Source organism: Bufo bufo, chromosome 2 (assembly GCF_905171765.1).
Source record: "Bufo bufo chromosome 2, aBufBuf1.1, whole genome shotgun sequence".
Lineage (NCBI taxonomy): Eukaryota > Metazoa > Chordata > Amphibia > Anura > Bufonidae > Bufo > Bufo bufo.
The window spans coordinates 383,355,502-383,427,590 of NC_053390.1; positions in this window are offsets into that span (position 1 = coordinate 383,355,502).

A 72,089-nucleotide genomic window follows, 5' to 3' on the forward strand; every position below is an offset into this window, starting at 1 on the left:
GTCACAATCTTTTTGTGTCTCTCCATGTGACATTTGTTGGATCTTAATACTGCAAGCCGAATAAAGAATACTTTTTACACGTCAAAAGCTGGAGTCAACCTCTTTGTTTTTTGGACTTATCAAGTGTGGCTAGGTTCAAGCCACTTTCCTTCCGTGCTTCACGCAGGTGGCCAGAGGTGAGAGCTGCTAAAACCTTTTTTTCTTTGCACATTTGAATAGTGATGTCTGTCCTATTGTCCCCACGTGTGTATTGGCGATTTCCCTTTGTCCTGAGAGATAATTGAATTACTCCTCGGTTGTCTCCAGGACAGAAGACATTGTTTAAAACTATGTATTCTCCTGCCTGTGATAATTACATCAACCCATTGTGTAAGGTAATTGTATCACAGGCAGAGGGGAGGATTTTGTGTGGGAGTGTTTTACTGTATTGTACGTGTTTATTGGTTGTTTTTACAAAACCCTGTGGGTGGTACTAGTGTGTAACAATGTTATATACGATCAATAAACACACAGCTCTGGCGGACCACTGCTTGACCCTCAACACGGAGCCTCGTCTCGTTCTTGGGGGGATTCACGATATGCTGTTAGAGACTGATTGCTAGGAGTGTAAGCCGCTTGGGTGCGTTTCCTATTCGTCTGCTAGCAGCTATTCGTGAGGTTCCGTTCGGAGTTTGGAGCATTCCCTTGTATGATGTTACAGTCTTCAAAAAAACTTGTCAGGCAGACAGTTATCTGTCATACAATATCATAAAGGAGGTGTCTGACTGGCTCTAAATTTAGCTACATTTACATGATTGTGGGAAGAAAGTCTGTAAAAAAACCTGAAAAATGGTTTGTTTTTAATGGTCATTTTCGTCACTGATACTTTTCTGTGAAACACCCGTTAAAAACTGCATAGACTACAATGACAGTGTGGCAGCCAATTTTCACTGTCATGTGAATTTTGCCTTATTCTGCAGCAGAACAACAACCCCAAATATACAGTCAATGTCATTAAGATCTATCGTCAGCATAAAGAACAAGGAGTCCTAAAAGTGGTTATATGGCCCCCAGAGTACCATGATCTCAACATCATAAAGTATGGGATTACAGAAGGATTTGAGCAATTCATACAAATTCTGTAGTTAGTTGTTTGGAACAACCTCCCTGCTGATTTCCTTCAATAATTGTTTGTAGAAAACCTGATGCTGTTTTGAAGACAAAGAGTGGTTACACCAACTATTGATTGGATTTAGATTTCCCTCTTTCATTCACTTTGCATTTTCTTAATTGATAAAGCTGAACTATTAACACTTTTGATAACATTTTCCCACACCTGCCTTCAAGTTTTGCTCTCTCTCTCCCTCTCTCTCTATTTATATATAATGCTCTTTCTCTCTCTAAGTATATATATATATTTAAAAGTATAAATACACATCTAAAGAAGGCTGTTAATATCTGTATGTCCTTGATTAGGGCATACTGTTTTGAGAGGGATGCAGACTCAATCTTCCTTAAATTACAGTGAATTGTTGGCTGAACAATATCTTATGTAGAAAAGTAATGTGATGAAAGTGGAGTCTTATGGAATAATATGTAACTCTGCCGAGGATTAGCGGGAGGCTTTGTCAATAAGTATAGTGTTTCAAAATAGACATTGATTCCTGAATTGCACCGATAATGCTGAAAATGCAGATGCTGCAGTTTATACTATGTGAAGCTTAGAAGATAAAACTGCTGAAAGGGGTTGTCTCATCATGGACAATAGGGACATATCGCTAGAATATGCCCCCATTGTCTCATATGTGCAGGTCCCACTGCTAGGACCCGCACCTATATCGAGAACGGATTCTGGCAAGGTGGTAGCTGGAGGAATCCAGTCCGCCCACCACAAGCCGGCTCCCTCCCCATAGAAGTGAATGGGAGCATACCGCACATGCGCGGCCCCCGCTCCTATTAATTTCTATGAAGCCGACGGAAATAGCCGAGCCAGCGCTCGGCTATTTTCACCGGACCCATAGAAAATAAATAGAGGGCTGCTGCGCATGCGCAGTGCGCCCTCCTTCACTTTCAGGGCTCCGTTCTCGATATAAGACAGTGGGTGCATATCCTAGCAATATGCCTCCATTGTCCATGATGAGACAACCCCTTTAATGTGTAGTTGGCTATCTGTCTGCAGGATGTCAAATCATTAACTCATACAGGGAGTGCAGAATTATTAGGCAAGTTGTATTTTTGAGGATTAATTTTATTATTGAACAACAACCATGTTCTCAATGAACCCAAAAAACTCATTAATATCAAAGCTGAATATTTTTGGAAGTAGTTTTTAGTTTGTTTTTAGTTTTAGCTATTTTAGGGGGATATCTGTGTGTGCAGGTGACTATTACTGTGCATAATTATTAGGCAACTTAACAAAAAACAAATATATACCTATTTCAATTATTTATTTTTACCAGTGAAACCAATATAACATCTCAACATTCACAAATATACATTTCTGACATTCAAAAACAAAACAAAAACAAATCAGTGACCAATATAGCCACCTTTCTTTGCAAGGACACTCAAAAGCCTGCCATCCATGGATTCTGTCAGTGTTTTAATCTGTTGACCATCAACATTGCGTGCAGCAGCAACCACAGCCTCCCAGACACTGTTCAGAGAGGTGTACTGTTTTCCCTCCTTGCAAATCTCACATTTGATGATGGACCACAGGTTCTCAATGGGGTTCAGATCAGGTGAACAAGGAGGCCATGTCATTAGATTTTCTTTTTTTATACCCTTTCTTGCCAGCCACGCTGTGGAGTACTTGGACGCGTGTGATGGAGCATTGTCCTGCATGAAAATCATGTTTTTCTTGAAGGATGCAGACTTCTTCCTGTACCACTGCTTGAAGAAGGTGTCTTCCAGAAACTGGCAGTAGAACTGGGAGTTGAGCTTGACTCCATCCTCAACCCGAAAAGGCCCCACAAGCTCATCTTTGATGATACCAGCCCAAACCAGTACTCCACCTCCACCTTGCTGGTGTCTGAGTCGGACTGGAGCTCTCTGCCCTTTACCAATCCAGCCACGGGCCCATCAAGACTCACTCTCATTTCATCAGTTCATAAAACCTTAGAAAAATCAGTCTTGAGATATTTCTTGGCCCAGTCTTGATGTTTCAGCTTGTGTGTCTTGTTCAGTGGTGGTCGTCTTTCAGCCTTTCTTACCTTGGCCATGTCTCTGAGTATTGCACACCTTGTGCTTTTGGGCACTCCAGTGATGTTGCAGCTCTGAAATATGGCCAAACTGGTGGCAAGTGGCATCTTGGCAGCTGCACGCTTGACTTTTCTCAGTTCATGGGCAGTTATTTTGCGCCTTGGTTTTTCCACACGCTTCTTGCGACCCTGTTGACTATTTTGAATGAAACGCTTGATTGTTCGATGATCACGCTTCAGAAGCTTTGCAATTTTAAGAGTGCTGCATCCCTCTGCAAGATATCTTACTATTTTTGACTTTTCTGAGCCTGTCAAGTCCTTCTTTTGACCCATTTTGCCAAAGGAAAGGAAGTTGCCTAATAATTATGCACACCTAATATAGGGTGTTGATGTCATTAGACCACACCCCTTCTCATTACAGAGATGCACATCACCTAATATGCTTAATTGGTAGTAGGCTATCGAGCCTATACAGCTTGGAGTAAGACAACATGCATAAAGAGGATGATGTGGTCAAAATACTCATTTGCCTAATAATTCTGCACGCAGTGTAGAATGCTGTGATATACTAAAACCTTCATTAAATATGTATATACTAATTTGCAGAGAAGCCACATGTAGCTGGAGGAGCTGCACTAGGCTGTTTGTTTTACATGGATGGATTTTAAATTAGGATACACATTCATTTAAATGTGAAAATCTGTGGTAGCTGCGTAAAGCTGTGTGGTATCTATCTATCTCCTATCAATCATTATCTATCTATCTATCTCATATCTATCTATCTATCTATCTATCTATCTAATATCTATCTATCTATTTATATTGAAAATAAAATTTACATTGCTTTACTTACAATATTAAAATAAGTACTTTGCTGTGTATGTTAGATATTTTTGCATAATTGAACATTCATCTTGGGAGACAAGAAAATAGAAAAATTGAAACTAAAATAAATATGTTAGTGCTACAGTTTTGATGCTTTCCTTTTTTGTCTGTTAAAGAGTTAACTGTCAGCTGCTCTGTAATTACTGTTATCTGGATGCCTGCCACTTGATTTGTGATGTTTTAATACATCTTGACAGCTAGGTGGCATAACCATGGTAGCCTTCAAACAGATACCTAAATATCTGAATGACAAAACCACACTGAATATCATTCTCAAATTCTTATTGAATAGGGATTATCGACCTGTAAATTTTTAAATTTTTTTTGCTTTACAACAGTCTGCTACATTTAGCTGTCTGTATCTTTAATCTGGTTTTTATCCTATTATAACATTCTCAGATTGTATTACATGGTATATGTTTTTGTGTATAGTAAAACAATATATGATACAGTAATAACATACAACAAAATTAATAGAAAGGACCAAAGAAATCAACTCTTTCTACTGACAATAAAAACACTGTTAATAACAGGTAGCATCTCTCTGCCAGCTACAAGTTTACAATACTTGCCAGTCTCCTATCTCTATACAATAGATAAATCTCATTAAGATGTAAAACAAAAATGAACTAAAAAAACACAAAACATTAAGAAAGTCAATTGTGCATAATAAACCTAGTCTTCTGTGATAACAATAGTTGTGTGAAATGCCCTGAATTGGAACTTCCTATTTTCCCATAAAGCTCTTATGTTGTGATGCTATATAATCAATGACTATTCCCATTCAATATTACACTTGAAAGCCAAAATTTAAGAAAAAGCAGACTTACCATTACATATCACAATGCCATGCCTTACGCCCCATGAGTTTCAAGCGTGCTATTATAATTCTATATGGTAAGGGGAAAAGAACAGTACAGCACTTCTAAGCATTTCTATTGAGTTTGGGGCTGATCACAGAAGCAAAAATCAAGAATGGAGACTTCAGATCTTACAGCAGAAAAACACAGGGTATGATGACATCCCAGCACCCACTTAGCTATTGCGGAAATTACTAAATTTAAATATCTAGCCCTGTGCCAAGATTGCTCTGGCCCTAGCTGAAAGCATTAGGGATGAGAGAAGAAAGCCAATCTGTAAATTCATTTCTGATTCCTTTCACTTGCCAGGCTGATTGATGCATTTTTGGTTCAATAAAGCTAATACATCCAAAGCATCTATTCTCCCCAGGGATATTAGAGATCTCTCCATTTACAACAATAGTTTATAAATCCAACAGACCTTTGCTGATTCCCTACATTTCATAATCATGCAAGCCAGAGGCAGGGAAGTGGCAGCGATCTCTGATATGAGACCACTGCCAGCCATCTGCCACCAAGTTTCTTCCTTACTAAGTTCCTCAGCTGTTTATTTGCCTTGTGGCGGCTCATATATTTCTTTTTCATCTGTTCTGATCCAATATTTTGAAATATTCTGTATGGCAATTAAAATGTTTCGATTAATTTATACTCTGTCTTTTCATTATAGTTTATGCATAAAGGAAATGTGTCAACAAAAAAAAAATTCTGCCAGTTAAAACCAGATAGTGACATACATATTTTTTCTAACCTGTTTTCATTTGCTGATTACAGACTTTTTATTTCTGTTTCTTGATCATAATTATGGGGGCGGCCATCTTGCTAGAGGTGTTCTTAACAGCATTTAGAGATATGCTTTACAGCAGCGACCATGAGCTGTAGACACAATAGACAGGAGGGAACCTCACTGACATCTATGGGAGAGCTTTCTAGGCATACTGTACATGTATTTGCTTTTCCAGAACAACATTAAATTATTAAATTTTTAGAATTTTGAGCTATAATTAATCCACCATATCAGTAATGAATCCTGGAACACAGAAAGCTCATTATGCTAATGTGGACTGGGTATTTTTCTTTTTGTGTTTTTTTTTCATTTCAAATATTATCCTAAAAGGGTTGTCCCTAAAAAAATATATATATTTTTTTTAAACCAGCACCTAGATTTCAATACTTTTTATTAAATCAAATGTATCTGTGAAGCGGCACCTGCTATTTTCTCTTTTCCTTATATCTATGCCCACCTCGCTGAGGTGGTCACACATGCACAGTTCTTTCCTTCAATGACCACCAGCCCTATCTTCTGATAGAAGCTATGACATTTACATGGGGAGAGCTGCAGCAGAAAGGACATACTCTATGAGAAAGGACACATGCCCTGAGAAAGGGCACACCCTCTGAGCTGCCAGCCTGCAGAAAACCTAGCAGAGCTATTGGAGCAATAAATGGGGAGATCTCTGGAGCCATGTAGGGTACAGGGATGGGTCAAACTTTGTTAGAGAGAAAAGATATTGTCATGTACTATATGATAACTGGTGTTCTATTCTTTATATTAATCATGCGATTTCAAGTTTTTGTTGATTTTTTACTGTCTGAATTGTACAACATAAAAGAATAGAAATACTTGATGTAAACCTGATAAGCATGCACACCACTCATAGTTTGAGAAATCAGGTGTTCCCACAAATTTCCCTACAAACAGGTGCATAAAATCAAGAACACAGTTATTCCATCTCCATAGACAAACTGTGACAATAGTTGGGTTATACTGTAGACAGGGCCAGTTTTAGACAAAATGTGGCCCTGGGCAAAATCAAAAGTGGGTCCCCAAATCTTGCAATAATGTACTAACAACACAGTTACAGTTTGTCGATTCCGGCCCTCCCCTACAGATTTAACCCCATAAAGCTCCCCTCATGCCTCCTCCCCTCACAGCAATGAATTCCCCTCACTCACAGCATCTGAGACTGTTAAAAACTGGAAGAGCGGGATTCCTCTTCAGGCGAGCTTTCCACCAGCAGAGATTGGGGAAAGCACCCTATTTTTTTTATAAATAAGACGCAGCCTGTACTAGGCTTCCAAGCTCATTGTTAGTATATCCCAGTTCAGGCCATTAGATGGCAGCACTGAACTGTGATATAGTGATTTCTCTACAGAATGAAACAATTTACATCTGATGATCGTAAGTTGTGGTCCACTTGGGGGACTTAGCAAAAAGAAAAAAAAAAGAAAAAAAAAGTTTTGAAAATATAAAAAACGTAAAAATTAGAATCACCCCTCATTCCCCAAAATAAAAAGAAACAAAAAAATTGCATCATGGGCTTCGCCACATGCAAAAACACCAATACTATTAAAATATAAGAAAAAGTTAGCCCATATGGTGAATGGCGTAACAAACATTTTTTAAAATGTTTTTTCATCACTTTATCTCCCAAGAAAATTGAATAAACAGTGATCAAGTCATACACACCCCAAAATGGTATTGTCAAAAAAGACAGATCGTTATGCAAAAAATGAGCCTACACACATCTCCGTAGACATATAGTTGCAAGAAAAAGTATGTGAACCCTTTGGAATGATATGGATTTCTGCACAAATTGTTCATAAAATGTGATCTGATCTTCATCTAAGTCACAACAATAGACAATCATAGTCTGCATAAACTAATAACACACAAAGAATTAAATGTTACCATGTTTTTATTGAACACACCATGTAAACATTCACAGTGCAGGTGGAAAAAGTATGTGAACCCCTAGACTAATGACATCTCCAAGAGCTAATTGGAGTGAGGTGTCAGCCAACTGGAGTCCAATCAATGAGATGAGATTGGAGGTGTTGGTTACAGCTGCCCTGCCCTATAAAAAACACATAAAAAGAGCAGAAAAGTCCCTCGGCACAAAAATCCGTCAACCAGGTACCAGGATCAGATGTAAAATCTTTTATTGCAGCGATACAACGTGTTTCGGGGAATCATTCCCCTTCGTCAGGTACAAAAAAGCTGCACAAGTTTTAGTAACAGAAGACTACACATATTTATACCTGCAAGCTCCACTTACATAGGGGGGTCACAGGTCAAAGGAGGTGTTCCCTACATGGGTTCGTGACAAGTATATTATGTATTTCAACACAGTCCTCATAAAGAGCTAATAATGTCTGCAAACTTATTTTTCTATAACCATGAGAGACCAAATATAACAATGCTTTCTGTTTATTTGAAACAAATTCCATGGTCACATGACAAAAAAGGGGCCGGCACTTGAATAAAAAGTAATCAGAAGCTCATCAGAAAGCGCATCTGAAGCGCCCGACATGGCGCATACTAATGATGTAGTCCTACCACGTGTTCCGGACCCGCATCACATGAGCGGGGCCGGGTCACGTGGGGACCGTTGCTGAGTAACAGAGACGTGATGCGGGAGCAATCTGCTGTTTCAGATCATGTCACGTGTTCCGGGCCAGCATCAGATGATCGGGCCGGGTCATGTGGGGGCCGCTGCCAGGTAACGGGGACGCTCCGATGGTGTAGGAGCAGTCCACTGTTATGGAGGCAATAACAGGATGCAGGGGCCGTACAACTGAAACTGGGAGAACCAAATTGGGTCATGAATATGGTAAGACTCCTAAATATGTAGAAACGAGTGACATCTTCGAATGATCTGATTAAAAAATCGCAAAAGGTGAACAAATACAATTAGATAAATAATAAAACAATAAAATACATATATATCTCCCACTGAGTAACACATAAATATAAAATACCACATAAAAAAACCACATAAAAAGTTTTTTCTGGTAGTGCAAGCATCAATGCACATCCAGAGAAATTGATAAAATAATGGATGGCAATGATCAAAGGTCATGGTAAACAATCATCACCGCACCATCTGTAAATGAGAGTGGACTCATGGACACGTACACATATGCATGGGATTGCACAGGTGCACAGATACACAAACACACCCCCCCAGATGCCAGCCAGTGCGACTGTCAGCAAAACCACTGGTGAAGCCTGATAATGCAACCATTTAATCATATAGGGCGGGGATTGTAAACCAAAGAATCTCTGGTATAAAAAATTATACATATCTGGACGTGGTATACCTATACCAGGTCCAGATATGTATCATTTTTTATACCAGAGATTCTTTGGTTTACAATGGACAGTATTGCAAAGATCTTTTTACCCTACTTTTGTGGAGTACATGTGTTTATTATTAGTAGCAATATTGCAATGTATAAAAAACACACACCAGTTCTGGGTTTGCTTTTCACAAGAAGCATTGCCTGATGTGAATGATGCCTTGCACAAAAGAGCTCTCAGAAGACCTACGATTAAGAATTGTTGACTTGCATAAAGCTGGAAAGGGTTATAAAAATATCTCCAAAAGCCTTGCTGTTCATCAGTCCACGGTAAGACAAATTGTCTATAAATGGAGAAAGTTCAGCACTGCTGCTGCTCTCCCTAGGAGTGGCCGTCCTGTAAAGATGACTGCAAAAGCACAGCGCAGACTGCTCAATGAGGTGAAGAAGAATCCTAGCGTGTCAGCTAAAGACATACAAAAGTCTTTGGCATATGCTAACATCTCTGTTAGCGAATCTACGATACATAAAACACTAAACAAGAATGGATTTCATGGGAGGATACCACAGAGGAAGCCACTGCTGTCCAAAAAAAACATTGCTGCACGTTTACAGTTTGCACAAGAGCACCTGGATGTTCCACAGCAGTACTGGCAAAATATTCTGTGGACAGATGAAACCAAAGTTGAGTTGTTTGGAAGAAACACACAACACTGTGTGGAGAAAAAGAGGCACAGAACACCAACTTCAAAACCTCATCCCAACTGTGAAGTATGGTGGTGGGGGAATCATGGTTTGGGGCTGCTTTGCTGCGTCAGGGCCTGGATGGATTTCTATCATCGAAGGAAAAATTAATTCTCAAGTTTCTCAAGACATTTTGCAGGAGAACTTAAGGCCATCTGTCCACCAGATGAAACTCAACAGAAGATGGGTGTTGCAACAGGACAATGACCCAAAGCATAGAAGTAAATCAACAACAGAATGGCTTAAACAGAAGAAAATATGCCTTCTGGAGTGGCCCAGTCAGAGTTCTGACCTCAACCCGATTGAGATGCTGTGGCATGACCTCAAGAAAGCGATTCACACCAGACATCCCAAGAATATTGCTGAACTGAAACAGTTCTGTAAAGAGGAATGGTCAAGAATTACTCCTGACCGTTGTGCACATCTGATCTGCAACTACAGGAAACATTTGGTTGAAGTTATTGCTGCCAAAGGAGGTTCAACCAGTTATTAAATTCAAGTGTTCACATACCTTTTCCACCTGCACTGTGAATACTTATATGGTGTGTTCAATAAAAACATGGTAACATTTAATTCTTTGTGTGCTATTAGTTTAAGCAGACTGTGATTGTCTATTGTTGTGACTTAGATTAAAATCAGATCACATTTTATGACCAACTTGTGCACAAATCCATATCATTCCAAAGGGTTCACATACTTTTTCTTGCAACTGTAACTATAAAAAAGTTATGAGGGTCAGAATATCGCGATGAAGACTTACTGATGAGACTTACTGAGGCTGGGCTTGTTGTAGCGGGCCTATAGACATCCTGAGCGGGGGTGCTGCTAGTGTTGCCAACTTTCCCAACAAATAATTCTGGTTGCGCAAGTTAAAAAGGTTTGTGTGGGTTAATACGGGTGTTATTTGATCATGTTTTACGTTTTGCTCCATTATTTTTCTCAATAAAATCAAACTTTTCACTGTTGGGGACACCCTGTGTATTTAAGTTTTATTTTGCCTCTATTTTTAAAATATTTTTGTGGGGATTCGCACTCACAACCTTCTACATTAAAGGCAAGACCTTAACCACTGAGTTATAGAGCTCCATGTTAAACTATTAAAAATATATTATGGCTAAAAACCTGAGTAGTAGTTTCCTCTGAAGTATGCATTCAAATATATTAGAGGTATCATTTTATATATTTTTTTTTAGTAATTACCGGTACATCATTTATTTTGTATCATCCATTTTTTTACAATTACAAAAAAAATATATAAAATGTATATGCATACCTAATACACAGAAAATATCAAAAGAGGCTAAATTAGACTTACTGTATATACACAGGGTGTCCCCAAGCATAGTAACCATGCTTGGGAATACCCCTTTCATGTTCATAACACTGACTCCATATATGGACACATCCATATATGGAGTCAGAGCAGGTACTCCTTAGCCGGAAAATTTCCCACTCTTCAATAACAACGAAGCCCTGACTGTTCAGCGATCCTCCTTAGAGGATCGGGGCCCTGGGCAATTGCCCAGTTTGCCCCCCCCCCCCCGCCAATGCTGGCCCTGAGTGTAGAGCTCAGTGATTTTGAATGTGGCACTCTCATAGGATGCCAGTATTTTATGGAAGGTTTCATCTTTTAGAACTACACTAATGATCTGTTATGAAGTGAAAGTGTTCAAGAGTAACAACAGCTCAACCACAGCAGTAAACCACACAGAGACACCGGGCCAGCAATTGCTGCAGCTGAAGTAAGAAAAATGTACCTATCTTCCAATGCATCAGTTACTACCAATTTCTTTTGAGAACCTGGCCTTGTCATCTAACATCAGTGCCTAAGATTACAAATTGCTGAACGCATAAATGTGCTATAGATGCACACCAAAATAAAGACTGGAGGCAGGGCTTAAAGAGTACCTTTCACCTGGCAAAACATTGTGAACTAAGTGTTATGATCTGTACAGCAGCACCCAGGGATCTCACTGCACTTACTATTATCCCAGGGCACCGCTCCGTTCTCCTGCTATGCCCTCCAGTATGTTCGGTCACTTGGTTATAGTAGGAGGAGATTGCCCTTGTTCTCCTGGGCATCTCCTTCTCCTAGGCTGTAGCGCTGGCCAATCGCAGCACTCAGCTCATAGCCTGGGAGAAAAAAACTTCCCAGGCTGTGAGCTCTGCGCTGCGAGTGGCCAGCGCTACAGCCTGGGAGAAGGAGACGCCCAGGAGAACAAGGGCAGACTCCTCCTACTATAACCAAGTCTCCTAAGTCTCCGCCTACTATAACCCAGTGACCGAACATACCGGAGGGCATAGCGGGAGAATGGAGCGGCGCCCTGGGATAATAGTAAGTGCAGTGAGATCCCTGGGCGCTGCTGTACAGATCATGACACTTAGTTCACAATGTTTTGCCAGATGAAAGGTCCTCTTTAATAGGAACTTTACAATGGCAGGCCTAAGGGCCTTAACAAGCCTGCAAGCTGCTATAGTAACTCAAACGCTTTGTATTGTATTGTACATTGTATTTTGATAGACAAAGGTAGGTCAACAATGTACTAAGTAGGTGGTCATAGAACAATAGCCAGAAATCATTTTTTGTTTACTTAAACTGAAGGATTTTCCATAAGAAATACCCCACCAGACTTTCCAATTCTAAAAGTCCAGCACCAAAGTAGCCAATGTAGTTGTTGGTTTTATTGTGATGGAAAATCAGATACTCTTTATACATCATCTAAAAATGTCTTTATAATCGTCAGCTATTCTGTGTGACAAAAGCTTTACGGTGAAATGTGCATCTGTGCAGTATGTCTCATCATTAATAATGTGAGAATGATCATTTCAAATGATTTATCTGAAAACAGATGAACAATTATATGCACGAAACATAATAGATAAGCTAGGAAGAAGACAAAAGCGGCAAGTTCATTAACTAGATGAATTTTTCTTTATTGTGTGTTGTTAAATATAAACCCAGGAATTCTTACTGGAAAAAAGGGTCTTGACAAATACATATCTCTGGAAAATAATAATAATAATGAAAGTGTGTTTTTACCATCATTCACTTCTAATAATCGTACAGTATGTGTCAGGGTTTAATAACGTAAATGTAATGGAATGCACATATTTAGCCTGCTGATGAGCAAAAGAAAAGATTTATGGCATAATATTTCCTTAGTATTAGGCCTCATGCTAGTGATCAGTTCTGAAATCTGTAGAAAAATAGTGGCATCTACCATTTTATGGTTGACAGGGCCAGGCAGTGGCAAAGCAAAGAGGGAAAGGCCGGGCACAGAAAGGAGTGACGTTTGGGTGCAACAAGAGCAACGGTGAAGCTCTTATTGAGCAAAAGGTCTAATTTGCATATTAGAAAAAAGTATTATTACTCAGGAACAGAGTCTTGGATCAACAAAAGCAAAACGGCTTTAATCAGGTGAACCACAGCTATAGGTCTATGCAAACAGTTGGATAGGGAGGTTGCTGGTGACAGATTTTTTTTAAAGTGGTTGGCCAGGGTTTTTTAAGTGATATCCTATTCTCAGGATCTTGACATCTTTCAGCTGGTCTGAGTAGCTCTGTTGATAGAAGTCAGCACCAGAGGTACATAGCACCAGCAATATTGTAGCGGCAGGAACTTGCTTCTACAGTGCTGCTCCCAATGAAGTCAGTGGAAGCAGTGCTGTAGTAGCAAACTCTCACTGCTACAATGTTGACAGTGCTATGTAGGTCCACCTCTGACTTCCTGAGCACAGGCTGTCATTTAAAAAACCCTGGACAACTCCTTTAACCCTTTAAATAACGGGCCCATTTTTGGTCTTGCATTTTTTGTTTTTTTCCTCCCCACATTCCAATAGACATAACTTTTTTAATTTTCAGTTTATACATCCATATAGATGTAGAGAGCCTAATTTTTGCGGGATAAGCTGTAATTTTTAAAGGCACCATTTAATTTGCCATGTCTGTTATTGGAAAACGGAAAAAGATTCTTTGTGGGGTTAAATTGAAAATATATATATATATACAAATACTGCGATACCACACTTGTAAAGGTTTTTTTGTAAAAATATAATTTTTCTGTGCATCGCCATTTTCTGACAGCCATAACTTTTTATATTTCTGTCCTCAGAGCTGTATGAGGGCATTTTAGTGGTAAGAACTGTAGTTTTTATTGGTACCATTTTTGTGGTATATACGTATGACTTTTTGATCACTATTATTAAATTTTTTCGGGGGGAAAGTGACAAAAAGAATGGCGAATCGTATGAGTTTTTTCCATTGCGGCATTCACTGTACAGGAATTTTTAAAAATATTTTAATAGTTTAGACATTTTTGAACGTGATATGTTTATTATTTTATTGTTAATATACAGGGTGGGCCATTTATATGGATACACCTTAATAAAATGGGAATAGTTGGTGATATTAACTTCCTGTTTGTGGCACATTAGTATTTGTGAGGGGGGAAACTTTTCAAGATGGGTGGTGACCATGGCGGCCATTTTGAAGTCGGACATTTTGAATCCAACTTTTGTTTTTTCAATAGGAAGAGGGTCATTTGACACATCAAACTTATTGGGGATTTCACAAGAAAAACAATGGTGTGCTTGGTTTAAACGTAACTTTATTCTTTCATGAGTTATTTACAAGTTTCTGACCACTTATAAAACGTGTTCAATGTGCTGCCCATTGTGTTGGATTGTCAATGCAACCCTCTTCTCCCACTCTTCACACACTGATAGCAACACCGCAGGAGAAATGCTAGCACAGGCTTCCAGTATCCGTAGTTTCAGGTGCTGCACATCTCGTATCTTCACAGCATAGACGACTGCTTTCAGATGATACGAGATGTGCAGCACCTGAAACTACGGATACTGGAAGCCTGTGCTAGCATTTCTCCTGCGGTGTTGCTATCAGTGTGTGAAGAGTGGGAGAAGAGGGTTGCATTGACAATCCAACACAATGGGCAGCACATTGAACACATTTTGTAAGTGGTCAGAAACTTGTAAATAACTCATGAAAGAATAAAGTTACGTTAAAACCAAGCACACCATTGTTTTTCTTGTGAAATCCCCAATAAGTTTGATGTGTCAAATGACCCTCTTCCTATTGAAAAAACAAAAGTTGGATTCATAATGGCTGACTTCAAAATGGCCGCCATGGTCACAACCCATCTTGAAAAGTTTCCCCCCTCACATATACTAATGTGCCACAAACAGGAAGTTAATATCACCAACCATTCCCATTTTATTAAGGTGTATCCATATAAATGGTCCACCCTGTATATAAAATTGGGAAAGGAGAGAGATTTAAACTTTTAATGTTTTTTTTTAATTTTTTTAACTCATTTGATCCCTTGTACTATTCACCCTAATACAAAATCTATTAGGGTGAATAGGATTTCTACACCGTCCCTGCTGAGCTATGCTTTGTGGACAGAGCAGCAGGGAGCTTACTGTATCATGGCAGGCCTGGAAGGCTTCAGCAGTGTCCAGGTTGCCATGGTAACTGATCGGAGTCCCGCAATTTCACTGCAGGTACTCTGATCGTAAGTCAGAGGCACAATCTCCTTGTACAGCTGATCAGCGGGGGTGCCGGACCGCCGCTGATATGATATTGATGACCTATCCTGAGGACATCCTAGGTCATCAATGTTAAAAGCCCAGACAAGCCCTTTCATGCTTCTGAAAATGTGTACAAATCTGGGTCTCACTTCCTTTCTGTGTTTCGCGTCCCCACCCATCCCTTCTTGAAATTGATGGACTTATGTCTTTTTTACAACCATATTAAGGCCTCCTTCATATTTCCGTTTTTCACTAACGTGTGCTGTCTGCATTTTCTGCAGACAGCACATGTTCCCATTGATTTAAATGTGTTCACATTTCAGTATTTTTTACTGACCGTGGAACCGTAAAAAATCACGGGGACATGCACTACTTTGATCCGTGATGCGGACCAAGCACACCCATTGAAGTCTATGGGTCCGTGAAAATCACTGACACACATCCGTGTTGTGTCCGTGCTGAGTCCGTTTTTTACTGAAGGCTAATAGGAGATTCTTAGGAAATTAATTTTCAGCTAAGCAAAGTCAGTAGTAAAAATGGACACACAGACCAAACACGGATCCTTCACGGACATCTTCATGGATGAAACACCTACGCTTTTTTTCACAGACGTGACACTGACACCGAAATGTGAACAAGGCCTAAACTATGTAAGTCTATGACAGGGCAGGAAGCCAATGGTAGCTTTAAAAGGAATCTTTCACCATGAAAATGCTGTTTAATCTAACTTCATCATGTTATAGAGTAGCAGGAGTTGAGCAAATTGATATATATCTATATATATGTGCTTAGTGGGTGTCTCACTCAATAACAGGCAGTCTTCCTGTGTGAGTATGCATACAGAGATAGCTGCCACCCACTGGAATCCTATGTATAGAAAGAGGAGGGGTTTCACTGAACAAATGAAATACAGGTTATACTGAATCTTTTTCCATAAAACTATATAGCAGTCTGCTAAGCTCTTCCTGCTATTTAACATGATGATGTGTTTCCTGCACATGGTAATGAAAAAATATTTTTAAAAATAGCAAATTGAAATCTACATGGGTAATACAATTGGTCTGCTGAATGAAGATGTTAAATGGAACCTAGGCCATGGCTGCTTTCACACGGTTACCTTTTGGTCAGTATTTGCACGCCAAAACCAGTATAGAAGCCTACAGAGAAAAACTATAATGGAATACTTTGTGCCTCTTCTGTGGACCCACTCCATATAGACACAAAATGTGGCACATTTTTGGCACATCTAGTTTTAGAAACATCCTCGGCACCTTGCCTAACAAGGTGAAACAAAGGACCGGCACTTCACTGATGAACAAATCTGTGGCTTTATTGAAGCATGGAGGAAACAGCGCTGTTTCCTCCATGCTTCAATAAAGCCACAGATTTGTTCATCAGTGAAGTGCCGGTCCTTTGTTTCATATTGTGAGTGGGCTTTCATACCCTGGACACGGGCACCACGACTCTGCCAGAGGAGTGCCGACCGTCTTCAATTTTTGCCTAACAAGGTGCATGGCTTATTGGAAAATAGGCATTGTTTTATGGGAAATGGGGCATAGGCTAAAATATTTTGAACCAAAATTGTGCCAAAAGTCTGGCAAAAACTAAGCCAACTCATAGCTGGTATAGAGTTAGAGAAAAGTGTCTATCCCTGCATCAAATTTATGATCCAGTCTGAGCCCCTGTGATAGATAATGTCTGGACAGACTGTCTAAGTTCACACCATACACAGAATTGGTAAATCTGCCGCAGTATTTATAGAATAATATAGGTATGAAGCTGCACCAATGTGTCAAGACTCACGATGTTGTGCTCAGTCAGATAGAATCACCCATTCTACATAAATTAAAAATGTAAAGTAAAAACTGGACACTCACTGGCAATGGAGAAAAATTAAGAGCAATTTATTTAAACAGTAAAAAATTAGGTGATACACAAGTTAAAATAAGTACAGTAGGTAGCAGCAATCCTGTGTAATAATAAAGAGGACGGTCTCTAAAGTGCAAAGTTGTTAGCAGCATCCATCAATCTCAGAAAAATCGATCGATAAAAATCGAAAAATAAAGTTACATAAAATCGGTTGCTATATAGAACAGTTCGAAAATCTGCGCAATGTGCGGCAAAAAACAATCAAATGGTAGTCAGGGATGCAGTATCCTCCCAATCATAAGGTGTAAAGCTGAGTGATTGTAGCTAGGTACATAAAGATAATATTCGAATCCTTTAAAAAAGTTTCCACAAAAATATCTTCAACATTCAAGAGTATTATTATATGGTCATAGATTCGTATGGTTAGAAATTGTTCGTACGAGTTAGCGGCGTCCCGCTACTCTAAATACACTCTAAGTACACAAGTGACATCCTGATTTCCAAGTGCTCTATTTAATTAATTCTATTTGCTGGTTTGATTCTCATGTAATAGTAAAAAAAACATTGCATGGATTCAATTTGTCAAAAATAATCCTTCAAAAAAACATTATAGCAATCTTAAAATTAGTCAGGAAGACATACAGTTGTATACCATAAAGTATAGTTTCCAAATCCGGTAAAAACTCCTGTATTGGCCTCTTTTGACCCTTTCTTTCACTAATAAACAATGCCTTCATAGCAAAAATATAAAATATACATAAAATCGAGAGATATAAGTCACAAAGTATGCGTTGCCAGATTTTATATAAAAATACATATAACAGATATGATTTTAAGATTGCTATAATGTTTTTTTGAAGGATTATTTTTGACAAATTGAATCCATGCCATGGTTTGAGGATCACTGAATTCCCTATAAATAAGGAGGTATCATGGGAAGGAAATAACCACTGAGGAAGGGAACGTAGTCCAGGAATGCGTTTGATACAATCCCCATGAAAGTTTAAGAAGACTCGATCTTCAAGTATTGCTGGTTTTATTCATTGAGGACTCTCTGCGATTGAAAAATTATCGAAAAAAAAGCTTCCTTACTTCTTCAATACAGATCTACCTACGTGCAATAGAGCTTCGGTCCTAAGTGCACCGGCACCGGAACACAAGACAAAGGTCAGAGTGCGGTGCTAGCTAAGCGTGGGAAAAAGAAGTGGTGAGGATGCCAAATCGTGAGTTGAATGAGCGCATTGAAGTGATATATTTTTCTCATGAAAACTACAAATATCGCATGCCTTTTTACTATTACATGAGAATGAAACCAGCAAATAGAATTTATTAAATAGAGCACTTGGAAATCAGGATGTCACTTGTGTACTTAGAGTGTATTTAGAGTAGCGGGACGCCGCTAACTCGTACGAACAATTTCTAACCATACAAATCTATGACCATATATTAATACTCTTGAATGTTGAAGATATTTTTGTGAAAACTTTTTTTAAAGGATTCGAATATTATCTTTATGTACCTAGCTACAATCATGGTAATACTTTGAGCTTTGCCGAGCTTGTTCAATGTAGCTCCCTCCAAACTGGTATTAGGGATGAGGGGGGCCACATTAATACCTCTGTGTCCTTTAAAACGCATAATAGGGATTTTTACCCTATTCAATCTCGATCAATTGCTTTGGACAAATATCAAGAGTTGGTCGAGAAAGAATTATGTCTCTTACATGACACTACTAGGACACAGAGATATTATAATATGACCGTAGTGGAAAAAACTGCCCTGCGAGATCTAGGAGCAAGGGAGGACATTATCATTAAGGAGGCAGACAAGGGGGGGTCGGTGGTAGTACTGGACAAGGGCCTATATGGATCCCTTGTTGCCACTATGTTGGATGATACCAGGGTCTATGTTCGCCTGCCCAGTGATCCATTAAGGATTTTTCAATCAGAAATGAAGGAACTCCTGGACTTTGGGGTGTCATGTGGCTGTCTTAGTGTCAGGGAGCGGGAATACATCTTTGTGGAACATCCTATAGTTCCTATTTTTCATGCATTACCTAAAGTCCACAAAGATGTGTTCCCTCCACCCCTCAGACCTATTGTGGCTGGTATAGGCTCATATTCTGAGCGCTTTTCTGAGTGGGTGGACTCCCTGCTACAGCCACTGATACCACTTATTCCAGGGTTTCTCAAGAATACCAGGGCGGTGTTACAGGCTTTTGCGGATTTTGAGTGGAGGGATAATTACTCGTGGATAACAGCGGACATCACATCCTTTATACACTAACATTCCCCACAATTTGGCCATCATTGCGCTGAGATGGTTCTTTGAACATTACAGTGATTATACCCAGGTACTCAGGGAATATGTTGCCCACGTGGTGGATTTCCTCCTCAGGCACAATTATTTTTTGTTTGATGAGAATTTTTATTTACAGGTGTCGGGGGTGTCGATGGGGGCCAAGTTCTCTCCCTCCATAGCTAATATATTTATGGCATGGTGGGAGGGACACTTTCTCCTCATCGACACCCTCCCACTCCTGGACCACCTACTCTGGTATGGACGTTACATCGATGACCTATTGATGGTGTGGTCTGGCGATGTGACGTCCATACCGGAGCTTATGGACTATTTTAACTCCAAGGTGGATGATATACAATTTGTTTTTCATACTCATCAAACTGAGATTCAATTTTTGGATCTGTGCCTGAGGGGGGAAACTTCCACTCGTGTAGTCAGTACATTCACCCATCGCAAACAATTAGCTGGGAATACCATACTTTTGGCCCAGTCTTGTCATCCATCCCATACTATTCACAGTATCCCCAGGGGTGAACTTATACGTGCCCGCCGGAATTGTTCCGATCAGAGGGCCTTTGACACAGAAGCTTCAAACATAACTGACAGATTGTTACGTAGGGATTACTCACAAGAGGATATACATTATGCCAAAATAATGGTTTCGCAAATGGATAGACAGTCTCTTATTTTCCCAAGACAGTCCCTGGCTTGTAGACAATCAGTGGACACCAATCACAGCCAGCAAGCAACGTATTTCGTTACACAATATAGCCAAGAGTTCTCCGCCATATGTAAGATCATGAAAAAATATCTCAATGTACTTAATTTTGATGGCGATTGGTCTGATATTGTGTCTAACGGAATTAAGTTAGCCAAAAAAGCACCCACCTTGGGAAATATCATTAGCCCTAGCTTTTTTTCAGTAGGTAAAAAATCACAAGCCACTTGGTTACAGCATAAAGGCAATTTCAAGTGTGGCCACACAAAGTGCATTTGTTGTCATCATATGACAATTGAAAAAACGTTCAAATCCATGAACAACGAAAGGATATATAATATCCAATCTTACATCAACTGTAACACTAAACACGTGGTGTATCTCATCACATGCACAATATGTTCTTTATTGTATGTGGGCTGCACCACTACCCCTTTAAAAAATCAGATCCGCAGACACATATCCGATGTGCCCCATTATAAGGACCGGAATGTCTCTGCGGTCCGCCTGCATTTCGCAGTTGCACATGCTGGTGATGTGTCCCACTTACAAGTTAAGGGTATAGAAAGAGTTTTTCTACCGCCAAGGGGGGGAGATCACAGGAGGAAACTCCTTAACAGGGAGGCCTTCTGGATCTTCCAGCTAGAATCTCGCCAACCCTGTGGATTAAACAAACGTCATGATCTCATTTTACAGTATTGATATGGGACCATGACGTTTTTCTGTTATATGTACTCATTGCCACTTTTATTATTTTTGCTCTTTGCTCTCTTTGTATTTGTATTTTTATTCAAATTGATGATCGCTGTTTTAGTGACCTGATTTATATTTATATCTAAGTCCTCCTTCCTCATGCTGGTTTGCTTTTGGTTAAAGAGGTTTTCCTTTTTTGTCATGTGCATGGGAACGCCCTCTTGGGTCTCCACCTCCCAGGTGATGCTCATCAACCAGGGGTTAGTCTGTGATACTTAAGAGGGAGCTCCCATTTCATAGACATGTTTGTCATGAGGAAGGACCCATATTTCTCAGTAGTCTGAAACGCGTTGACTGTTTTATGTACACCTGTACGGATTTTACTTCGATGGAATAAAGACAATTTACTTCACCTGTAGAGAGCCAGATTTTTCTCTTTCTTATTAGCTACAATCACTCAGCTTTACACCTTATGATTGGGAGGATACTGCGTCCCTGACTACCATTTGATTGTTATTTGCCGCACATTGCGCAGATTTTCAAACTTTTCTATATAGCAACCGATTTTATGTGACTTTATTTTTCGATTTTTATCGATCGATTTTTCTGAGATTGTTGTATGCTGCTAACAACTTTGCACTTTAGAGACCCTCCTCTTTATTATTACACAGGATTGCTGCTACTTATTTTAACTTGCGTATCACCTTATTTTTTACTGTTTCAATAAATTGCTCTTAATTTTTCTCCATTGCCAGTGAGTGCCCAGTTTTTACTTTATATTCTTAATTTATACCTTCGGGATCTGCATTTAACAGCTGATGATACAACTGTGCAGCTCCATAGAGGAAAGGAGAATAGAAAAGACAAATGATTAAATGTTGACATACTAGGTGTAATAAACAGCTCCTAAGCGGCACACATAGGACATGATGACACTAAACATACATTACACTAAATAGGGAAGTCATATTTACATAAGCGCTCCCCCAGGTATTGAACCTAAATCTGGAAAATAAAATACAGACACTATTGTCAGAGTCATTTCTTTCCTGTCAGCACTCTACTTCAACGATGGTGTCTTTAGTTAGGTACTTAGAGATTTATACACATAAGTTACCTGATAAATAATTCTTTTTTTAGACCCTTTAAGCAGGCTTGAACGTGTGATCAAACTGCATGTATTTCAGTTTGTAAGAGAATCAAAACATGGCAGGTGTTACGCTGAGCGCTCCGGGTCCCCTGCTGGCCTTGGAGCGCTCACAGCGTATGCCCCCAGGCAGCACTCCAGCGTCTCGGCGTGTGCGTCCTCGCTCTCTAGGGCACGCGCGCCGGGACTCTTAGATTCGAAGGACAAGTGCACCAGTGATTGGTGCCTGGTCCAAAGGGGTTATTAGGGTTAAGGTTGTGAGAGGCAGTGCTGACTTAATTAGGCTGCACCTGTGCACTGCCCATTTATACCTTCTCCTCCCACAGCTTTCTGCCGGATCTTTGTGCCTTGTGCCTCAGAGAAAGCGTTCCCTACTATGTTAGTTTACCTTACCTGTTGCCGTACCCGTTGCTACCGTCCACTCGCCTTTGAACCTTTGCCGCCTGCCCTGACCGCTGCTACGTCTGACTACGCTCTTACCTTCTCCCTGTGTACCACGCCTTATCAGCTGCCAGAGAGGTCGAGTTGTTACTAGGGGACACGACCTGGTAGTTACTGCCGCGGCTCTGGAGAAGACCAGTAACTTCTTAGAACCGGTCCTCTAGTACAACCCGCGCCATCGCCTCTCTGGTCCAGAGGATTCACTACCTGTCCTGCCGGTTCGTGACAGTAAGATCCGGCCATGAATCCCGCTGGTGTTCCCCTGCCAAGCCTGGAGGACCTCACCACCATTGTGGCCCAGCAGGGTCAACAGCTGGCCCAGTTGACTGCTATGTTGCAGCAGCTCCTGCCTTCTCTGCAACAGCCAGCTCCTCCGTCTGCTCCTGCTGCATCACCTCCGCCTGCAGTTACCACCGGTTCCAGAATCCGTTTGTCCTTACCAGACAAATATGACGGAGATCCTAAGCAGTGCCGTGGGTTCTTGTCGCAGTGCTCTCTCCACCTCGAGCTTCTGTCCGACCAGTTTCCTTCTGAGCGAGCCAAGGTAGCCTTTATACTCAGTTTACTGTCCGGGAAGGCCCTGGCCTGGGCTACACCACTATGGGACCGCGCAGATCCTGCCACCGCTTCCGTCCAGAACTTCTGCCTAGAGTTCCGGAATGTTTTTGAGGAGCCTGCCCGGGTTACCTCTGCAGAGACTGCCTTACTAAATTTGACCCAAGGAGGTTCTTCCGTGGGTGACTATGCCATTCAGTTCCGCACCCTGGCCTCTGAGCTGAACTGGAACAATGAAGCCCTTTGCGCCACCTTCAAGAAAGGACTTAACAGTGAAGTAAAGGACGTTCTGGCTGCACGTGAGCTTCCTTCCACTCTTAGTGACCTCATCTTGCTGGCCACTAGGATAGACAAACGTTTCGCCGAAAGACAAGAGGAACTCCTCCTTGAAAAGGAAAAAGCTCATCCTAGACGCTTTCCTCGTCTGGCTCCCGTTTTTCCGCATCCACCTCAACCCGCTACTGGGTTTTCCGCCATGGAAGCCATGCAGGTGGATCGGTCACGCTTGACCCAGCAAGAACGAAGCCGCCGCAGAAACGAGAACCTGTGTCTGTACTGTGCTAGTACCGAGCACTTCCTTAGAGATTGTCCTCTCCGTCCACCGCGTTCGGGAAACGCTCGCACCTAGTAAGCGTGGGAGAGGCGTTGCTAGGTGTGGGTTCTTCCTCTCCACGTCTCATCATACCCGTGCAGTTGATCATCTCTTCCAAGTCCTCTTTCTCCGCAGCCGCCTTCTTGGATTCCGGTTCAGCTGGCAACTTCATTCACGCCTCCTTGGTTGACAAGTACCGTATTCCAGTAATCCATCTACCCAAGCCGTTTTTCATCTCTACAGTTAACGGTGAGAGACTCTCAGCCACCGTGCAGTTCCGTACCCAGCCTCTACAGATGGACATCGGAATATTTCATACCGAGACTTTAGAGTTCTTTGTCCTTCCCTTCTGTTCCTCCGAACTCCTCCTGGGTCTGCCGTGGCTTCAACGTCATAGCCCTGTCCTGAATTGGTCCACCGGTGAGATCCTGCGTTGGGGCTCCTCCTGTTCGGACCGCTGTCTCAAGCCTGCTCTGGTCAAACAGAACCCGCAAGTTTCTCCGCCTTCTGGGCTGCCCAAGCCATACCATTCCTTCACGGATGTCTTCTGCAAGAAACAAGCTGAGGTTCTTCCTCCTCACCGATCCTATGATTGCCCGATCGACCTGATACTCGGTTCTACTCCACCTCGGGGCAGAATTTATCCTCTCTCACCTCCTGAGACTCTTGCCATGTCCTACTATATACGTGAGAACCTACAGAGAGGATTCATAAGAAAATCTTCTTCTCCTGCTGGGGCCGGTTTTTTCTTCGTGACTAAAAAAGACGGCTCCCTCCGCCCCTGCATTGACTACAGAGGTCTTAATAAAATTACCATCAAGAACCGTTACCCTCTGCCTCTAATCTCTGAGCTATTTGATCATCTCCGAGGGGCTAAGATCTTCACTAAATTGGACCTTCGAGGGGCCTATAATCTGATCCGTATCCGTGAGGGAGACGAATGGAAGACCGCCTTTAACACAAGGGACGGCCATTTCGAGTATTTGGTGATGCCCTTCGGCCTCTGCAATGCACCTGCTGTCTTCCAGGAATTCGTCAATTATATTTTCAGGGACTTACTTTACACCTGCGTGGTCGTATACCTGGATGATATCCTCATCTTTTCCTCCAATTTGGATCAACACCGGGTCCATGTGCAACAAGTTCTTAGTCGTCTTAGGAGAAAACTTGAAAAATATCTTTTTGAACGGACCTCCCTGCCTTTCCTGGGATACATTATCTCAGCCCAAGGACTTCAAATGGACCCAGCCAAACTCTCGGCGGTTCTGGATTGGCCACGTCCCTCTGGTCTCCGAGCCATACAAAGATTTCTGGGCTTTGCGAATTACTACAGGCAATTCATCCCTCACTATTCCACTCTGGTAGCTCCTATCGTGGCCCTCACTAGGAAAGGAGCTAACCCCAAATCCTGGCCTTCCCAAGCCGAGGAAGCCTTCCAGTCCCTGAAATCCGCCTTTGCCTCTGCACCCGTTCTCTCTAGACCAGATTCCACCAAGCCCTTCTCTCTTGAAGTGGATGCCTCCTCGGTGGGAGCCGGAGCTGTCCTCACCCAGAAGTCTTCCCGGGGCAAGACTTCAACTTGTGGCTTCTTTTCTAAAACATTCTCTTCCGCAGAGAGAAATTACTCCATTGGGGACAGGGAACTGCTGGCTATTAAATTGGCACTGGAGGAATGGAGACATTTACTCGAGGGCGCCACACATCCTGTGTACATCTTCACGGACCACAAGAACCTGGCTTATCTCCAGTCTGCTCAGAGATTAAATCCCCGTCAGGCTCGTTGGTCTCTGTTCTTCGCCCGCTTTAACTTTGAGATCCATTTCCGTCCGGCTTGTAAGAACATTAGGGCAGATGCTCTGTCTCGCTCCTCTGATGTGGTGGGCGACGAGTTAACACCTCGATATATTATCCCTCCAGAACGCCTTATTACAGTCGCTCCCGTGGACCTGCGCCTTCTTCCTCCTGGCAAATCCTACGTACCTCCACGTCAGCGGCTGCGAATTCTCAAGTGGGGCCACGCCTCCCCTTTTGCCGGTCATCCAGGGGTGCTAAAGTCTCTCCAACTAATCTCCCAAAGGTACTGGTGGTCTTCTCTGGAGAAAGATGTCTCGGACTTCGTCCAGGCCTGTACGATTTGCGCCCGGGATAAATCGCCTCGCCAGAAACCAGCGGGTCTCCTCTTGCCTCTACCTGTTCCTGAAGTTCCCTGGTCTCACATCGCCATGGACTTTATTACAGATCTTCCCTCCTCCCATGGCAAGTCCGTTATTTGGGTCGTGGTGGATCGCTTCTCCAAGATGGCTCACTTTGTACCCCTGCCCGGTCTACCCTCTGCACCCATGTTGGCCAAGCAATTTTTCCAACACATCTTCCGTCTCCATGGCCTTCCCAAACATATTGTCTTGGATCGTGGGGTACAATTCGTCTCCAAATTCTGGAGGGCTCTATGTGCTCAGCTCGGGATCAAATTGGACTTTTCTTCTTCGTACCATCCTCAGTCTAATGGCCAAGTAGAACGGGTGAACCAGATTTTGGGTGACTATCTGCGTCACTTTGTATCCTCACGCCATGACGACTGGGCCGATCTACTTCCCTGGGCGGAGTTCTCCTACAACTACAAACAATCCTCTGCCTCTAACAAGTCTCCTTTCCTTGTAGTTTTTGGCCGTCATCCTCTTCCACCTCTGCCGCAGTCTCCCACTCCTTCTGTACCTGCCGTTGACAGTCTTGTACAGGATTTTTCCTCCATCTGGCGAGAAACCCACGCTGCTCTCCTCAGGGCTTCCGCCCCCGTATGAAGGTTCAAGCTGACAAGAGACGCAGATCTCCACCGGAATTTCGTGACAAGGTGTGGCTCTCCTCTAGGTACATCCGATTTAGGGTCCCAAGTTACAAGTTGGGCCCTCATTTCTTGGGACCCTATAAAATCAAGAGTCGTATCAATCAAGTTTCTTATCAGCTCCATCTTCCTCCCTCCCTCCGAATCCATAACTCCTTCCATATCTCCCCTCTTAAACCTGCTGTCTTTAACCGTTTTTCTCCCAAGCTTGTTTCTCCCACCCCTGTCACCGGTACCTCCGATATATTCTCTGTCAAGAAGATCTTAACGACCAAGATCTCCCGGGGGAAAAGATTTTTTTTTGGTCGACTGGGAGGGCTGCGGTCCTGAGGAGAGGTCATGGGAGCCGGAGGAGAACATCCTGGACCGCAGTCTCATCCGCAAGTTCTTCGGTACCAAAAAGGGAGGGAGACCAAAGGTGGGGGGGTACTGTTACGCTGAGCGCTCCGGGTCCCCTGCTGGCCTCGGAGCGCTCACAGCGTATGCCCCCAGGCAGCACTCCAGCGTCTCGGCGTCCTCGCTCTCTAGGGCGCGCGCGCGTGCGCCGGGACTCTTAGATTCAAAGGACCAGTGCACCAGTGATTGTTGCCTGGTCCAAAGGGGTTATTAAGGGTTAAGGTTGTGAGAGGCAGTGCTGACTTAATTAGGCTGCCCCTGTGCACTGCCCATTTATACCTTCTCCTCCCACAGCTTTCTGCCGGATCTTTGTGCCTTGTGCCTCAGAGAAACCGTTCCCTACTATGTTAGTTTGCCTCCTGTTGCCGTACCCGTTGCTACCGTCCACTCGTCTTTGAACCTTTGCCGCCTGCCCTGACCGCTGCTACGTCCGACTACGCTCTTACCTTCTCCCTGTGTACCACGCCTTATCAGCTGCCAGAGAGGTCGAGTTGTTACTAGGGGACACGACCTGGTAGTTACCCCAGCGGCAAATCCACCCCGCCTTGCGGCGGGCTCTGGAGAAGACCAGTAACTGCTTAGAACCGGTCCTCTAGTACAACCCGCGCCATCGCCTCTCTGGTCCAGAGGATTCACTACCTGTCCTGCCGGTTCGTGACAGCAGGATACATGGCGCAAGGATTGTGGAAGCAGAATAGGAGGACACAGTGTTATTTGGAGCAACAAGCTTTTACTGAACTCATGTGGGGCAACAAGCTTTGCGGTTACAACAGCTCTCTCCTCGTAGCACACAGGTTCACATGTGTCTCCTCAGTCCATTGTATCTCTTTTTCTCATGTCACACTCTACATACTTAGACTAGTATTTATCTCTCTGAACATGATGCGCCAGTAGATGCCCCATAGTGTCCCCCATGATGTGCCAGTAGAGATGCCACCATAGTGCCCCTATGATGTGCCAGTAACTCCCCCAGTAGATGCCGCCATAGTGTCCCCCATGATGTGCCAGTAATGCCCCTATAGTGTCCCCCATGATGTGCCAAGTAATGCCCCAGTAGATGCCCCCATAAGTTCCCCCATGATGTTCCAGTAATGCTCCCATAGTGTCCCCATGAGGTGCTAGTAGATGCCCCCATAGTGTCTACCAGGATATGCCAGTAGATGCCCCCATAGTGTCCCCCATGATGTGCCAGTAATGCCCCCATAGTGTCCCCATGATATGCCAGTAATGCCCCCATAGTGTCCCCCATCATGTACCAGTAATGCCCCATAGTGTCCCCCATCATGTGTCAGTAATTGTCCCATAGTATTCTCCATCATGTGCTAATAATGCCCCCATAGTATAACCCATCATGTGTCACTATTGCCCCCATAATGTCCCCATCATGTGCCAGTAATGCTCCTATAGTATGCCTCATCATGTTCCAGTAATGCCCCCCATAGTGTCCCCCATCATGTGCCAGTAATGCCCCCATATTGTCCCCCAACCCATCATGCGACAGTAATGCTCCCATAGTGTCCCCCATCATGTGCCAGTAAATTCCCCCAGTTGATGCCCACCTCATCATGTGCCAGTAATGCCCCCCATAATGTCCCACATCATGTGCCAGTAATGCCCCCATATTGTCCCCCATCATGTGCTAGTAATGCCCCCATAGTGTTCCCCATCATGTGCCAGTAATGCCCCCATAGTGTCCCCCATCATGTGCCAGTAATTCCCCCAGTTGATGCCCCCATAGAGCGCCACATAAAAGAAAAAAACAAACACTAATACTTATCTTAATGCTGGCAGGGATGTAGGCCTCTTCTGGCCTGTGTCCCATGCAGTACAAATCTCAGCTCAGGTGGACGCGATGATGTCATCGCTCCGCCTGCGACAGCCTCTGTTAGGCTGCAAGCCTAGTGCCTGCAGCCTATCAGAGGAGCAGGAAAGGGAGACACCTCTCCCTTGCTCTGCTGCAGCATTAATCTGTATCGCTCATCTCCCCCTGACCTGCTGCCGCCACTGCCGAGCTCTGGATCCGGAATCAGCAAGCAACATGGTTCCCCGATCTAGCTGTAATTTTATCAACCGGATCTGGAGAACCGGAGGGAACCGGTTAAATCCCATACCTGCGTTAAGGGGTTAAAAGGGCCAACAATGATGGGAAAAACACTCTACTGAATTACTGGACTCACTAACCAACTATATAATCATCAAAAATATCATTAACTAAGGAATTGAGATGTAAATCGGCAGTGCTTTAACAAATACTCCACACAATGCACTAATTGCCTCTTAATCTGAATTGCAAGTAATTTTTATTATTTTATCCTAACAGTACTCATTAAATAAAAAAAAATAATAAAGCTGCAGGAGGGGGACAAAAAAACGGTGCAGGAGATCATTTTGCTGCAGAGAAAGATAAGGGAGCAGCAGCGGCATCTGGATCGGAAGGTGCAGCAGTGGGAGAAGTAGCACCGTAGCACTAAGCAACTCGATCAGTTGCCTTAGAGTCATCTTTGTTGCTCAAAATTGTAAATAATTTTTTTTTTTTCTGTTATAACGTTTCCTTTAGTTTTTTGATATTGTTATGTTTATTATTAATTTTAACCTATAAGGTTGCAGTAAGGCCCTTTTAGTCCAGGGGAAAAATCTAAAGTGTGCCCGGCTCTGCCGGCGGGATCAGTTCACCTCCCCTCGATGATGACAGTCACGGTCCCCGGCTGCTGGCGAGGGCCTCGGCGGCTGCTCCAGTGTGCAGCCCGGATCATCGATCGCAGGTTAGGCTGCGGAATAAGCCTTTAGCTGTGAGGCTTGGCTACATACAGGGGGTAGTGTCACACAGCCAGGGCCAGATATTATCAGGAAGGGGCTGACAAGCAACAGGGAGCACCTACACTGATATCCAGCAAAGCGAAATGTGTTCTCGAGTTACATAGAACTGCAGGCAAACCTTCCCCACAAAACGAATGCAGCTGTGCTTCATCTTTGTGGACTTGACATAGAAATTTAAATCCTTTAGGTTAATGAAAAACGTACAGTAATCCGGTCCTATACAATGCAGATGTCTGGAGGGGGAGACAAATGCAGGGCTTCCAGGGAGAGATGGGGTAGATAGATATATACATGTGGTCCATCATGCTATAATCTATCTACCCCATCTCTCCCTGGAAGCCCCGAAATCTTCTTCCTCTTAAGAAAAATTTTCTAGACTTCAGCAGGGCACATTTTTGAGAGTTTCCCTTTAAGACGCATAAAAATGGCCCCTGATTAAAATACATATTTTTGTGGAATTTTTGCCAATGATCACCCTCTGGTATGTCACTGTCCATGTTGTGGGACTATTTGTGCACTTCTAGTAAGTATTTGGTGGCTGCAAATATGACCTGAAGGTTTTTCAGGTTCATCTACCATTAAAGTCAATGGGGCCCGCCGCGAACACGCGGGTCGCGAACATTTGATCGCTGTGACAAACTCCCCTCTTTTGAGTTTGCCACGAGTACTTGGAGAGGACTACTTGCCAGCCTCTTACCATGTGATTACGGTCCCATGTTGAATGCACCGGTATTATGCAATAGCTGCATAGTTATATAAGTTCATGTATTTTGCTGTCTTTTGCTACCATGTGGCTAGTGGAGTCTTGCCTCTGTCCTTGGGAGATAAGTGGATCACTTCTCAATTGTCTCCAGGACAAAAGACTGTGTAGAACCGGTTTTGGACAGAAAAGCCATGAGTACAGCCAGGCCAAAGAGACTTTTACTAACTTTTGAACTCCTGGTCTAATTCGTGCCATTTTGGGATGTGTTAAATGTCTATGTGTACTGTAAAGGGTGGGACATTGTATATTTGAGTAAGTGATGTTTGTCCTATTGTCTCCCCGTGTGTATTGGCAATTTCCCTTTGTCCTGAGAGATAATTGAATTACACCTCGGTTGTCTCCAGGACAGAAGACATTGTGTATTGTCCTGCCTGGGATAATTATGTTAACCATTGTGTACCATAATTATATCACAGGCAGAGGGGAGGATGTTATGTGGGTTGTAACCTTTGTGTTATGGGTTAATGTATGTTTATTGTGGGTGTCTCCCTTGCATGGGAGCAGGGGATAAAAGAAATTGTATGTTTGAATTCCTGTGTTGCTTCCAGTAAAGCTTGTTCCAGCATTCAGCTTTGGCTCATGTATGGACTTATTTGGCGATACCAGCGATACTGGCGATACCAGCGATACCAGCGATAATAGCGATTTATTGCTCTGTGGATTATTTGGCTGTGCTATTACATGGGAAGAAGGGAATACTAGACGGTGACACAGATGATACCGTCACAATCGCAAACGCACGTTCGCGAACCGTCCCGGCCGATGTTCATCCATCACTCTGAATATTAATGTGATGTGAATTTGACAGGTTTGACAAAAATGGATGCAAACATTTAGTGCTTGATTAGTGTGCCTGGTTATCATAGACATGTGTACGCCTCTGGTCTATGTTAAATCTGCCCCTATATATTTTCAATTGTAAACATTTTGGGCTTTAGGCCCCTTTCACACGGGCGAGTATTCCGCGCGGATGTGATGCGTAAGTTGAACGCATTGCACCCGCACTGAATCCTGACCCATTCATTTCTATGGGGCTGTGCACACGAGCGGTGATTTTCACGCATCACTTGTGCGTTGCGTGAAAATTGCAGCATGCTCCTCCTTGTGCATTTTTGACGTAATGCAGGCCCCATAGAAATGAATGGGGTTGCATGAAAATCGCAAGCATCCGCAAGCAAGTGCGGGTGCGGTGCGATTTTCACGCATGGTTGCTTGGAGACGATCGGGATGGAGACCCGATCATTATTATTTTCCCTTATAACATGGTTATAAGGGAAAATAATAGCATTCTTGAATGCATAGTACAATAGCGCTGGAGGGGTTAAAAAAATAAATAAAATGTAACTCACCTTAATCCACTTGATCGGGCAGCCCGGCTTCTCTTCTGTCTTCTTCTTTGCTGTGTGCAGGAAAAAGACCTGTGGTGACGTCACTCCGGTCATCACATGATCCATCACCATGGTAAAAGATCATGTGACGGACCATGTGATGACCGGAGTGATGTCACCACAGGTCCTTTTCCTGCACACAGCAAAAAAGAAGACAGAAGAGAAGCTGGGCTGCGTGAGAAAGTGGATTAAGGTGAGTTTAATTATATATATATTTTTTTTAACTCCTCCAGCGCTATTGTACTATGCATTCTGTATTAAGAATGCTATTATTTTCCCTTATAACCATGGTATAAGGGAAAATAATACAATCTACCCAGCACCTAACCCAAACCCGAACTTCGCGCGTGGAAAAATCGCGCATGTTCCCGCAACACACCGGCACCTTTTCCCGCAACGCCCGTGTGAAAGAGGCCTTAGAAGTATATAGGTACACACTTTGGGACAAATTTAAAATATATGTAAGTTAGTTTTCTGGCGTGAAAAAAAACCACAAACTGCAATAGTTTTTCGACACCTTTTAGTATGCTAGTTTCCTGCAAGAGTGTGCCGTAGCTTGTTTGTCTGTTCCTCGTAACGACTTCTGCCTGACTTTTGGATGTGACCCCTTGCTGCCTGATCTGACATGTGCCTAATCTCTGTTCTGACCCTGATCTCACCACCCTGGTCTCAGGCTGTTTATTAGATTGCATGTACCCTGCATGCCATGACCTCGGCCTGTCCTTGCCTACAGCTTTGCCTGATCTCTTAATGCTCCGCACTCTTCTCTTGGCTCCGTGGGTCAGCCTCCACTTGAACAGAGACTACTCCAAGAGTAAGCCACCTGGTGGTTCCCCTGCAGTGGAGTTCAGATCCCTCTATAGGTGGTTCAAGTGATATAGCGGATCCACATCTGCTTCAGTAAAGTCTGTCCCTGAGAATTAATGTACAGTTCACTGTGAATTCCTTTTGTTCTTGTGGACTCTGCCTCAAGGTACCTTACAAGTCTGCTTTTTAGCTTCTGCCTTGTATTTGTGGTGCAATCTGACTAGTACTGGCTATCCCTTACTATGCTCCAACCTATTACCTTGTTTACTGCACTTGGTTTCTGAATTGCTGTCCTGATAATGACCCATGGCTGTGTACTTGACCTTGACACAGTGACTGAGCTCCAGACCTAGTTACAGTGGCTGCAATCCTTTCCTGACATGCTGACCACCTGCCTGTGTTGTGACCCAGGCTGCTCCTGGTATATACTGGTTCTGACGCCAGTCTGCCCCTGGACTCTGCTTCTGGTGTCTTATGGTTCTGACTGTGGCAAACTCCTAAATGCAGCTCTTGGTTACTCCTGGTTCTGATCCAACCCTGCTTGTAAGATAGTGATTGCCTGGTTGATTTGCATGCAAGATAGTAGGGATGAGCGGACCCGTGGATGTTCGGATGCCGAACTTGACCTAAACTCAAACCCGAACCCCATTGAAGTCAATGGGGATTCAAACTTTGGTGCACTAAAATGGCTATAAAATAGTCGTAGTAAGGGCTAGAGGGCTGCAAAAGGAAGCAAAATGGGGGTAAGAGCAGGACAATTGCCCTGCAAACAAATGTGGATAGGGAAATGACTTAAAATAACATAGAATAGAAAGAAAATAAAAAATAATAATCTTGAAATAGGAGGCGGAGGCCAAAGTGGAGTAGGGAGTTGAGGAGGCGGTGGATGTGGCGGTGTAGGTGGAACTGGTGGTGGAGGAGGTAGCCAACACAGTTTTTTTTTTTCCTTTATTTATTTTTTGTATTTTTTTTTTTTTTATGAATTTGGGAAGGCTCCAAAACATTAGGAAATGGAAACTAGAACGCAAACAGAAAGTGCGCTGGTGTATAATAATGGCTGGGTGCAGCCGGTATACTTGTCTACACAGCACAAGGTACGGACAAGTCCTGTGGGATCCATGCTTTGTCCATTTTAATGAATTTGAGCTTGTCCACGTTGGCTGTGGACAGGCGGCTGCGCTTGTCTGTGATCACCCCCCCTGCCGCGCTAAACACATGTTCGGACAATACACTGGCCGCAGGACAGGACAGCACCTCCAAGGCGTAAAGGGCAAGCTCAGGCCATGTGCCCAATTTGGAGACCCAGAAGTTGAATGGGGCAGACCCATCAGTCAGTACGTATAGGTGTGTGCACACATACTGCTCCACTATGTTGCTGAAATGCTGCCTCCTGCTAAGACGTTTCGTAACAGCTGGTGATGCTGGCAACGCTTTTCCACATTTCGGCCATGCTAACCCTCCCTTCTGAGGTGCTAGTGGTGCCCCAGCTACGTTGGCGACTTCTTCCTCCTCTGCCTTCTCCTTGTGCTTCCACTGAACCCCTGCTGTCAGGTCTGTATGCCATTAGCAGAGCATTTACTAGCGTGCGCCTGTAGTCGCGCATCTTCCGATCATGCTCCAGTTACAGAATTAAGGACGGCAAGTTGTCCTTGTAGCGTGGATCCAGCAGCGTGGCCACCCAGTAATCAGCACAAGTTAGAATGTGGGCAACTCAGCGGTCATTGCGCAGGCACTGCAGCATGTAGTTGCTCATGTGTGCCAGACTGCCCAGAGGCAACAACAATCTGTCCTCTGTGGGAGGTGCATCTTCTGTGTCCTCTATATCCCCTCACCCACGCTCCAGTGATGCCCATGAGCTGCTTTGGGTGCCACCCTGCTGTGAACACAGTTCCTCCTTATTATCATCATCCTACTCCTCATCCTCCAGACCTGTGTTCTGGCTGGACAGTTGTGTACCTGGCCTCTGTTGGTGCAGGAACCGACCCTCCGAACCACTTGTGAATGACCGGCCTGATAACCGTGGAAATGATCCCTTTTCCTCCTCATCTTCCTCCTGTGCCACATCCTCTTCCATTATCACCCAAAGCGTTTTCTCAAGGAGACATAGAAGTGGGATAGTAACGCTGAGGACGGTGTCATCGGCATTGGCCATTTAGGTGGAGTACTCAAAACAGCGCAACATGGCACACACGTCCCGCATGGAGGCCCACTCGTTGGTGGTAAAGTGGTGCTGTTCCGCAGAGCGACTCACCCGTGCGTGCTGCAGCTGAAACTCCACTATCGCCTGCTGCTGCTCATACAGTCTCTCCAGCATGTGCAAAGTGGAGTTCCACCTTGTGGGTACGTCGCTTATGAGGTGGTGAGCGGGAAGGCTGAAGTTACGCTGCTGCGCAGACAGGTGGCAGCAGCAGGGTGAGAATGCTGAAAGCGCGCACAGACGGCCTGCACTTTCTGCAGCTGATCTGACATATTGGGGTAATTTTTCAGGAACCTCTGCACCACCAAACCAGCTAGTCCCAGAGCTGCTACGAGATTTTGCCCGTTATCACACACCACCAAGCCAGGCTTGAGGCTCAGCAGCACCAACCACTCATCGATCTGTTGTTCCATGCCGTCCACAGCTCCTGCGTGATGTGTTTTTCCCCCCCAAACAGATGAGTTTCAGAATAGAATGCTGTCATTTCCCCCTTGCTGTCCTGCAATCCTCGGTGGCAGTAGGACATGCGCCAAACTGCTATCCGCCTCAGGCCCAACCGCAACTGCATTTACCCAGTGTGCAGTTAAGGAGATATAACGTCCCTGCCTGTGCTTACTGGTCCATGTATCGGTGGTTATGTGGACCTTGCCACAGATGGCGTTGTGCAGTCCACACCTGATTTTGTCTGCCACTTGGTTGTGCAGGGCAGGGATCGCTCGCCTCGAAAAGTAGTGGCAGCTGTGAACCACATACTGTTTGACAGCCACTGCCATAAGGTTTTCAAAAGTCTCCCTCTCCACCAGACGGAATGACAGCATCTCAAAGGCCAGGAATTTTGAAATACTGGCATTCAGGGCCTGGAATCGCGGGTGGGTAGGGGGGTAGTTCCTCTTTCTCTCCAATGTATGGGGGATGGACAGCTGAACGCTTCCATGGGACAGTGTGGAGATGCTTGGTGACGGTGAAAGTGGTGGTGTTGCTGCCAAATCCTCTGTTTGCGGGATGGCAGGTGCCACTGTCACTCCAGAGGGGGAGGAAGAGGCCAAGACCACAGCAGAAGAGGGAGCAGGAGGAGCCTGAGATCTTTCATAGTTTTTCAGGTGTCTACTCCACTGCAGCTCGTGCTTTGCATTTAGATGCTTGGTCATGCAAGTGGTGCTCAGGGCACATTTATGCCTCGCTTCAGACTCTAGCTGCACAGTGTGTAAACCACTCATGCCTTGTCGTCAGCACATTGTCTGAAGAACTGCCACGCCAGGGAACTCCTTAGAGCTGGTTTTAGTGTGCTCAGTCCCTGGGTGCAGTGGGCAGTAGCAGGCGTACTGGCTAGGGGACGGCCACTCTGCTTTTGCATCCTGCTCCCTCTTTTGCTGTGCAGCTCGCGCTGTGTGACCACCACCTCTTCCTCCGAACTGCACTCGTCTATCGTATGACCTTGATTCCATGTAGGGGCTAGGACCTCATCATCCTCCACATAATCTTCCACCCATTCTTCACCCCTGCCCTCCTTGCAGGTCTGCACACTGCAGAAAGCTGCAGCAGTTGGCACCTGTGTTTTGTCATCATCATCAGAGACGTGCTGCGGTGGTCCTCCCATGTCCACATTCTGAAACATAAGTGGTTTTGCAACAGTACACTCAATCTCTTCCACTTCTGGGGCAGGGCTAGGTGGAGGGTCCACGGAAACCCCACCAGTAGAGTCATCAAAAAACACAAGAGACTGCTGCATGACTTGGGGCTCAGACTGCTTGGCTGATTTGCAAGGGGGTGAGGTGAAAGACAGATGCCCATGGGCTGCAGGTGCCAACTCTGCGCTTCCAGCAGAGGTCTGGGTGGGAGACAATGTGAAGGAACTGGAGGCACTGTCAGCCATCCAATCTACTACTGTCTCTACTTGCTCTGGCCTCACCATCATACACCGGTATTCAGGCCTACAAAATGACTCTGAAGGTCCTGTCGCCTACGTGCGCCTGAGGAAGGTGTCTCATTTGGGCGTCTAGCTGGCATAGATCGACCACATCCTCTCCCTGCAACAGGAGCTCCACCAACACCAGCACCACCAGGACCAGGGACACGTCCCTTATTTGAGTCTCTCCTCATTCTTTGAGGTCACCCACCGGACTAACGGACAGATTAACTATATTAATTTCCCTGTCACGTATACAGTGCAAGGGTACCTCACACCAAAAATGTGTATATGTCACCCACCGATCTAACAGATGGATAAACTATATTAATATCCCTGTCACGTATGCATTGCAGGTGTACCTCACTGTCACGAGGGTATCGAGAACCACGCCTGACTCCAGTATACCCGGGGTCAGGAAGTCGCAGCGGTTGGCTGCACGCTCTATTTAAGATAGGGCTGTTTTCCTTATGGTAGCTTTCTGGGTTTGCTTTGCAAACCCTTTTGGCTCACTCAGGGATCCGTAGCTCCTTCTCCTCAGCTGTTCCTTGTCCAGCACTCCCAAACCTCCTTATATTCCTCTCTCACACTTCTCTGGTTGCCAGAGATAGAACTTCCTGCCTGGACATCTATTCTGACCTTCCGGAGCTGTGTTGCTGCGTTCTCTGGTAGTTGGTCCAGAACGCTACCCTCCGGATCCCTGTTGGACCTCTGTGGTCTATTGTGATCGCCCACCTGGGTGTATGTGTTTGTCTGTTTTGTCTGTCCTCTCCCTGGTGTTTCCCTCTTAGTGATAGTGGTGCGGACTAGCGATCCCACCGGCCCGTTCACTATCTAGGACTCATTTTAGGGAAAGCCAGGGTTTAGGCACGCGATCGCCACACGGGTGAGGAACCCGTCTAGGGACGTCAGGGCAATCAGGTGCCAGCCGCAAGGTGAGTTAGGGGTCACCATCTTTCCCTCTCCCTTGGGCAGGGCTTTCCCTTTTATCCTCCCTGTGCGTGACGTCGGTCATTACACTCACACCAAAAATGGGTATATGTCACCCTCCGAACTAACAGACAGATTAACTATTATATTTCTGTGTCAGGGGTGCAAAGATGGTGCATTGCACCCACAAAAAATCGCAATAGGTCACCCACAGAATTAACAGCCAGATTAATTATTATATTTCTGTGTCAGGGGTACAAGGTGGGCGAGGTCTAAACATCGGGATCAGTCAGAGGAGTCTGAAAATCCTCCTGAATCCAGGCTTGATTCATTTTGACAAAAGTGATGTTTTGGATACTGGTGGAGGACAACTCGTCCCGTTCCGTTTTGGTGTCACCACACCCCATGTGGTGCTGAAAACCCTCACCGAGATGAGATCTGAACCTGGGCGTTGAGGCGGGTGCTGTCATCTAGTCTCCGCCAGATCTGGCATGTGGAAAAACTGCTCCATCATGTTGAGGAGACTGAAATGGCTCCTGCTGTTGCTGCTTCTGCTGCTCGTGTCATTGGGAGGGGGGTGACTCTGCGCGGGGTGGAGGGGCCTCCCTTCCAGACAAGCTGGTGTCAGGCGTCTGCCGCTGTAAGCTGCGGCAAGCTGCGTATACAGGGTTTCCTGATAGTAATGTATTTGTCCTCCCTTTCTGCCAGAAGAAAACATTCACCCATTTTGCCTTGGTAGCGAGGGTATAAATGCATGGCTATCCAGTAATCATCAGACTGCTTGATGTCACCGTACTGCTATTCTGGCCAGCGTGCCCATGGAGCCAGTTCTTTCCACCTCCGCCCCCCCCCCCCCCCACTGAAACAATTGGGTATCGTGGCCGGTGTCTCCGCCACCATCATCATCATCATCCTCTTTCTCCTCCAACTCTGACTCCTCTTTCTCCTCCTCAAGTGGCAGCACCTCCTCCATCATGCGAGTTTCTTATTGTGGGTCCCCAATAACTACAGGGACACCTGTTGCATGAGCATCAGAATCTCTTCAAAAATACATATGAGGGACAACTGCAGTATTGACGGCATGAACTGCCACTGCCTGACTTGGAAACATCACATGCTCCCTGATAAGGCGGTCTGGGGCATGACCAAATCATTCATGGCTTTCCGCTGCTGGTATAGACACTTAAGTATGTGCAATGTTATATGCCAGCGAGTTAGAACATTGCCAATTACTCAGTGTAGCTGCATACCATTCTGATGCTGCAAATCCAGGAGAGCATTCCTCACCATGTGAAAAGAGCTGAAAAGAGGGAGAGTCTCCTGGACATTGCCAGAACCTTGCGCAACCCAGTGCATTTTTTTTAAAAAAAGGCCCTGCAGGGAACATGTGTTATTTCCCCCAAATTCAGGGAAGCCAGGATGTTGTGCCCATTGTCGCTGACTTCTTTGCCCAGATGGAATTGGCAAGGTGACAGCAAGCAAGATTTTTGCTGTTTGATGTACTTGAGCAACTACTCACTGATGTGGCTACTCTCTCCCAGGCTGATCAGCTCCAACATGGCGTGGCAACGCTTTACACGTGATAGGAAGAATGGGTAGTTTGAGTGACACTGTGCCCTGCTGCTGTTGGGGATGGGACTGTATCCATGGAGGAAGAGGAGGTGGAGGAGCCAGGTAAATACCTGCTGTGGGAGCCAACCACATGATATGGTGGGAAGGGGTCATAAGGACTAGGCCATGGTGCTGTGGTGCTGCCTCTCCACTGCAGAAAAAAACATTGACCCAGTGGGCTGTGAAAGACATGTCCCTGCCCGTAACAACTACTCCAGTTGTCCACTGTGGAGTGCAGCTTGATGCAAAGCGAGAATCGCAAGGAATGTCCTGCCTTCTCTGCCATGTGAGAATACAAGGCTCTACTACAATGGTACTACAGCTACTGCAACGTGGCCAGGTGTGGGTTCAGATTGTAAACAAGCTAATTGCTGGTAGAGAAAAGTTTTTTCATGGCCAAATTTTCCATTATAGATGTCTCACGATGCAGCCGAGGAAAAGGAGGAGAAGAAGGTGATGATGATGATGACAAAGATTCTGAATTTCTTGGGCATGGGGGTTGGCTGCCACAAAGAAGACCAGGAGAAGGAGGACAGACTTGTTCTGATTGGGAATGCTAGCCAGTTGTGTTTTCCCAAAGCATCTGGTGATGCCGTTGCATGTGCTGCAATAGACCTCCGGTACCTATAATTGTGTTTGATTGGCCACGGTTTATTTAATCTTGTACATCGCTATGGTTTTCTGTGCCCACCTTGTGAAGAAAAAGTGCCATATGGGAGTTGCTCGCACAGAGCTACAAGCAGCCAAGCTGGGCTTAGCTCTAACCCACCCACAGCATCAGCGGCATCACCAGACTGAAGCAGATGTGGCCCTGGCTGTTCTTTCGGAGGTACGTGCATCTGCTCTTTATTGCTGCCACCACCGCCCTTCTCCACTGATGTCTCATTAATACACACAGGTAGATTGCTGCTATACCTTGTGTCTTGTAGTAATTACATATTTATGCTGGACTGGTTTAATTACGTTTAACAATGCCAAAAAAAAAAAAAATATTCAAACCATTTGGAAACAGAAAATATGTAAATGGACGATTGAGGTGTGACGCCTAATTTCATCTTAACACACTCAGGTAGATTGCTGCCCTACCATAGGTATTGCTGCAGTAATCACGTATATATGCTGCTTAATAAAATTGAAAACACCTCCCAAAATTTCTTTTATTGCAACCTTGTGGAAACTGAAAATACGTCAGTGGAAAATGGACAATTGAGGCTTGACGTTCAATTTCAACTTAACACACACAGGTAGATTGCTGCCACACTGTGGGTATTGCTGCAGTAATTATGAATATATGCTGCTTAATTAAATTGAAAGCACCCCCCCAAAAAATATTTTTATTGCAACCACGTGGAAACTCAAAATCTGTAAGTGGACCATTTAGGCATGACACTCAATTGCAACTTTAAGTGGTTGTCTCATTTTAGCATTTTATATGTAGAAAAAGTTAATACAAGGCACTTACTAATGTATTGTGGTTGTCCATATTGTTTCATTTGCTGACTAGATTAATTTTTCCATCACATTATACACTGCTCATTTCCATGGTTATGACCAACCTGTAATCCAGAAGCAGTGGTCTTGCTTGTACACTATAGACAAAAGTGCTGGACTATGTGCACTCTTGTGGTCCTGGCCACCATAGAAACCTTTTTTCTATAGTGTGAAAGCACGTCCACTGCTGCTAAATTACAGGGTAGTCATAACAAGAGATGAGCGAATCGAAGTTGACAAAGTGTAATTCGATCCGAATTTCAGGAAAAATTCGATAAAATGGCTGCTGCACGTGTGAGGACATGGAGCAAGGAACTCTGGGAACGCGGGATCACCCATAATGCCATGCATGCAGCCAATCAGCACCAAGCCAGCCCTCTGATGTCACAGCCCTATAAATAGCCTCAGCCATCTTGGATTCTGACATTTTCCAGAGTACTGCAGGGAGAGACATCTGCAGGTGCTAGGGAAAGTGCTAGGAAAGACTTCATTGTGTTAAAAAAATGATTTACAAGTTCAGGGAAAGATTATTCAAGGTGTAGGTAAAGGATAGGGAGGAATCATTCCACAGTATTTATGTAGAACAGGGTTCAGTAAGTGAGGTTACAGCATAGGTAATAGGAACAATCCTATTACACCTTGCTGCACTGACTGGGGATCCAAATTGCCTTTATACAGCCTTGTAATTCCAGAAAACTGTTCTTGTTATTGGGGTGCAAGTGCTGTTTGATACAGCCATTAACAGGGTTTATTACAAGGAAATATTTATACGTCTTATTTGCCCTTGTGCGGTGCAGATATATGTTCTAAAGCATTTTTTGGCTTGTATTAGTGGGAAAAAATGGCTTATTAGCCGTTGTGTGGCAAACTGCAAAAATTACAACCCTTTTTGGCGTGTATTAGTGGCTCCAAAAAAATGTTTATTTGCCATTCAGCGGTGCAGTTAAATGTTCTAAAACCCTTTTTGTTGTGCATTAGTGGCAAAAAAAATAATATTTGCCATTCAGCAGTGCAGTTATATGTTCTGTTGTGGAAATTTTATTAGGATGTGTATTTAATATATTGTGTATTGTCATCATGTCTCTCAGTGTCAGGGTAAACCATTGGAGTGGATATCTTCCCGTGTATGTCCTGTTACAGCTGCTGGGCGCAGAGGTCTCCGTCGGCGAATGGTCCATGTGCTAAGCACTGGGCTGTGGGCCGGGGGAGACTGATGTGTTCAGCAGAGCAGTGTTTTGTTGGCTGATGTATGGACACCAGCTAGGGCCCCTGCGCAAGACGCGGATTTATTGGCTTGGCATGGATGCATTTGTTAAGAGAACAATATAACGAAAGGAACGTGCGTTTGTTGTCTCTAGTGCGCCTGATCAGCCACTGGAGATAATGACGTGGTCCTATAAATAAACATGCATGAGGATCATAGTAATTTTATCTGGTATTGATCACTGAGCAAGGCTGGATAAAATTAGCTCCAGTGGTAATGGTAGGTTATAGTATACATGTGTTTGTTAGCTAGCTAGGTTATTCTAAATGATGGTGTCTTATCTTCCTATGTCATCACTTCCTATATCCTTGTCTTGGGCCAGCCCCTTTTACACCTTTTGTTAGTAAATAAAAGGTGAGCAGACTGGGGAGCGCGGGGGGAGGCTCTCAGAATTTTCAACCAAGATGGTAACACCTGTGTCTGTCTCTGACTGGGGCTGAGAAGAGGGACTTGCTTTTTCCTTACACAAACTTTGATGCGAGCTGATTACAACTATTAATATTTACCACAACAGTTCTAAAACCCTTTTTGTCGTGTATTAGTGGCAAAAGAAAAATATACTTGCCGTTCTGCGGTGCAGTTATATATTCTAAAGCATTTTGTGTTGTATGTAAGGGCCTATTTGCCGTTCAGCAGTGCAGTTACATGTTCTAAAGCACTTTTTGTCTTGTATTAGTGCAAAAGAAAAATATATTTGCCGTTCAGCAGTGCAGTTACAGGTATATGTTCTAAAGCCTATTGTGGAGTGTATAAGTGGAAAAAGGAAAAATATATTTGCCGTTCAGCGGTGCATTTATATGTTCTAAAACCTTTTGTGGAGTGTATAAGAGGAAAAAAGAAAAATATATTTGCCGTTCAGCAGTGCAGTTATATGTTCTAAAGCCTTTTGTGAAGTGTATAAGTGGAAAAAAATAAGGGCTTATTTGCCATTCAGCGGTGCAGTTATATGTTTTAAAACCCTTTTTGTCGTGTATTAGTGGCAAAAGAAAAATATATTTGCCGTTTAGCGGTGCAGTTATATGTTCTAAAGCCCTTTTTTGCGTCTATTAGTGGCACAAAAAAAGTATTTGCCATTGTGTGGTGAAGTAATAAAATTAAAGCCCTTTTTGGCATCTATTAGCGGAAAAAAAGGGCTTATTAGCCGTTGTCTGGTGAAAAGAGAAAATTACAGACTTTTTTGAGGTGTTTTAATTTCCTTTTTATTTATTTATTTGATCTAACAGTATGTCAGACAGAGAAGTGCCTATCCCTGCACAGGGGAGTGGCAGAGACCTAAATGTTTCTGGCTCAGGCACAGGTCGCAGCAGAGTAAGGGGGCATGGCAGCAGGAGTCGCAGCAAGAGGCCTGTGCTCCTGGAGTCATTTAGCAGTCGTGTCTTGACCAGCAACCCAGCGGTTCTTGAAAGGTTGACTCGGTCATCCATTTCATCCCGAGTAACATCAGACACCCTCAGCCAAGAGTCGGTGCGTTCGTCAGACACAACCCTTAAGTGGCATGGCCCGGGAGCAGGCCTTGTGCCCTCACCTGTCCTCAACCTGCCTCTGTCCTCTGGCCAGAGAAGTATTATATGCTGTGGGCTCAGCCCCACTATACATCGAGGACGAGCTACTAGAGGACAGTCAGCAGTGTCATGGTCCTTGGAATACGGAACCATGTTCCTTGATTATATTACACAGTGGTGGGTCCTCCCTCCTGTCTTAGGTTTGAATCACTCTGTGTTTGTTTCATTGTTCACAGTTTGACTTTAGGATAACCCCCTCCAACTGGCTCTGTGCTCTGGAAGGATGCCATTGTTCTGTGTTTGACTGTTTGTTTGCTTATGTAATTTAATTATCTCCTGGGACTTCTCTGTTCCAAGTCCTCATTTGCATGGCCACACATATCCGCCCCCCCCCCCCCCAGTCAAGTTATCTGACCATTCCCTGCTGACCCTGTTTCAAGTCCATATTTGTATGGCCAAGAGGACCTAAGTGAGGACTAGAGGGGACTTTACAATTGACCAATAGGAAGTAGTTGTTTGGGCGGGGTGTACAAACTGTTGTGTATAAAAGTGTGTTGTGTGCATTCAATAAAGAAGATTCCTATTTGAACTTACATACAGCCTGCCTGGTGTTTGTTCTGAGCTATTACCACTGGATTTGAATATCACATAGCTGTAGTTCGAATCCTGGATTATCGAATGACTGAACAATCAGACATTGCGGTCTGAAGTCTGGAGAGTGCCGGGAGAGTGGAAAAGAGCGAGCAAGGGGCTCATTACAAGCAGTTATTGGCCAGCCAAGATGTTGAGGAGACATCCGCCGCTTCTTCCGCTAGATGGGCAAGTAGTGATGAGGAGAGTGGCGTGGGAGATGGTGTTGCGAGCGGTGAGGCTCCTGACCCAGAGACTGTTGAGGAGGACATCAGTGACGTGCAGACAGTACTCAATGATGATGATGTAGCTGATCGCACTTGGGAGCTGGGTGAATTAGTGGCTTCATCATCATCGGGATAAGAGGGAAGAAGCTTGCCTGTGAGGCAGTGGTGGAGCCAGCAAGTCGCTAGTGTAGCCGGGAATCAGCAGGGTGGTAGAAGTGGGAGGTAGGTAGCCAAACGTGCCTGGGGTAGACCACCCACTTCACAGGAGCCTACCTGCCCTAAAAGTAGTGATGTATGGGTTCACGAAAGCAGCGGTGGTAGCAGTCAGTCAGTGCATAGTGTTGGGGGTAAAATCACCTACTCGGCAGTGTGGCAGTTTTTTGTTAAGCCGCCGGAGGAGGTCAAAATGGCCATATGTAGAATCTGTGGACAGATGGTGAAGCGTGGCCAGGGTGCCCACGACCCTATGTCAACATATGCAGCGTCACCATAAAGTGGTCTGGGAGAACCGTGGCTCCGATGTGGTGGTCCAACCTGCCGCAACAACCGCTGCATTACCCAGTGGCACGCATCCGATTTCAGGCAGTCAAGGCTCCACCACCTCAGCCTTAGGGAGTTGTCTGTCCTTCCCATCTTCTGCTGGTCCTGATTAGTACCAAACTTTAGAATTTTTGGACACCGGACCCGAACCCGAACTTTTCAGTAAAAGTTCGGGTTCGAGTTCGGTGTTCGGCGATTTATTGGCGCTTTTTGAAAGGCTGCAGAGCAGCCAATAAACAAGCGTTTTACTCTTGTACCCCTAGAAACCATCACAGCCATGCCTACTAATGGCATGGCTGTGATTGGCTAGTGCAGCATATGACCCAGCCTATATATATATATAAGCTAGAGTTACGTAGCGCTGCACGTCACTCTGCTGTGTTTAGTGTAGGGATAGGATGCTGCTGCTGTGAGGGAGAGAATAGGAAAGAATCTTTAATCTGAAGTGCTTGTTAACGCAGCGATCTACAAAGATTTAGTTTTGTGGGTGCAGTGCACAATCTTTTTACTAATCTAGAGTTTTGGACCCTTTAAAATATAGCTTTTATTGGTTCAATTAAAAAGTAGAATACTTTTTAATTGAACTGGGTGACCTAAAAAGTATCAGGACAGGATGTCGCCCAGCTACCACCGTGAATAGGTGAAATTAATACCATGTAGATAGTGCAAATTCCACAAGGGCACTTGTGACGTTGGTGATAGGTATATTTAGGGGGAAGGTAAGGGCACTTTGATGGGTGCTGGGGATGATTCTCTCCCTGTACCCGCCCTAGGTTAACCTTTGCCCAGGGATGATCCCCGTTGGTGGGATCTCCCTGTCCCCGTACCTTCCCTGTCTGGCCCTGTATAGCCCTTTACGTTAGGAATATCACACAGATAATGATGTCAGTAATTTTTTTAATCCCAACGCGTTTCCCCACCAAGGGTTATCAGGGGTAGGTTGGAGGAAGATAATTATTGTAAATAACATCATAGATCACAGCAGGATAAATAGATAAAAAATGTACTACGACTGCCTTACCAAATATGGCAGATGGCAGTCCAGACATCGTTGGGGCACATCGCCAGTGACATCCCTCTTCACCAATAGTAGAGCCTGTGTGATTTATCCAGCCCCAAGCATGGCCTGCCTCAATGTTTCATCCAGAACAAAGTGCCCTAACCTTCCCCCTAACCTATACCCTAACCTTGTGGAATTTGCAAAATCTATATGGTATTAATTTCAGCAATTCACGGTGGTAGCTGGGCGACATCCTGTCCTGATACTTTTTACGTCACCCAGTTATCACAGGGTGATGTATTATACTTTTTAATTGAACCAATAAAAGCTATATTTTAAAGGGTCCAAAACTCTAGGTTAATACTAACTTCATGGACACCTATATTACTCCTATATATCTAACTTTTCTCTGAGATTTTTTGACACAATCTTTTTACCCTGCCCTGAGCCCAGTGACACAGAAAAACAACTTTTATCCATCATTTTATGCAAGCTCAGTGCACCAGCACAACATATGTGCATTTGTGACATTCAAATTCAAGCTTGAAATACTGCAATAATAATCTGGGTTTAAAAAAAAACCACCCATTTTTGTCAATATCCTACATCTGGTGCCTTTGCAGCATTTGTCATTGTGAAATAGAAGCTTACAATACTTCAATAATTTTCTGGGTTTAAAAAAACACCAATTTTTTGCAAGACCCTACATCTGGGGCCTTTGCAGCATTTGTCAGTGTGAAATCCGATCTTGTAATATTGCAATAATAATCTGGGTTTGAAAAAACAAAAGTTTTTGGCAATATCCTACATCTGGAGCCTTTGCAGCATTTGTCAGTGTGTAAGACAAACTTGAAATACTTCAATAATTTTCTGGTTTTAAAAAAACATCCATTTTTGGCAATACCCTACATCTGGTGCCTTTGCAGCATTTGTTAGTGTGAAAGACAAGCTTGAAATGCTTCAATAATTTTCTGGGTTAAAAAAAAACACCCATTTTTTTCAAGACCCTACATCTGGGGCCTTTGCAGCATTTGTCAGTGTGAAATCCGATCTTGTAATACTGCAATAATAATCTGTGTTTAAAAAGACACCCATTTTTGGCAATATCCTACATCTGGAGCCTTTGCAGCATTTGTCAGTGTGTAAGACAAGCTTGAAATACTTCAATAATTTTCTGGTTTTAAAAAAACACCCATTTTTGGCAATACCCTACATCTGGTGCCTTTGCAGCATTTGTAAGTGGGAAATCCGATCTTGAAATACTGCAATAATTTTCTTGGTTTAAAAAACATCCATTTTTGGCAATACCCTACATCTGAGGCCTATGCTGCATTTTTTTGTGTAAAACACAAGCTTGAAATACTGCAATAATAATATGTGTTTAAAAAAAACACCCATTTTTGCAATATCCTATATCTGGAGCCTTTTCAGCATTTATCAGTGTGTAAGACAAGCTTGAAATACTTCAATAATTTTCTGGTTTTAAAAAAACACCCATTTTGGCAATACCCTACATCTGGTGCCTTTGCAGCATTTGTCAGTGTGTAAGACAAGCTTGAAATACTTCAATAATTTTCTGGGTTTAAAAAAACACCAATTTTGGACAAAAAACAACATTTGCAGCCTTCACTGAATCTGTCAGTGTGAGATACATGCGTTAGATACTGGTGTTCTATTCTGTTATTTAAAAAAACACCCATTTTTTGCAAGACCCTATATCTGGGGCATTTGCAGCATTTGTCAGTGTAAAATCCAATCTTGAAATACTTCAATAATTTTCTGGGTTTAAAAAAACACCAATTTTGGACAAAAAACTAAATTTGCAGCCTTTACTGAATCTGTCAGTGTGAGATACACGCGTTAGATACTGGTGTAGTCTATACCCTACATCTGGTGCCTTTGCAGCATTTGTAAGTGTGAAATCCGATCTTGAAATACTGCAATAATTTTCTTGGTTTAAAAAAAATCAATTTTTGGCAATACCCTACATCTGGGGCCTATGCTGCATTTTTTTGTGTAAAACACAAGCTTGAAATACTGCAATAATAATATGTGTTTTTTTTAAACACCCATTTTTGGCAATATCCTACATCTGGAGCCTTTGCAGCATTTGTCAGTGTGTAAGACAAGCTTGAAATACTTCAATCATTTTCTGGTTTTAAAAAAAAACACCCATTTTTGGCAATACCCTACATCTGGTGCCTTTGCAGCATCTGTCAGTGTGAAAGACAAGCTTGAAATACTTCAATAATTTTCTGGTTTTAAATAAAACACCAATTTTGGACAAAAAACAACATTTGCAGCCTTTACTGAATCTGTCAGTGTGAGATACACGCGTTAGATACTGGTGTTCTATTCTGTTATTTTAAAAAAACACCAATTTTTGCAAGACCTGGGGCATTTGCAGCATTTGTCAGTGTAAAATCCGATTTTGAAATACTGCAATAATTTTCTGGGTTTAAAAAACATCCATTTTTGGCAATACCCTACATCTGGGGCCTATGTTGCATTTTTTAGTGTGAAATACAAGCTTAAAATACTTCAATAATTTTCTGGTTTTAAAAAAACACACATTTTTGGCAATACCCTACATCTGGTGCCTTTGCAGCATTTGTCAGTGTGTAAGACAAGCTTGAAATACTTCAATAATTTTCTGGGTTTAAAAAAAACACAAATTTTGGACACAAAACAACATTTGCAGCCTTTACATAATCTGTCAGTGTGAGATACACGCCTTATATACTGGTGTTCTATTCTGTTATTAAAAAAAACAAAACAATTTGGGCAAAAAATTATAACTTTGCTGCCTTTGCTGCATCTGTCAGTGTGAGATACACACGTTTGATACTGGTGCTCTATTCTGTTATTTAAAAAAACACCCATTTTGGGCAAAATACTAATTTTGCAGTCTTTGCTGCATCTGTGAGTGTGAAATATACGCGTTAGATACTGGTGTTCTATTCTGTTATTAAAAAAACACCAATTTTGGGCAAAATACTAAATTTGCATCTGTCATTGTGAGATACAAGCTTGAAATACTGCAATAATATTCTGGGTTTAAAAAAATACCCATTTTTGGCAATCCCATACATCTGGGGCCTATGCTGCATTTGTTAATGTGACATACAGGCTTGAAATACTGCAATAATATTCTGGGTTTATAAAACACCCATTTTTGACAATACCCTACATCAGGGGCCTATGCTGCTTCTGTCAGTGTGAGATACAGTTGTGTTCAAAATTATTCAACCCCCACTGGAATTGAGTGTTTTGGCCAGTTTGACATTGATTTTGATAATTTCAGTCATCTTGTTTACAATTAAATCAAAGAGGCACTTGTAAGTCAGACAAATATAACATAACATTTATAATGAAATAACCACAAATGTCTTTTCTGTGCTCACATCATTATCAGTTTTATTCAATCCACAAGTGACATTCAATCTTAGTACTTAGTACAACATCCTTTTCCAGTTATAACAGCTTTTAAACGTGAAGCATAGCTTGACACAAGTGTCTTGCAGCGATCTACGGGTATCTTCGCCCATTCTTCATGGGCAAAAGCCTCCAGTTCAGTCACATTCTTAGGCTTGCGCGCTGCAACTGCTTTCTTTAAGTCCCACCAGAGGTTCTCAATCGGATTTAAGTCTGGTGACTGCGATGGCCACTTCAAAATGTTCCAGCCCTTAATCTGCAACCATGCTCTAGTGGACTTGGAGGTATGCTTGGGATCATTGTCCTGTTGAAAGGTCCAACGTCTCCCAAGCCTCAGGTTTGTGACGGACTGCATCACATTTTCATCCAATATCTCCTGGTACTGAAGAGAATTCATGGTACCTTGCACACTCTGAAGCTTCCCTGTACCTGTAGAAGCAAAACAGCCCCAGAGCATGATTGACCCCCCGCCATGCTTCACAGTAGGCAAGGTGTTCTTTTCTTCATAGGCCTTGTTCTTCCTCCTCCAAACATAGCGTTGATCCATGGGCCCAAACAGTTCTAATTTTGTTTCATCAGTCCACAGAACACTATCCCAAAACTTTTGTGGTTTGTCCACATGACTTTTGGCATACTGCAGTCGACTCTTCTTATTCTTTGGAGACAGCAAGGGGGTGCGCCTGGGAGTTCTGGCAAGGAGGCCTTCATTACGCTGTGTGCGCCTTATTGTCTGAGCTGAAATTTCAGTACCCACATCTGACAAATCTTTTTTCAGTTCCTCAGCAGTCACACAGGGACTTTTCTCCACTTTGCGCTTCAGGTAGCGCACAGCAGTCAAAGTCAGCATCTTCTTTCTGCCACGACCAGGTAGCGTTTCAACAGTGCCCTTTGCCTTGAATTTGCGAATGATGCTTCCTATGGTGTCTCTTGGTATGTTTAACATCTTTGCAATCTTCTTATAGCCATTGCCCTTCCTGTGAAGAGAAATCACCTCTTCTCTTGTCTTCCTGGACCATTCTCTTGACTTCACCATGATTGTAAACACACCTGTAAATGTCTAGAAGGAGCTAAGTATCACAGTCCTTTTAAATCTGCCTAATTGGTGCTTATTATGCTTAATTGCTGCTCCTTGACATCCACAGGTGTTTTCAATACCTGATCGAAAACACTTGAATGAACCTCTGTTCTTAAGAGTGGTAGTCTTTAAGGGGTTAAAGAGGACCTTTCATCAGAAGAAAGTATCTAAACTAACTATACATACGTGTAGAGCGGCGCCCAGGGATCCCCCTGCACTTACTGTTATCCCCGGGCGCCGCTCCGTTCTCCGGTTATAGCCTCTGGTATGTTCGTAGTTAGGCTCCACCCAGGGGAACCTGCCGCGGTCTCCTTCTCCTATGCTGTAGCGCTGGCCAATCGCAGCGCTCAGCTCATAGCCTGGCTATGAGCTGAGCGCTGCGATTGGCCAGCGCTACAGCATAGTAGAAAGAGACGCCGGCAGGTTCCCCTGGGTGGAGCCTAACTACAAACATACCGGAGGCTATAACCGGAGAAAGGAGCGGCGCCCGAGGATAACAGTAAGTGCAGGGGGATCCCTGGGTGCCGCTCTACACGTCTGTATAGTCAGTTTAGATACTTTCTTCTGGTGAAAGGTCCTCTTTAAATAATTGTGTCAATGAAGAAATCACAAAAAAAACATTTAATACTGTATTACAAAAACAATTGATGTCATTTTAATTGCATTTGGTTCTTTAAAAAGTCCTTGTAAGATTTCATTCTGAACACAATTACAAATGTACACTAAATTCCCTAAAACCCTTTACAGCATTGGGGGTTGAATAATTTTGAACACAACTGTACATGCATTAGATACTGGTGTTCTATTCTGTTTTTACAAAAACACCAATTTTGGTCAAAATACTAATTTTGCAGCCTTTGCTGCATCTGTCAGTGTGGGATACACGCGTTAGATACTGCTGTTCTATCCTGTTATTAAAAAACACCCATTTTGGGCAAGATCCTAAATTTGAGAAACATGAGGAGAGCGTCAAATAAGGGACGCGGCCCCGGTCATGGTGCTGCTTGTGGAGCTTCTGTTGGAGGGAGAGGACGTGGTTGATCTGTGCCAGCTACACGCACAAGTGAAACACCTTTCTCAGGTACGAGTAGGCGACAGAACCTTTAGCATTATTTGGTCGGGCCTAATGTGGCTCTACGAATGGTGAGGCCAGAACAAGTACAGGCGATAGTTGATTGGGTTGCTGACAGTACGTCCAGTTCTTTCACATTGTTTCCCACCTAGTCTCCTGCTGAAAGATCAGAGTTAGCACCTGCAGCCAATGTCCATCAGTCTTTTACCTCACCCCCTTGCAAGTCAGCCAAGCAATCTGAGCCCCAAGTCATGCAGCAGTCTCTTCTGCTTTTTGGTGACTCTGCTAGCAGGGTTTCCCAGGCCTATCCACCTAGCCCTGCCCCAGAAGTGGAAGAGATTCAGTGCACCGATGCACAACCACTTATGTTTCAAGATATGTACATGGCTTTCGAAAGTGTGCAGACCGACAAGGAGGGCAGGGGTGAAGACTGGGTGGAAGATGATGTGGAGGACGATGAGGTCCTCGACCCCACATGGAATCAAGGTCATGCGAGTGACCTGTGTAGTTCGGAGTAAGAGGCAGTGGTCGCACACAGAGCCACCAGCACAGCAGAAAAGGGAGCAGGGTGCAAGAGCGGAGCGGCCGTCCCCTAGACAGTATGCCTGCTACTGCCCACCGCAGCAAGGGACCGAGCACACCAAGCCAGCTCCATGGAGTTCCCTGGCATGGCAGTTCTTCAGACAATGTGCTGACGACAAGACACGAGTGGTTTGCAAGCTGTGCAATCAGCGCCTGAAGCGAGGCATAAACATTCTCAACCTGAACACAACCTGCATGACCAGCTATCTAAGTGCAAAGCACAAGCTGCAGTGAAGTAGACACCTCAAAAACAAAGAAAGGTCTCTGGCTCCTCCTGCTTCCTCTTCTGCTGCAGTCTTGGCCTCTTCATCCACCTCTGGAGTGTCACTGGCACCTGCCACCCCGCAAACAGAGGATCTGCCAGCAACACCACCACCTGGGTCACCAAGCATCGCTACAATGTCGCACGTAAGCGTTCAGTTCTCCATTTCCCAAACACTGGAGCGGAAGAGGAAGTACCCCCCTACCCACCCGCGATCCCTGGCTCTGAATGCCAGCATTTCAAAATTACTATCCTTTGAAATGCTGTCATTCCGTCTGGTACAGGCGGAGAGTTTTAAAAGCTTTATGGCGGTGGCTGTTCCACAGTACGTCGTGCCCAGCCACCACTACTTTTTCAGGCATGCCACCCCTTTCCTGCACAACCAAGTGGGGGACAAAATCAGTTGTGCACTGCGCAACACCATCTGTGGCAAGGTCCACCTAACTACGGATACGTGGACCAGTAAGCATGGTCAGGGATGTCCTTCCACCACCGAGGATTGCAGGGCGCTTCAGTTTGCCTCCTGTTGCTTCCTCCTCCTACTCCGCTTCCTCATCCTCTACCGGCTCCTCATCCGGTCAGCGTAACACCTTCAACACCAACTTCAGCACAGCCAGGGGTAAACAACAGCAGACAGTTTTAAAACATATCTGTTTGGGGGACAAACCCCACACCGCGCAGGAGATGTGGACGGGCCTTGAACAACAGACCGATGAGTGGTTGGTGCAAGTGAGCCTCAAGGCCGGCCTGGTGGTGTGCGATAATGGGTGAAATCTCGTAGAAGCTATGGGACTAGCCGGTTTGATGCACATCCCTTGCCTGGCGCATGTGCTGAATTTGGTGGTGCAGAAGTTCCTTAAAAATTACCCCGATATGTCAGAGCTGCTGCATAAAGTGTGGGCTGTCTGTGCGTGCTTTCGGCGTTCTTACCCTGCTGCTGCTCGCCTGTCGTAACTTCGGCCTTCCAGCTCACCGCCTCATATGTGACGTGCCCACAAGGTGGAACTCCACCTTGCACATGCTGGCCAGACTGTGCGAGCAGCGGCATGCAATAGTGGAGTTTCAGCTGCAGCACGCACGGGTGAGTCGCTCTGCGGAACAGCACCAATTCACCACCAATGACTGGGCTTCCATGCGAGACTTGCGTTCCTTGTTGCGCTGTTTCGAGTACTCCACCAACATGGCCAGTGCCGATAACGCCGTTCTCAGCGTTACTATCCCACTTCTATGCCTCCTTGAAAAAACGCTGCTGGCGATGATGGAAGAGGATGTGGCACAGGAGCAGGAGGAGGAAGAGAGATCATTTCATAGGGTTTCCGGTCAGTCATTCACAAGTGGCTCTGAGGGTGGGTTGCTGCACCCACAAACGCCAGGTACACAATTGGCCAGGGCACAGTTCTGGAGGATGACGAGGTGGAGGATGAGGAGGAGGAGATGGAGGAGGAGGAACCTTGTTCACAGCAGGGTGGCACCCAGACAAGCTCATGGGCATCACTGGTGCGTGGCTGGGGGGGATACAGAGGACACAGACGATACACCTCCCACAGTGGACAGCTTTTCATTGCCTCTGGGCAGCCTGGCACACATGAGCAATTACATGCTGCAGTGTCTCCGCAACGACCACCGAGTTGCCCACATTCTAACTTGTGCTGATTACTGGGTGGCCACGCCGCTGGATCCCCGTTTCAAGGACAACGTACGATCCTTAATGCCATCACTGGAGCGTGATCATAAGATGCTCTAGCACAAGTGCGCGCTGGTAGACGCGCTGCTGGTGGCATTCTCACCTGACAGCGGGGGCACAGTGGAAGCACAAGGCGAAGGCAGAGGAGGAGGTCGCCAACGCAGCTGGGGCACTGCTAGTACCTCAGAAGGCAGGGTTAGCATGGCCGAAATGTGGAAAAGCTTTGTCAGCACACCACAACAACCAGCACCACCAGCTGATATGGAACGTCTTAGCAGGAGGCAGCATTTCACCAACATGGTGGAGCAGTATGTGTGCACGTACTGAATGACGGGTCTGCCCCCTTCAACTTCTGGGTCTCCAAATTGGGCACATGGCCTGAGCTTGCCCTTTACGCCTTGGAGGTGCTGGCCTGCCCTGCAGCCAGTGTATTGTCTGAATGTGCGTTTAGCACGGCAGGGGGTGTTATCACAGACAAGCACAGCCGCCTGTCCACAGCCATTGTGGACAAGCTAATGTTCATTAAAATGAACCAGGCATGGATCCCACAGGACTTGTGCAGAATAGACATGTATACCGGCCTTACCCAGCCATTGTTATACTACAGCGCAATTGCTCCTTGTTGTATTTTGGATATTTCACACTCTTTTGGGGTGTACTCTAATAAAAAAAAATTAAACCAAAAACCAGTGTTGGCTACCTCGTCCTCCTCCACCGCCGCTTCCACCTACACCGCTACGTCCACCGCCTCCTCAAACGCCTACTCCATATGGACCTCCACCTCATAAATCAATTTTTTTTTTTTTTTGTACTTTTTATTTTATGTCATTTCACTATTTGGTCTGTTACATTTTCGGGTGAAATTCACCAATTTTTGGGTTTGATATACCACTGCTATACCTAGTAGACAGGTTGAAAAAATTCACTAATTTGTCTGTTACATTTTCGGGTGAAATTCACTAATTTTTGGGTGTGATATACCACTGCTATACCTAGTAGACTGGTAAAAAAAAAGTTCACTAATTTGTCTATTACATTTTTGGGTGAAATTAACCCATTTTTGGCTGGATATACCCCTGCTCTACCTAGTAGACATTTTTGGGTTGACATTTTACAATTTTTTACGTGAATAAACCCCTGCTCTGCCTAGGTGACAGGGACCGAAATTTTTAAAAATAATCTGTTCTATTGGTGGGTGACATTAACCCATTTCTGGCGATAAAAAACCCCTACTCCGCATAGGTGACAGGGACTTAAATTTCAAAAATTTGTCTTATTGGCCCTTTCCTTCGATCCTTCTGCTTTAATAACTTTTCCCATATTTCTGCTCTATCAAAATTAAATTTCATCCATTTATCTCCCTTGGATGTGGTCTCTCTTTCTCACGCTCCCTCTCCGGCCACCTCCCCACCCTGTCACTGAGTCACTATGTGGTATCCTGATCCTGCTGCCACCTCCTCACTATGTCACCTTGCCACTCTGTGGTCTCCTGATGCTGCTGTCACCTCCACACTATGTTACCTTGCCACTCTGTGGTCTCCTGATGCTGCCACCTCCACACTGTCATTGTGCCACTCTGTGGCCTCCTCCTGATGCTGCTGCTGCCGCCACAGCCACACTCTGTCATTGTTCGACTCTGTGGCCTCCTGATGCTACCGCCGCCTCCACACTATGTTACCTTGCCACTCTGTGGTCTCCTGATGCTGCCACCTCCACACTGTCATTGTGCCACTCTGTGGCCTTTTCCTGATGCTGCCGCCACCTCCAGACTCCCCATGCTGCTTCCACCTCACCACTATGTCATAGGGCCAATCTGTGGGCTTCTCATGCTGTTCCCACCCTCCACACTCATGACTGGTTCACTATTTTACCTTTCAGCCTGGCTGATATCATCATTTATTTGACCCTTCTTCTGATCTGTCAGAAGGAAGTAAAAATGAGATGCAGAATGGATCCTGTGTAGCAGCTGTAAGACCTGTATGGTCCCATCAGAATTGGCTTGTGATTTGGTAGCCAAAAGCAGGAGTGGGTACAAAACACAGAAGACATGCAAATATTCCATTCACGTGTCATCTCTGCATGTCATACGGACTCACAGTATTATGTCACTACCACAACAGACTCCCTATGCGTGTTACTGCAAGGCACAGTGTTCTACACCACTATAAAGGCTCTCTGCAGGCAGGAAATAGCCATTTTTTAAAGCGATTCACAGCGAATAAATTCGGATCAAACCGAATTTCTTCGAAAAATCATTAGTAAGTGCCTTGTATTAACTTTCTGTACAGGATAAAAGCCATTTGTGGAAGTGAGACAACCGCTTTAACAAACATAGGTAGATTGCTGCCACACCTTGGGTATTGCTGCAGTAATCACGTGTTTATATATATATATATATATATATATATATATATTATATATTGGACCACACAAAAAAGGATTTCTGTGAAAATGGGGAAACAAAATGAAAGTATTCGCTTGCAGGTAGCACATTTTGAGGTGCACTTGCACTTCTGATAGCAAGCACAGCCAGCCACAGATCCTGTCTCCACTTTCCCTGTCTGCTGTCTTGCTTCTCTCTATTGTACATAACACACACAATTCTTCGTTGGAATCCTAGACTGTCCCTAATTGATTTCTCACTGTCATTGACTTCCTAGGTTCATTTTCCTTGCAGACACTGTAAGATCCAAAGACCCTCTCAAGCAGCCCAACACGGAATGGCCTTCTGTTCGTTCTGGTAGGACACTTCCCTGCTTGCTGCAGTACTGATTGGCTCATCCAGGCTGTCTGTCAGCCTAAAGGCCAATCAGGGCAAGCTTTCCCACTCCCACCTACTCTCACGGTCATGTAAGAGCCCTTCTTTATTTCTAGTGCTTTTTTTCTACACCCTGTGGAAAAATCTGCAGTGAAAATTGACCTGCGGTGTGGATTCTAAATTTTTGCTACAGATTTCCACTGTGGATTTCACCCTTTGCAATGCAATTCTGGAGCATACAGTATCTGTAGCAGATTCTGTGACAATTTGCAATTGAGGCAAAATAAGCTCTAATAGTATAGATAAATATCACATGCACCATCAAGATAAATCAGGACAGCCCTTATTGTTTCTGAACCCTCTGACATGACAATTAGAGATGAGCAAATTTATAAAAAATTCGATTCGGCTGTTTCGCCGAATTTTACAAAAAAATTTGTTTTGTGACGAATTACTTTGTCACGAAGCACATCTTTTTTGTAAGTAGCGGGTGCAATGACAAGGAGCTGCGATAGCACCGCCCCCGTCATTGTACCCCTTAGATGCCACATTCATACATGATCACGGCATCTGAGTGTAAAGTTAAGAATAAAAAAAACATTAAATCAAACTTACCGCCTCCATTTGGTCGCGACGGGCCGGCTGCCGCAATATTGCTTGACGATCTCATCTGAAATCCTGTGCAGCGCGAGATTGCGTTATCACGCTGGCTGGCGTGGTGACGTATGGCGTCATCACGCCGGGTGGGGTGATGTGGAATCTCGCGACGCTCAGGATTTTGGCCGAGATCTTCAAGCAAGATGGAGACTGGCAGCCTGTCACGAGCAAATGGAGTAAGTTTTAATTTTTTTGTTTTTTATACTATTTCAGGTTAAATCGATTCGCTGACACGAAGTACAAGGAAATTTGGCTTCTAGGCGAATCTAATTTCTCCTGGAATTCGGTTCGAATTCCACTTCGTGGGATTCGATTTGCTCATCTCTAATGACAATATAGTGCCTGACTATTGGTATATCAGAGATGAACGCACAGTTATGTGATATATCTGGTTAACTAGGTTAATGGCAACTATTCTGGAGGTCTTCGGTATTGAAGTGTAACAGCGTCTACTGTGAAGTGTAACAGCGCTCAGCTGTGACCTGTGGTTGGTGCTTCCCTTTTCACTGCTGGGGTCTTGGGCTCTGTGTCTGTAGGTGGTATTGCTTTCGAGGATTCCGCTCCACAGCTTCCACTCAGCCCTGGATACAGCATGAGGTCGGCTGGTTTCATGTTACACTGCTCTAAGGGCGGAGCGCATTACTCCCTGGGCTGTGTGGGTTAGGTCAGGTGACCTCGCTGACCAACCCTGGCTCTCCTGCAGGTACTTCAGTGGCTCAGCCCTCTTCCCAGATGCCTCAGTGTTAAGGTCCTTGAGTTTGCTAGTGCCTGATACTCTTGTGTGCTCCTGACTTATACTTCGTTCCTGGACTCTGCTTATTGTCTGATCCCTGCCTGCTTGCCTTGTCTCTCCTGTTGCCGACCTGGATTGCCTGACCTGTACCTGTGCCGCCTGCCCTGACCTTTTGCCTGTCTGACAACGCCTCTGCCTCATCTTTCGGTACTGCACTGTTGCTCCTGGTAATGACCCCACTTGCCTGACTGCACGTGTACTTCTGGTACCTACCCAGCTGCCACTGAATCAGGGATTGCTCTGGAGTAGCCCCTGGCGACTACCCTAACGGCTGAAGTCTATCTTTACCATCTGAGACTCTAGTGAAAACCAGGTAGTTGCTTAGACATGCCCCTCCACAGGATAGCTAGTCAGTGGCACAGTGGGTTCACACCCGCTGATCCGTGATATCAAGGAGTGAAATAAATCTTCCCTAGAGGTATTGGATACTGAAGAAGTTAATTAAGGCTTCACTAGTGGTCTAAGGTAGTTGAGAGGCTATGGTACATCTGATTGTATTGAATAAATTAATATCAGCACCCCCAATGTAAGAAAGAAGACTAATCAAAATGGTGCTATCCCTGGGGTCTAGGTTAATAAAATGGGTTATTACTAACATCTAGTGTTGATCGAGCACCATAGTGCTCGGGTGCTCTACTGAGCACCCGAGTATAATGGAGGTCAATGGGAGAATCCGAGCATGAAATCAGGCACCCCCTGCTCTGAAGAGGGGAGGGTGCCTGGTTCATAGGAAAAGGTCATAAATTGATGGAAACACCACCGAAATGGTTCGGGATCAGCATGGGGAGGATGTCTGGATGCATCTTGGACTCCCAGGTCGCTGCTGGGAACGATGTTGTCCGAGTAGTACGCCACTTTTACAGACTGACAATAATACGCAGAAAACCGAAGATAAAATCGATTTTAGAGGAAACATTGTTAGGAAACATTCTTTCCTGTATATTTACTTGTATATAAAGTACAAGTGCTGCCAAAAATTACAAGGAAGAGGCACTGCGATACAACCTGTATATCACATAAAGGAGGGTCTCATTCACATTGTGGTACAATTGTTCAGGTAGTGGGACTCCTACACTCATAAAGCCTATGAACTAAGTGAAAGGGCTGATAAAAATTACAAGGAACCGGCACTACAATACACCCTTTGTTACACATAATGAAGGGCATCATACACAGCCTTGAAAAATTATGATTGATGGCCTGCTGTGACCCTCAAAAACATTTGGAGCAAGCGCCTGCTGATCTGACCATCTAAAACATTATGGGCGAGGGCCTGCTGCCGCTTTGGTGACTGTAGATAACCTGGGGCCGATCGCACATCCCTGTGACTATGACGATCCATTCGGATGTCTGCCCTATCAACTTTCGAGGTTATTTTCAGCGCCAACCACGGTGACCACAGGTAAAGGAGAATCAATGTTTGATTCCGGAGAGGGAGCCTGAGAATCGGCTATGGCTACCACATCCAAGCAAGGCAGCATGCGCGCAAATTAACTATTGGGTATAATTAGGTGAGGGCCGGCTGGTGAGCTGACCCTCTAAAAGATTGTAGGTGAGGGCCTGCTGCTGAGCTGACCCTCTAAAACATTTTGGTTGAGGGCCTGCTGGTGAGCTGACCATTAAAAAAATGATGGGAGAGTGCCTGCTGCTTAGCTGACTATTGAAAAAATTTACAGTGTTCAAAGCAGGCCGGGTCACCTAAATACTTCAGCTAGGAATAATGGAATAGGACCATGATTAAGAGGGACGGCCAGGGGCATCCGTATTGCGCCGCTAGAGGTGAAATTTTGAAGCGCACACGTTACACTGCAGATGTGGCCCTGATAAGGTCACTGTCAGAGGCGGACACCGTCTATGGAAAAATTACAATGTATGTCACAGAATTGTTTTTTTGAAGCGCACACGTTACAGTGCAGATGTGGCCCTGGTATGGTCACTGTCAGAAGCGGTGACCATCTACGGAAAAAGAACAATGTATGTCACAGAATTATTTTTGAAGCGCACACGTTACACTGCAGATGTGGCCCTGGTAAGGTCACTATCAGAAGTGGACAACGTCTACGGAAAAAGTACACTGGATGTCACTGATATTTTAGGGATGTGCACGCTTTACACAGAAGACGTGGTGCAGCTAATCTCACAGTCCGCAGTGGACACCGTCTATTGAAAAAGTACACTGGATGTCACAGATATTTTTTGGATGCGCACACTTTCCACTGGAGATGTGGCACAGCTAATCTCACTGGCCGCAGCGGACACCATCTATTGAAAAAGTACACTGGATGTCACAGATATTTTTTGGATGTGCATACTTTACACAGGAGATGTTGCACGGATAATTTAACTGTTCGCAGCGGCCTATTACATATATATTGCTGCTGTCATACACAATAGTCCTTAAAGGGACTTTTAGGTCTCTGAAAAGTTTTTTGTATAAAAATCTTCCTATTACACTCCCTACACTGCCTGTCCCTTCCTATGCACAGCTCTCCCTAACACTGAGCAATTTAGCGCAGGTTGCGCTACAAATATCTATTGCTGCTGTCGCACACAATAGTACTTACAAGGACTTTGGGTCTCTGAAATGTTTTTGTACAAAAAAAAATATTCAATTACACTCCCTACACTCTCTGTCCCTTCCTATGCTCAGCTCTCTCTGACTACGAATGAGCCGAACATGCATCATCGGGTGATATATAGCACCGAATGACGTGTTTCGGCCAGCCAATCACTGTAATGCCAGTAGCCATGTTGGGCAGTACTTACCTGCACGTCTATTGGCTGCATATCAGTAATGATGGACGAACATCGGCCGGGACGATTCGCGAACACGATCAAATGTGCACGAACCGCAAGTTTGCGGCCCCATTCACTTTAATGGCAGGCGAAACTGATTGCAGCCACCAAATACTTACAAGAAGTGCACAAATCATCCCAAAACATGGACAGCGACATACCATAGGGGGGTCAAAGGCAAAAATTCCCACAAAAAATATGTATTTTAATCAGGGGCCATTTGTATGCGTCTTAAAGGGAAACTGTCAAAAATGTGGCCTGCTGGAGCCTAGAAAATTTATATTTTTATCCAAGATCCCAAACATTAGGCATTCAACGAACAGAAAAGGCCTTTTATGCTGCTGTATTTACATAAGACAGGGACAATTATTTGTTCTGGGTGGTGGCGGATATGTGTGGGCTGGAATGAGGAAATTCAATTAACCGTGGTCTCACAGGTGTTGAATTCCTTCGAGATCCATGCCTCATTCATTTTTAGAAATGTGAGGTAGTCCACACTGTCGTGAGCTAGGCGAGTGCGCTTATCGGTCACGATCCCCCCTGCTGCGCTGAACGTACTTTCGGACAGGACACTCGACGAGGGGCAAGCCAAAAGTTGCATGGCAAATTGTGCTAGCTCTGGCCACAGGTCAAGCTGACACAACCAGTAGTCCAGGGGTTCCTCGCTTTTAAGAGCGTCCACATCGGCCGTTAACCCAATGTAGTCAGACACCTGTCGGTCTACGCGTTCCCTGAGGCTGGATCCGGAGGGCGACTGTTGATAGGTTGGCTGCAAGAATGATCTCATATCTGAAGTGACCAACACATCTGCAAACCGCCTTTTTCTTGCATGCACTGTAGGATTGGTACTCGCAACTGTTTTTCTGTGGGTGGAAATTCCTCTGCCAGCGCCCGCAACAGCAGAATGCAGCATCTCTTATAGCAAGGCTTGGACTTCTTCATCTTCCTGCTTTTCGATGGCTTGATCAATGACATGATACAATGCAAGCTCCAGAAAGAAGGCAAAAGGTATGATGTCACTGATGGCGCCCTGGCTGCGACTGACCAGTTTGGTTATCTCATCAAATGGCTGCAGAAGTCTGCATGCATCGCGCATGAGCAGCCACTGGCGCGGTGAAAAAAAAACAAGCTCCCTAGAACCTGTCTTGCCGCAGAGTTCGTACAGGTAGAGGTTAACGGCACATTTTTGCTGGACCAGCCGATCAAACATATACAAGGTGGAGTTCCAGCACTTTCGAGCAGCCACAAATCAGACATCTGACAGGCAAATGGTGTCGCCGCTGAACGTCAGCAAGGCGAGCCATGGCCATCTAAGATCTTCCAAAATGGCCAGAGATTTTCCTGGCCTTCAGCAAGACGTCCTAGACCCCGGGGTATTTGGCAATGAATCGCTGCACAACTAAGTTCAGGACGTGTGCCATGCATGGCACATGTGTCATTTTGCCCTGTTTCAGCGCGCTCAGCATATTGACACCATTGTCGCACACCACTTTACCAACTGTCAAATTGAGCAGGGTTAGCCGCTGATTGGCCTGTTACCGCAGAGCTGAAAGCAGTGCAGGACTGGTGTAGGTCTTGGCTTTCAGGCACAACAGCCGCAGCACAGCATGGCAATGTCTCACCTGGCACATCAAATAGGTTCTGGGGAGCTGTGGGGGTGCAGCAAAAGAGGCGGTAGCAGTGGAAGAGGAGGAGTCAACCGAGGAAGAGACGGAGGATCGAGTAGGAGGAGGAGAAGAAGAGGCAGGCCTGCATGCAATCAGTAGCGGTAACACCAAATCCACACGGGTGCCACGGGTTGCATGCTTGACACCCGTCAGAAGGTTCACCCAGTGGGCAGTAAAAGTTATATACCTTCCCTGCGCGTGTTTGGTAGACCATGTGTCTGTGGTCAGATGTATCTTGGCACCGACAATGTGTGCCAAAGATACATTCATTTGTCCCTGAAAATGGCCATATAGCACTGGGATGCCCTTCTGGGAGAAATATTTCCTTCCGAAGACCTTCCATTGCGGTGTGCTAATGGCCACAAATTTTCTTAAGGCCTCTGAGTCCACCAGTTTATATGGCAGTAGTTGGCGGGCTAGCAGTTCCGACAAGCCGGCAGTCAGCCGTTGGGCAAGAGGGTTATCCAGCGTCATCAACTTTTTACGTTCGAACATTTGGGCCATGCAAGTCTGCCTTTTGCGAGATGAACGTGACGACGGCACAGTGGAAGGTGGAGTGGAGGACAAATGAGAGGAGAGAGGAGAAGTAGAAGAGGCAGGACGTGGAGCGTCGAGAGTGTGGCTTTGTGGGTTCTGACGGCATTGCTCCCACTGAGCTCGGTGATGGGAGGCCGGGTGTCTTTAAGGCAGTCGTCCCTAGGTGAGTGTTGGGCTTACAGCGACTTATGCGTTGACAGCACAGGCTGCACATGGCAACACTATTGTCAGCAGCTGACATGTTAAAAAAAGCCCATACTGCGGAGCCATATGCCGGCGTCCTGGAAGCGCAAGATGTGACCGTGCATGGTGGATGGCTCGCTCCAGATACATTTGCAGTGTACTTTTTGCCTCCTGTGCACTGTAAGTTCTGCCTGCTTCTCCTCCTTCTCCTCCCTATCTGCTGCTCCGTCTCTTACTCTGAACTCTCCTCCTCTTCCTCTCTTGTGGGCACATGTGACGTCCATTGACACGTTATCATCGTCACCTTCACCACCACTGACATTAGAGATCTCAAAGTAGACAGCAACAGCAGGAACCACCCTCCTTGTGCTGATCTGGGCACTGTCATCAGACTGCTGGGTTGCGGCCGTTGCTACCTCCTCTTTCTGATCTGATGACAAGAATGTCTGCACATCGGTAAGGTCTGGGAATGGATGGGAAAATAATTCCTCTGACTCGAGTGGAGGGGCTATGGTGGTGTTGTCTTTGGGTGTGCACACAGCAGAGAGTGAAGAGAGTGCCGATACAGAGGATGAGGAGGGTGCAGAAGAGGAAGGCTGTGTGAGCCACTCAACCAACTCTGGTGCGTCCTTCGACGTAATCGCATGCACCTTCTCCAACTTCCCACTTAGGCTCTGGCCTGGTGCACCTGCCTAACCCCTAGCACCCCTGTGGAATGGCATGCCTCTTCCTTTGCCTGTCATTTTCAAAATGACCCTGTGACAAAGTCCCTATAGAAGAGCAGTATTTGTGGAAGCAGGTATATAGAACCCCTTAATGAGTTTTTTATGGAAGCAGGTATATCAAACCCCTTAATCAGTTTATTTTGGGGCAACAGTTATATCACACCAGTTGCAATTATTTATTTAAATTGCGTTTTTCCCTCTGTATAGCTGCGGTATCTCAGCATAACCACACACAAATGCTGCACAATACAAATGCACTATATAGAAAGTATATTATAGGTATATCACACCCCTGCATCAATCAGTTGTTTAGTGAGGCAACTGGAATATCACACCAGTTGCAATTAGTTGTTCCAATAGCGTTTGTCCATCTGTATAGCTGCGGTATCACAGCAGAACTGCGCACAAATGCTGCACAATACAAATACACTATATATAAAGTATATTGTAGGTATATCACACCATGCCTCAATCATTCTTTTTTTTTTGGGGGGGGGGGGGGGGGGGGCAACTGGTATATCACACCAGTTGCAATTAGTTGTTCCAATAGCGTTTGTCCCTCTGTATAGCTGCAATATCTCAGCAGAACCGCACACAACTGCTGCACAATACAAATGCACTATATGCACTTTATAGAAATTATATTATAGGTATATAACACCCCTGCCTCAATCAGTTTTTTTGGGGGGCAACTGGTATATCACACCAGTTGCAATTAGTTGTTCCAATAGCATTTGTCTCTCTGTATAGCTGCAGTATCGCAGCAGAACCACACACAACTGCTGCACAATACAAATGCACTATAATATACTTTCTATGTTGGAAAGTATATTATAAGTATATCACACCCCTCAGTATATTACACCTATTGATAGCTCACCTATACCACTCCCTTAAAGGACTTTTGTGGCCCTATTTGTCTCTAACAGTCTGTCCCTGCTCCACACAGCAACCTCTCCCTACACTGTCAAAAGACTGAATGTAAAATGGTGGCCAGATTGGGTTTATTTATAGGGTAGGGGGTGTTTCCATGTGCTGAAACGTCTCAGTTGGCTGTCCTGTCCCACCTGATGGATGTGTCATGGGTGATGTCACAGCCCTATAAATATGGCAGCCATTTTAGATTCTGCCATTTTCCAGCGTTCAGATTGCAGGGACAGACGTGTGAAGGCGCTAGGGACAGCAATTGGAAAAACCTCATTGTGGGAAAAAAAAAGACAAAAAAAAAACATTTATAAGTGCAGAGAAAGAATAGAGAGGTATTATTTCTCTGCATCTTAGTGCAGGGAGAGATGTCAGAAGGTGCTAGGGACATTGATAGGAAAACGATTTACAAGTGCAGGGAAAGATCATTTGGGGATCCAAATAGCCATTAGACAGCACTGTCATTCCATCTATTTGCTATTGGGCTGCAAGTGCTATGTTGAAAAGCCTTTAGTGGCTTATATCTTAGTATCTTTAGTATCTTATATCAGTACTACAAGAAAAATATATATGCATTTCACTTCTGCAGTTATTTCCTGTGAAAGCGTATAGGGAAGTATTTCATTACAAAAAGAAATAAATATACGCACTGAACTGTTGCAGTTATTTCTGCTCAAAACGTATAGGGTCGTATTCCAGTACAACAAGAAAAATATATTCTCAGTGCATTTCTGCAGTTAATTCTGGTGAAAGCATATAGTGGCCTATTTCAGTCCAACAAGAAAAATATATTCTCAGTTTTCACTTCTGCAGTTATTTCAGTTGAAAGCTTATATGGGCGTATTACAGTAAAACAAGAAAAATATATACGTACTGCACTGTTGCAGTTATTTCTGGTAAAAGCGCATAGGGGTGTATTTCAGTACTACAAGAAAAATATATACGCACTTCACTCTATGTTTTTCTGGTCAAAGCGTATAGTGGCCTATTTCAGTCCGACAAGATGAATATATTCTCAGTTCACTTCTGCAGTTATTTCTGTTGAATGCGTATAGGGGCGTATTACAGTAAAAAAGAAAAATGTATACGCACTGCACTGTTGCAGTTATTTCTGGTGAAAGCATATAGGGACGTATTTCGTTACTACAAGAAAAATATATACGCACTTCACTCTTTCATTTTTTTGTGTGAAAGCCTATAGGGGCATATTTCATTACTACAAGAAAAATATATACACACTTAACTCTTTACGTTTTTTTCTGGTCAAAGCATATAGTGGCCTATTTCAGTCCAACAAGATGAATATATTCTCAGTTTACTTCTGCAGTTATTTCTATTGAATGCATATAGGCGCGTATTACAGTAAAAAGAATAAAAATATATATGCACTTCACTGGTGCACTTATTTGTGGCAAAAGTGTTCAGTGGCCTATTTCATTATAGAAAGAAAAAAATATACGCACTTCACTGGTGCAGTTATTTGTGGCAAAAGGGTTCAGTTACCTATTTAAGTACAGAAAGAAAAAATATATACGCACTTCACTAGTGTATTTATTTCTGCTGAAAGCGTTTACTGGCCTATTTCAGTACAAAAAGAAAAATATATTCTCAGTTCACGTTGGTGGTTATATGTGTTGAAAACATGGCTGGGAGTCAGCAGGGTGGCGGCAGTGGAAGGTCGGGAGCCAAACGTGCCCGGGGTAGTGCACCTGCTTCGCAGCAACCTACCTTCCCGGCAAGTAGTGGTGCAGGGGTTTACAGAAGTAGCGGCAGTAGCAGTCATTCAGTGCGGCGGTTATATGTGGTAAAATCTTTATTGAAGTATTTCAGCCGAAAAATAAAATGTATTCAGCGGTCAGCGCTGCAGTTATATGCGGTAAAATCTCCATGCTGTCTCCATGATAAATCTGCAGCGAGGGAGCCCCGTGTGGCTTCTAGACACTTTCAAAATCATTCTTCAGCGGAGCGAATAGATGCCGGATGAATGGGACGCTCCATGACCTTCCCAGGAGCTGCTGTTGGGAGCAGCGTTTCATTTCTGAGATGTCCGTATAGTGTGGGGGAAATCCGAACACCCTCTACATCTCCGTGCTCCGTTATATGCGGTAAAATCATTTTTTTACTTATTTCGGTGGAAAAACAAATTTTATTCAGTGTTCAGTGCTGCAGTTCTATGCAGTAAAATCTTTAGTGATGTATTTTGGTGGAAAAAATAGTCTTATTCAGCGTTAAGCGCTGTAGTAATATGCGGTAAAATCTTTAGTGATGTATTTCAGTGGAAAAACAAATTTTAATCAGCGTTCAGCGCTGCAGTTATATGCAGTAAAATATTTTGAGATTTATTTAGGTGGAAAAACAAATTTTATTCAGCTCAAACGAATATGAGGTACAGTCCTGATCAAAAGTTTAAAACCACTTGAAAAATGGCAAAAAATCATATTGAGCATGGCTGGATCTTAACAAGGTTCCAAGTAGAGATTCAACATGCAACAAGAAGAAATGGGAGTGAGACAAAACATTTTTTGAGCATTCAATTTAATGAAAACAACGAATAAACTGAAACAGGCTGTTTTTCAGCTGATCAAAAGTTTAGGACCACACCTCCAAAAAAAACCTAAACCTCTCCAAAACAGAAATCCAACTTCCAAGCATGAACTCAGTAATGAGTAGCTCCGCCGTTATTGTTTTTCACTTTCGGCATGCTTGATGCAAGCGTTTCCATGAGGTGAGTGAGAACATTTCTCCAAGTGGTGAAGACTGTTGTCCATTTTTGTAAACTTCCCTTGCCATCCATCCCCAAAGGTTCTCAATTGGATTTAGATCAGGGGAACACGCAGGATGGGCCAAAAGAGTGATGTTATTCTCCTGGAAGAAGTCCCTTGTCCTGCAGGCATTGTGTACTGTAGCGTTGTCCTGTTGAAAAACCCAGTCGTTACCACACAGACGAGGGCCCTCAGTCATGAGGAATACTCTCTGCAACATCTGGACATAGCCAGCGGCCGTTTGACGCCCCTGCACTTCCTGAAGCTCCATTGTTCCACTGAAAGAAAAAGCACCCCAGACCATTATGGCGCCCCCTCCACTGTGGCGCGTAGAAAACATCTCAGGTGGAATCTGCTTGTCATGCCAGTTACGTTGGAAACCATCATTACCATCAAGGTAAAAAATTTTCTCATCAGAGAATAAAACTTTCTTCCACCTTTGAATGTCCCATGTTTGGTACTCTCTTGCAAAGTCCAAACGAGCAGTTCTGTGGCGTTCAAGGAGACGAGGTCTTTGAAGACGTTTTTTTTTTTTGAAGCCCTTCAGTCTCAGATGCCGTCTGATGGTTATGGGGCTGCAGTCAGCACCAGTAAGGGTCTTATTTTGGGTCGAGGATCGTCCAGTGTCTTGACGGACAGCCAATTGGATCCTCTGGCTCAGTGCTGATGAAATTTTTTTGGGTCTTCCACTTGACTTTTTTGTTCCATAACCCTCAGGATCATTTAAGACATTCCAAATGGCTGTCTTACTGCGTCCCACCTCAGCAGCGATGGCACGCTGTGAGAGACCGTGCTTATGCAGTTTAACAACCCAACCACGTTCAAAAAGGGAGAGTTTTTTTGCCTTTGCCATCACAACATGTGACTACCTGACAGAAAATGACAATGAACCCATATCTTTGCACAGATTTGGCCTTTTTAAAGGCATGTGGTCCTAAAATGCGGATCAGCTGAAAAACAGCCTGTTTCAGTTTAATCGTTATTTTCAATTAATTGAATGCTCAAAAATGTTTTGTCTCACTCTCATTTCTTCTTGTTGCATGTTGAAGCTCTACTTGGAACCTTGTTAAGATCCAGCAATGTAAAATATTATTTTTTTCCATTTTTCAAGTGGTCTTAAACTTTTGATCAGGACTGTATTTAGATGAAAGACGGCACTCACCAATAAAAGTCCAATTCTTACTTTATTGTTCCACATAGACACAGAAACGTACAGGCAGACGATAGGGGTGCAGGATGCAACACAGGCACCATGAGGCAATGGCCGTTTCGCGTAGATCACGCTTCCTCGGGCCTCCTAACGTAGTGACGTCAATACGTCACTTTTATACATCCATAAAAACATAAACCTAACAATAAGGTGCAACAATACAGCAATGCCAATAAAAATACACTTAAAGGGTTTCTATCACTTCGTTTCACCTATTTAGCTTTCAGACACTAGCGATCCGCTAGTGTCTGCTCTATCTAACCATCCTAATATAAGAGCTTATTGTCCTGCCGTTTAGCTAAAAAAATAACTTATATAGATATGCAAATGAGCCTCTAGGTGCTATGGGGGCGTGATTAGCACCTAGAGGCTCCGTCTACCTTAACAAACTGCCGCCGCCCAGCGCGTCCCTCCAGCCCGCCCATCTCCTCCGGAATGCGATGCTCCTCGTATTCGGGGCAAGCGCAGTGAATGTCTGATCGCTTCCCTGCTCAGACATCTCCACTGCGCCTGTTCCTCGGAGCACTATGACGTCATCGGCGCAGGCGCAGTGGAGATGTCTGAGCAGGGAAGCGATCAGACATTCACTGCGCATGCGCCGAATACGAGGAGCATCGCATTCCGGAGGAGATGGGCGGCAGTTTGTTAAGGTAGACCGAGCCTCTAGGTGCTAATCACGCCCCCATAGCACCTAGAGGCTCATTTGCATATCTATATAAGTTATTTTTTTAGCTAAACGGCAGGACAATAAGCTCTTATATTAGGATGGTTAGATAGAGCAGACACTAGCGGATCGCTAGTGTCTGAAAGCTAAATAGGTGAAACGAAGTAATAGAAACCCTTTAAGTCATTTTTGGTCATTTAGACCTAATGAGCTTATAACATTAGCTTTAATAATTCAACAACTTCCTTACGTAATAATTGAGTATGTCTATCGCCCCCTGTTGGTAAAAAGGGAACTATTTCGAAGCCTGAGAATGTTAAAACCCTGGGGTCGCCTCCATGTGTCTCTTTGACATGTTTAATTAGCCATGGACATCCTTTACCAGATGTCACCGAATTAAAATGCTCTCTTATTCTTTCAAATAATGGTCTAATAGTTTTACCAATATAGAAGCGACCACAGGGACACATTATCAGGTACACCATAAACCTGCTTCGACATGTAATAAGATGATTGACCCTATGTTGCAAACTTCCAAAACATACTATCCTATGCTCAGGATTGTATCTACAGAATGAACAATTCCCTCATTTGCGGTTGCCCCAGGTACATATTCCTTCAAACATGTGTCTTGCCTTTTTTCTGAATATCTGCTCTAGTCTTAACCAACCTATCTTTTAGGCTTCATGCACACGACCGTATTTTTTTGCGGTCTGCAAAAACGGGTTCCGTTTTTCCGTGATCCGTGACCGTTTTTTTTTTCGTCCGTGGGTCTTCCTTGATTTTTGGAGGATCCACGGACATAAAAAAAAAGTCGTTTTGGTGTCCGCCTGGCCGTGCGGAGCCAAACGGATCCGTCCTGAATTGCAATGCAAGTCAATGGGGACGGATCCGTTTGACGTTGACACAATATGGTGCAATTTCAAACGGATCCGTCCCACATTGACTTTCAATGTAAAGTCAGGAGTTAATATACCATCGGATCGGAGTTTTCTCCAATCCGATGGTATATTTTAACTTGAAGCATCCCCATCACCATGGGAACGCCCCTATGTTAGAATATACCGTCGGATTTGAGTTTCACGATGTAACTCAAATCCGACAGTATATTCTAACACAGAGGCGTTCCCATGGTGATGGGGACGCTTCAGGTTAGAATATACTAAAAGAACTGTGTACATGACTGCCCCCTGTAGTTAACACATTGGTGGCCAGTGCGGCCGCTCCCCCCCCTCCCCTTTAGTTAACTCATTGGTGGCCAGTGGGCCCCCCTCCCTCCCCTGTAGTTAACTCGTTGGTGGCCAGTGGGCCCCCCCTCCCTCCCCTGTAGTTAACTCGTTGGTGGCCAGTGGGCCCCTCCCTCCCCTGTAGTTAATTCGTTGGTACTCTCCGCTGCCACCAATGATGGGGGGGAGATTTTAATTAGGAGGGGGAGGGAGGGGAGAGGGCCCACTGGCCACCAACGAGTTAACTACAGGGGAGGGAGGGGGGCCCACTGGCCACCAACGAGTTAACTACATGGGAGGGAGGGGGGCCCACTGGCCACCAACGAGTTAACTACAGGGGAGGGAGGGGGGGGCGCCGGCCGCACTGGCCACCAATGTGTTAACTACAGGGGGGGCCCACTGGCCACCAATGAGTTAACTACAGGGGAGGGAGAGGGGGGCCCACTGGCCACCAACGAGTTAACTACAGGGGAGGGAGGGGGGCCCACTGGCCACCAATGAGTTAACTACAGGGGAGGGGGGGGGGCCGGCCGCACTGGCCACCAATGTGTTAACTACAGGGGGGGCTGCCCCCTGCTGCCTGGCAGCACCTGCCAGGCAGCAGGGGGCAGTCATGTACACAGTTCTTTTAGTATATTCTAACCTGAAGCGTCCCCATCACCATGGGGACGCCTCTGTGTTAGAATATACTGTCGGTTCTGAGTTTTCACAAAGTGAAAACTCAGCTATGAAAAAGCTTTTATGCAGACGGATCTTCGGATCCGTCTGTATAAAAAGTAACCTACGGCCACGGATCACGGACACGGATGCCAATCTTGTGTGCATCCGTGTTCTTTCACGGACCCATTGACTTGAATGGGTCCGCTAACCGTTGTCCGTCAAAAAAATAGGACAGGTCATATTTTTTTGGTGGACAGGATACACGGATCACGGTCTCGGCTGCAAAACGGTGCATTTTCCGATTTTTCCACGGACCCATTGACTTTCAATGGGTCCGTGGAAAAAACGGAAAATGCACAACGGCCACGGATGCACACAACGGTCGTGTGCATGAGGCCTTAAGGTATGGCTGTGCCTAAACGCAACTATAGGTTTGCTCTGTGTCAAGCCTTTCAAGGATTCATCACCACTCAATATGTCCTAATTGTGATATATAGTC